Source organism: Malus domestica, chromosome 09 (assembly GCF_042453785.1).
Source record: "Malus domestica chromosome 09, GDT2T_hap1".
Lineage (NCBI taxonomy): Eukaryota > Viridiplantae > Streptophyta > Magnoliopsida > Rosales > Rosaceae > Malus > Malus domestica.
The window spans coordinates 29,284,809-29,356,351 of NC_091669.1; the positions used below are offsets into that span (position 1 = coordinate 29,284,809).

At 38.2% G+C, this 71,543-nt stretch overlaps 4 protein-coding genes and 1 long non-coding RNA gene across 7 annotated transcripts; 4 read left to right on the forward strand and 1 right to left on the reverse strand.

Moving 5' to 3' along the window:
* The first annotated feature begins 10,105 nt into the window (after positions 1-10,105).
* LOC114827038 (uncharacterized) lies at positions 10,106-11,100 on the forward strand. Its single transcript, XR_011571551.1, has 2 exons — positions 10,106-10,321; positions 10,404-11,100. It is a non-coding gene; the product is annotated as an uncharacterized lncRNA (long non-coding RNA).
* A 108-nt stretch (positions 11,101-11,208) lies between these two features.
* LOC103444418 (anaphase-promoting complex subunit 13-like) lies at positions 11,209-13,652 on the reverse strand. The gene is made up of 4 exons (XM_008383342.4): positions 13,478-13,652; positions 12,537-12,677; positions 12,369-12,422; positions 11,209-11,398 (listed from the first exon to the last, which is right to left on the reverse strand). Exons 2-4 carry the CDS (start codon positions 12,610-12,612, stop codon positions 11,307-11,309), a joined length of 222 nt encoding a protein of 73 aa, XP_008381564.3. The 5' UTR covers positions 12,613-12,677; positions 13,478-13,652; the 3' UTR covers positions 11,209-11,306.
* A 691-nt stretch (positions 13,653-14,343) lies between these two features.
* Positions 14,344-17,934, forward strand: LOC103444420 (uncharacterized protein At1g03900-like). The gene is made up of 8 exons (XM_008383343.4): positions 14,344-14,930; positions 15,401-15,432; positions 15,865-15,965; positions 16,070-16,142; positions 16,323-16,354; positions 16,985-17,075; positions 17,228-17,339; positions 17,436-17,934. The coding sequence occupies exons 1-8, from the start codon at positions 14,832-14,834 to the stop codon at positions 17,736-17,738; spliced, it is 843 nt and encodes a 280-aa protein (XP_008381565.1). The 5' UTR covers positions 14,344-14,831; the 3' UTR covers positions 17,739-17,934.
* Positions 17,935-24,300: 6,366 nt separating this feature from the next.
* LOC139187888 (uncharacterized) lies at positions 24,301-25,086 on the forward strand. Its single transcript, XM_070804503.1, has 2 exons — positions 24,301-24,549; positions 24,802-25,086. The coding sequence occupies exons 1-2, from the start codon at positions 24,301-24,303 to the stop codon at positions 25,084-25,086; spliced, it is 534 nt and encodes a 177-aa protein (XP_070660604.1).
* Positions 25,087-29,423: 4,337 nt separating this feature from the next.
* On the forward strand, positions 29,424-33,146 carry LOC103444421 (uncharacterized). Of its 3 annotated transcripts, XM_017334667.3 has the most exons (7): positions 29,488-29,590; positions 29,831-29,891; positions 30,410-30,587; positions 31,199-31,940; positions 32,067-32,135; positions 32,434-32,603; positions 32,718-33,146. In XM_017334667.3, exons 3-7 carry the CDS (start codon positions 30,492-30,494, stop codon positions 32,907-32,909), a joined length of 1,269 nt encoding a protein of 422 aa, XP_017190156.3. In that variant the 5' UTR covers positions 29,488-29,590; positions 29,831-29,891; positions 30,410-30,491; the 3' UTR covers positions 32,910-33,146. The 3 variants fall into 3 exon arrangements, with proteins under 3 accessions (XP_008381566.3, XP_008381568.3, XP_017190156.3); XM_008383344.4 differs by lacking the exon at positions 29,831-29,891 and having other exon boundaries at positions 29,424-29,590; XM_008383346.4 differs by lacking the exon at positions 29,831-29,891 and having other exon boundaries at positions 29,424-29,590; positions 31,199-31,763.
* Positions 33,147-71,543: the final 38,397 nt, after the last annotated feature.

The window sequence follows — 71,543 nt, forward strand, 5'->3', positions numbered from 1 at the left end:
GATATCCTGATGGCATCTTGGTGGAGTGTTGGCCAGTAATATCCTTGGCAAAAAGCCTTGTGTGCTAGGGATCGAGATCCAGCATGATCTCTGCAGACTCCTTCATGTATTTCCCGAATGACAGTTTCCACCTCTGCGGGCGTAAGGCATCTTAGGTATGGTAGGTTAAAACCCCGCTTGTAGAGTTGGTCATTAATGATCAAGTAGCGGGTAGCCTTGTATCGAATCTGCTTAGCTTGGACTTTGTCATTTGGAAGGGTGCCATGAGCAAGGAATCTATAAATCGGGGTAATCCAACTATCTCCTTGTTGTAAGTTGCACACTTCCGCAGCCATGGTGTTTGGTGCTGCCAACAATTCGACCTGAAATTTTCTCCCAATCTTGTCTTCCACCGCTGAGGCGAGGCGAGCCAAAGCATCTGCATGACTGTTTGTCGCTCGAGGAATTTGGGTGATCTGGTAGTGGAAGTGCTTGAGCAACAATTATGTTTGTGCCAGATATGCTATCATGGAGCTATCCTTAGTGTCAAAGTTGTTGGTGACCTGGTTAACTACCAATTGGGAGTCACTGAAGATATCAATTCGTTTAACCCTAAGGTGTTTGGCCAAACGTAAGCCTGCTAGGAGGGCTTCATATTCGGCCTTATTGTTCGACGCCTTGAATTTGAAACGAATAACATACTTCATCGCCACTTTGTCAGGGGTCATAAGGACTAGTCCTGCTCTACAACCCTATTGATTGGACGAGCCATTAACATATAGACTCCATGCTGGGGCTGTTGGTTCTATTTTCTGAGCTTTCGAGGGTAATAAAACCACTTTTTTAGGCGTAGAAACAATGTCAACAGGATATATGAAGTCGGCGATGAAGTCTACCACTGCTTAGCCCTTCTCAGCTGGCTTTGGTTGGTAGGAGATGTCAAACCCACCCAATGCTATTGCCCATTAGATCATTCGCCCGGAAGTGTCAGGACTTTAGAGTATTTGTCGAAGAGGATGATTGGTAAGCACGATGATGAAGTGTGCTTGGAAGTAAGGACGAAGTTTTCGAGCAGACATGACCAATGCTAAAGCCAATTTCTCAATGTTGGAGTATCATGTCTTCACATCTTGTAAGGCCTTGCTTGCGTAGTAGACAGGCCGTTCGACATTACCATCATTTCGAATGAGAACGAAACTTACTGCTGAAGCTGATACCGACAGATAGATAATGAGAGTGTCACCAACCTCAGGTTTGGAGAGCAAAGGGGCTTTACTCATGTAGTCTTTGAGGTTCTTGAATGCCTTAACACATTAATCAGTCCAGGTAATGTACTTCTTACTTCCATTAAGTGCTTTGAAGAAATGAGCACATCTATCGGTGGCCTTAGAGATGAACCTAGTTAAGGCTGCCACCTTGCCAGTAAGGCTCTGGATGTCTTTTAAAGTTACCGGTTCCTTCATGTCGAGGATTGCTTTGATCTTCTCGGGATTAGCCTCAATGCCTCGTTGGCTTATCATGAAGCCTAAGAATTTGCCAGAGCCTACGCCGAAGGCACATTTGTTGGGGTTCAACCTCATTCAATACCTCTTCAGAATGGTGAAAGTTTCAGATAGGTTGGTGATATGTTGGTCAGCATGTTTGCTCTTGACTAACATATCATCAACGTAAACTTCCATGATCTTCCCAATCTGTTCGGCGAACATTGAATTGACCAGTCTCTGATAAGTCGCTCCTGCATTCTTTAGGCCGAAGGGCATGACGTTATAGCAATATAGTCCCCTGTCAGTAATGAAGGCTGTGTGTTCTTGGTCCGGAGGGTTCATGAGGATTTGGTTGTATCCTGAGTAAGCATTCATGAAGCTGAGGAGTTCACACCCTGCCTAGAGTCTATAAGTCTGTCTATGAGAGGAAGAGGAAAGCTATCTTTCGGGCATCCTTTGTTTAGGTTGGTGTAATCGACACACATTCTCCACAAGACCTTTTGGAGTAGGAGACTTTCCTTGGTTGGATTCTTCTTAAAAAGGACAACATTTGCTACCCACGTTGGATAATTGACTTCGCGGACGAAGCTTATGCCTTTGAGTTTTTTAATTTTTGCCTTCATTGCCTCGTACCGTTCAGCATCATAAGATCTTCGCTTCTATCTCACTGGCTTGGTCTTGGGGTCAATACTTAAGCGATGACAGATTATATCGGGAGAAATGTCTAGCATGTCCTCGTATAACCAAGCGAAGACCTCAGTGTTCTCTTGTAAAAAAGAGATCAATGCCAATCGAATGGGTGGTGACAAAGTGGTACCAATCTTCACCATGCGATCCGGATAATCTTTTGAGATAGAGACCTTCACCAACTCTTCAGCGGGTTGTGCTTGCTGGGTGAAAAAGTCATCTCGAAGATCGTCGGGTTGACTGTTGCCACCATGAAGATCCAAGTTGACTTCATCTGGGCTGGTCTTTATGACTTGGTCATGTATAGAAAGGGTTTCCTTGGGCACAGGCAAGTGCTGTTGCTTGACCGAAGTGTTGTAACATGATCGTGCACTAAGTTGATCTCCTATGATGTAACCATTGCCATAGGGGGTTGGAAATTTCATCAACAACATATGTGTGGATACCATGGCCTTGAGATCATTGATGTCTGTGCGTCCGAAGATGACATTGTATGCCGTTGGGCAATCAACCACTAGGAAGTTAGTGGTAATGGTAGCTATGTAAGGGCCTGTACCAATGGTGAAAGGTAAGTGTATGCTCCCCAAAGGTTGCACAATATCACCGGAGAAGCTTATCAAAGGGGAAATCGAGCGGTCGAGCAAGTGTTCAGCTACATTAAGTGCCCTGAAAGCTTCAGCAAACATGATATTGACCGAAGCCCCCGTGTCTACCAGGATTCGTCGTACTTCAAAGTTGGCTATGTGAGCTTCCACGATCAGTGGGTCGTTGTGAGGGTAAATGATACCTCTTTCTTCCTCAGGGTAGAAACATATTGGATCCCAATTAGGCTTTTGATACTTACCTCCCCTGATGTCTTCCACGTGAAACACTTGGTGACCAGACCTTAAAGCTCATTCACTATTTTTCATAGCCCTGTTGGAAGATTTAGATATGGGTATGCCACCATTTATGGAATCTATCACATTTACCTGGCGTTGGTTACGGTTACCCTTTGGAGGGTGAAGGAGGAATTGATCAATTTTTCCTTCACTGCCAAAGCTTCAATATGATCACAAAGGGTGATACACTTCTCGCCGTCATGGCCGTTATGCTCGTGGTAGCAGCAAAACGTGCCCGTGTTCTTCGTGGGCTTGTAATCCGGGTGCCTCAGTTTTGGCTTCGGTATCAAGTGTGCTATGCTGGGGTAAATGGCCACGCATGTGGTGTTCAAAGGTGTGTATGCCTCATACCTCAAGATAGGGGCTGTCCTGACACGTGCTTGACCCACTGTGTTGACTGCCTAGGGTCGGGGATTATCATTGCGATACCCTTGGTTATTGCGGTAGTGTCCCTTACTCCTTTTACTAAAATAAGACTGGTTAGGATGGAAATCTTTCCTTTTGCCTTGAGATTAATATGTCTGCTGACTTGGCAAAGTATTAAGTAAGGCATGGAGAGGCACCGCTGCCGTTTGGAAGGTCGAGGTCTTCTCATTTGGTTGGATTTGGCTTCCACTCCTTACTTGCTGATAAAGGGTGGTTGTGGGGGGTTTCCCTTGATATGTCATTGCCTCAGCGGAGGCATGGTTGTAAACCTGTGCCATCACCTCAGGGTAAGTCTTCCAAGTGTTGGCATTGATTATGTACTTGAAGAAACAATCACGTAGGCCTGCCGTGAAGGCCTTGAGGGCGGTCTTATCATCTACCTCAGCGCAGCGAGAATACTCATGGCTGAAACGACCAGCATACTCTCGTAGTGACTCGTCCGGCTTCTGGTGAATAGTGTACAAGTCATCTGCAAAATGCAAACGATCGGTCTGGAAGATGTGTTGAAAGACAAACAGTTTCCTCAATTCCTCAAATGAGTCTACTGTCTCAGGTGGAAGACGACAATACCAGTTTAGAGCTCCGCCAGAGAGGGTGAAGGGGAAGAAAAGACATCGCTCTTCGTCGGTGTGCATCCGATATGCCATGGTGGACTCAAAGAGGTTAAGGTGTTCAATTGGGTCCTCCCTTCCAGTATAGAGTTGTAAACCAAGCTTTTGTTTTGTCTTCACTTGAAGGGGGGTGTCAAGGATCCTCTTTGTGAGAGGGTCAGGCCTGGATTGGTTCCAGTCAGGTATCTCGGCCTAACATTTGGCCTTCAACTTGTTTACTTCCTCAAGGAGCTGTAGGACAAGGGGGTCTTAAGTGGAGTCATGTACCACTGGGATTTTCTTTCGTAAGTCTCCATCGCCTCTTGGAAGTAGGAAAGTTTGAGCAAGGGCGTGTGATTTTTCCTTGGACTCGCCGTACTGACTTATAGGGCGAGTCTGTCAGAATACCTTAGAGTCTCTTGTACCTTCATGTTCCTCTAGGACATGTTGTTCCTTCCCTAGATTGTCAGCTGGCCTGGGTCGTGGCAGGGGACCAAGTCTTTCAGAAACCCTTGGGTCATTGATCTTCGAGCATATGTGGAGGGGATTCTCTCGACGTTGCTTTAGGAAGTCTCGACAGTCACGATAAACGGCTTTCGATCCTTTCAACCCTTCTGCAAGGAGTTGTCTTCCTTTGTTCTCCTGCTTCAGGTCGAAGCAGCTGGGTTGAGAGAAGTCTCATGTTGATCAATATTTTGATGATTAGCTCGCTCTTAATCAGGGATACCCATGTCGAAGGAAGGTGACCCTCCGTGTTGGGAGGCACCTAGATGATGGTTGATGTCCACAAGGGCAACCAGCTCACGTGTTTGAGTACGCATAGTTTCATGGAGCGTCTTAAAGAGCTTCTCATACTGCTCCTGAAGGACCTCATTCTTCATTGCTATCTTGTTATTTTGAGCTTCTAGCTCATCGACTTTAGCTTGAAGAGCAACCCTCTTTCCTTCATTCTTTCGTTGCTTCGCACTAGGTGCAAGAGGGGTGTCATTCTGTGTGCTATGGCTTCCTTTGCTCCCCATGTTGAAGAGGGATGCCTGTTCAAAAGAGAGTGTACGAATGGTGGAAACCAGCTTGACAAAGCTGAAGAGAGTGGGAATAAGTGTCGTTCCCACAGACGGCGCCAAATGTTGATGCTCAAAATCAGTGAGGACTTTGGTACAACAGAAAGTGTTAAGTTTGTGACCTTCGCTAGATTGCTCCGGTCACTAGTGTGGATAAATATGTAAATGGATAGAGACAGCGAAGCAAACACAAGATGAACGTGGTTCACCCAGATTGGCTATGTCCATGGAGTAGAAGAGTTCTCATTAATTGTGAAGGGTTTACACAAGTACATAGGTTCAAGCTCTCCTTTTATGAGTACTAGTGAATGATTTAGTACAAATGACATTAGGAAATATTGTGAGAGAATGATCTCTATTTATAGAAGAGAGTTTCTAGTTTCATTCTGACATTGACACGTATCGTGTTATGATTGGCTTCTGGTGTTGACACGTGTCGCGCTATGATTGGCTTCTGATGTCGACACGTGACGCGCTGTGATTGGCCTCCTGGTTGGAGGGAAACTCTTCTGGGTCCTTGACGGTATAACATTGACCGGTGCTCAGTAGTTTCGGGATTGGTCAAGTATGGTACAAACAAAATAAATAAAAATGAACAAACATGCAATAAATGTGAGATAATTAAACTTTGATAATTCTTTTTTTTCTTCGAAAACATGAAAAAAGAAAAAGAAAACACTAAGAAACAACTAAATTAGTTATAGCAACTCCAGAGCAGTCATCCAAAAGAGTTTGAACTAAACAAGGAGGAGGCTCTACAAGCTCTTGAAACTCCATCTCGCTATTTAAATTTAATTTGGCTAACCCATCAGCTGCAAAATTATGCTTTCTATGAACATGTTGCACATTACAACACCAATTCTCTATGATCAAACTTTTGCACTCCGAGACAAAACCATAGAGATGATGATTAATAAGGCTAGGTGAACCATGAATGAGAGAAACCACGAAAGCATAATCAACCTCCACAATAAGATGAGAGAAATTGTGTAGCTTTAGTTATCTTCAACCCATAAAACAAAGCCCAAAGCTCAGCATGGAGGACTTTCCCAACTCATTTTTTAGCAATAAAACTAGTGATCCAGTTACCATGCCAGTCTCTAATTAGTCATTCACTTCCAATCACCCCAAGCACCATCCACATTTAACTTAAAAGTCCCAGACAGAGGAGGAACCCAAGCTAAGAGAACCTGCATAGAGTTGTGTTTACTAGAGATGCTAACATTAGCTTTGAGCCATTTAGTAGAATACTCCAAGATGCATTTCTTTAGATCAAGAGGTTTAATAAAATTAGGACAAAATATAGCACAACACCTCCACTTCCATATGAACCATAAGGCTACAGCAAAAACAAGATTCCAAGGTAACCCAAGCTCATGCAGATCATTGCATTTTAAATTTGCCTCCACACAACCAAGGAATGAATCAAATTGGTTCCAATGAAGATGATGTGGAACATAAATATTTCTCTAGACCCATATAGAAGCATGACAGCTTGAGAAAACATGCGACATATTCTCCACTGCATAACTATAAATCTGACAAAAAGTGTTGCTAGACATGTGTCTTTTAAAATGTTGCTCATTAGTCAGCAGCTTACCATGAGACAAAATCCAAAGAAAGCATTCAATTTTATGAGGCAACTTGATTTTCCAAATGAAATCCTAAGAACTGTCAGCAAATTCTTGGCTTGGAAAATTCATAAGATAGCCACTTTTCACACTGAACTCTACATTATTGGTGCCACTCCAGATCATTGAGTCATTGCCATCACAGGACAAAACAACTAGAATTCAAAGAATGTTCTTTATAACTTAGGGAGGAATCATAAGACTTAACTTATCAACATTCCAAGACCCATTCTCAGAGAAGTCTGCAACTTTTAAATTTGGATCAAAACCATGAACTGAAGGCAGAACATAATTAATCAAGGTATCATTTCCAACCCAAATATTAGACCAGAAATTTGTATTTTGACCATTTCAAATTCTCCATTTAAGGCCTTTATGTAAGGTCTCAACACCATGAGTAATATTCCTCCAAGAAGAAGAATCACGCTTCCATACTTTAAATTTAAAAAGATCAGCCTCACCATGTTTGAGATACTTTTTTCTACACATATTAGCCCATAAACCATTGTCCTTATTCAGTAACCTCCAACCTGATTTAGCAAGAAGGGCCCTATTCATCTGATTTGTTTTTTAATGCCAAGACCCCCTTTAATCATAGAACTAACTTTGTTCCAACTCACAAGGTAAGGTTTGGCTCTATCATCCACATTACGCCAAAGAAAGTTTCTATTGATTTTATCAAGAGAATCACAAATATTGATAGGAATGCTAGCAATTTGCATAGTATAGACTGGTATAGCAGAAGCAACAGACTTAATTAAAGTAAGCCTACCTGCCATAGAAAGCATTTTACTATTCCAAGAAGACAACTTCATCTGAACTTTATCTACAACATATTGATAGGTTGCTTTATTGATTCTTTTATGCAATAAAGGAATTCCCAAGATATGTCCCAAGCGAGCTAGCTACATTTGAGCCACATATCCTGCTGATTTTACGAGCCACTTTTCTCCCAGTATTCGGAGAAACAAAAAGCTTTGACTTCTCAAAATTAACTAATTCATTGGAAAAGGCACATAACTTATCAATGCAGGACTTGACAATCTTTGCTTGTGTAACAATAGCTTTAGTAAAAACAAGAAGATCACCTGCAAAAAACGGGTGGGAAATATCAGGACCTCCACTTGACACTTTGACAGGTTTCCATGTTTTCTTATTAACTTCATAGGTAATTAAATGACTTAGCTTCTCCATGCAAATAATAAAAAGATAAGGAGAAAGAGGATCTCCTTGTCTTATACCACAACCTGGTTGAAAAGCATAAGAAATTTCGCTATTAACGATAGCTCTGAAGTTGACAAAACTTATAAAGCTCAAGATGAGTTGGAGTAAGCTTCCATCAATACCAATTTCATAAAGAACATAAGCAATGAAATCCCATGATAATTTGTCATAAGTTTTAGACAAATCAATTTTACAAGCCAAGAAACCATTTTTTCCTTTAGCAAGCTTAAACTTATGCAGAACTTCCTAAGCCATCATAATATTATCTGTTATATGACGATCGGGAACAAAACTGACTTGATTTGGGCTAATAATCTTCTCTATTAGAGGCCACAGTTTGCAAACAAAAAATTTGGAAACTACTTTATACATTGTAGTACATAAACTGATGGGCCTAATTTGATTCATAGAAATTGGATTCAGGACTTTGGGTAATAAAGTGATAAGCATTTCATTCATACTAGGAGGAATTTTGTTATGCTGAAAACAATGCTGAACAGAAGCGGTGACATCATTGGCACATTCATTCTAGCAAGGCTGAAAGAAGAGGGCATGAAACCCATCAATGCCAGGAGCTTTAAGGGGGCCAATAGCAAACAAAAAATCCGTGATTGCAGAATTATCAACTTGAGCATTAAGATCTCTAACTTCATCCTCCAACAACGAAAGGAAAATGGGCAAATTCATGAAAACTTATTATAACTTCTATCAGTGAACAACTCTTTGAAATAATCAACCACCACAACTTTCAGATCCTCCTACCTTCCTTCCAAACACCAGAGCCATCTTTAAGTCTTTCCAACCTATTTTTCCTCCTTCTAAAAAGAGTAGACAAATGGAGAGGGGTTTTGACAAGGGGTGTGATTGAATCCAAAAAAGACTGCTACAGATCTACAGCAACAAGAGCCTAATCACTGATGTAGCTCTTTGAAAATATGATACAACGTAAGTTTTACACCGAGGATTATCTTTGATGATTAGCCTATTGTGAGGCATTAAAGAGATGAGTTCTCCACCCTATTGTGATCATGATGTTCACTAGTCTATTCATTACCGTTAGATGAGTTTAAATTTTAAGCTCTGTGTAGTGGGTAGATACAAATTTAAAATTTAAACTCATCCAATGATAATAAGTAGGGTGGTGAGCAAAAATGCACCCAATTTACATTGGTGTTTAGAGACTTAAGGGAGTTTGGTGGGCTCATCACAGTGAGTGTGTCGTCCTCTGCAACATGTGCCTTGATTTGTGTGTAGATGGCACCTTACCACATGTTCACGTGTCAATTGCAATAGAGTTTCGAAGTTTAGTTGTGTGTTTAATCCTAGTGTTGTCGATACTACTTAAGCATCTCGGCATCTCGATTTACATGCGTTGAGTATTACTAGTGGCCTACAACAATATATTTACACTAACAAATGAAGAATAAATTAGCATTGGACTTGTCATTTACGAGATATGAATTTAATGACTCTCACTTACAAGTGAAAAGTAATACTATTAGGCCATTGTTTTAAGGGGCGGTGAGTGAGTTTAATATTATGTGAAAACTTTGCATATGAAATTCCTATGATATTTTTGAATATATTATGCATTTATATATGAATATATGATTTATGGAGTTATTATTTTTAAGTTTCGTTAGTACCTTGAATATATTATGCATTTATATATGAATATATGATAAAACTTAAACTATGTATGAGTAGGGTTTCAGTCACTACTTAGTTTAATTTAATCCAAAAAATCTAATGAACTTATAACTATAAGCACAAGAGACGGTGACAGCATCATAATTAAGTTAAAGTTTAAGTCAATGGTAGTATCATTATTAAGTTGAAATTTGCTAGCACTGACAACTAAATCTTCATAACCAAAAATTTATGAAGAAACAATGGCCCATTTTATGAAGAAATAGTTGCCGGTTGCACCGAACATCAACTTAATTATTAATTGTGTTTCTGCCAAAATATCTTATATAATATTGATGTATGAGTTATAATGGACCAATGACACGTACTATTATAGTATGAGCATAAGTCTAAGGCATTTAGGCTATTAGAGTTCAAATTAGGTCGGCAATTAGAGTTCCCATTAGTTTTAAAGTCTTATGAAAAGATAAATACATATCCTAATTCAAATGAAATTGTGCTTAATGTATGAAACGGTTTTACCACTTATAGTTTGACAAGGAGACTATTTTGCTTTTCAACACGAATTCTAATAGCAGAAACATATGGATTGATCGTCTATATAAATTGACATGGTTTTTATCGAACGAAAACCTATTGTTAGTTGTGCATTCAATCTTCTGAAAGAGAGTAGAAGGACAACTTTGAAGATCACGGCGTTGGGTAAGTGTATGTATCGATCAGTCAGTTTATTTTCCCTCCAATAGTTTGTCGATTAAACTACTTACAAAAACAATCTCAACTCTGTTAGAACACGGAGCAGGCAGTACATTTTTGTTCACAGGTCTTCAAGTTTAGAGAAGAAAGCAAGAAACCAAGAAGAAAGGCAAATCAAGAAGATAGTCCTGAAAGTTTCTTCCCATGGAATTGAAAGACACTGCACCAATTGGCGAAAAGGAGCCCGAGATCATGCTTCTTGATAACCCATTTGCAAGGTTGCTGCTGGAGGAGCTGAGAATCGGGGATCAGTCGCTACTCGAGGTTCAGAACTTGCCTGAGAAATCCAATGTGCGCGAAGAAAATGTGCCGAAAGAAGAGAAGGCTCTCGAGTTGGAAGAAAACAGAAAGCTGAAAGCGTCTGAGAGTAACTTGCTTAGAGGTACAAAAAGGAAAGCAAATTATATGGCCCTGAGGATAACTGGTTCTTGGACTAAATCTGGAGAGAAAGAAGCAATGCCGTCTTCTGATCATTTGCCCGCCGATGCTTTTGAGGTTTCGTATTAAGAACAAGTTCTCCGCCACGGACAATACCTCCGGTGAAAATTGAAAACGGAATCACGAGGAATTGCTGATGTATTCGTTATTCGATCAACAGCCCGAGATGAGCAATAAGGATTCGTTATTCGATCGCAAGTAATTCTAATTCAATGTCGATGTAAATGTTTTTGCACCGGAGTGTAAGTTGTTGCTTTTCCATCAAACCTGTTAACCAAGCTCTGATTGATAAACATGCAATTTTCAGAAACCCCGAGCTTTTCGGGGGTTTGGGTATGTTCCAACAACCATGAAAATATGGCGAATGCCAAAATGCGTTGGCGGATAAATTAAAAACTTAATAATATGCAAAATCTACTTATAACTAATGCAGATTAGAGTGTTGCACATGATCAGCTTCATGTTAGAAGATCACATTAAGACAACAATCCAATTCATTTCAAGAAGCATTGCCAAAAGAAGAAGAAAAATCACTGGAAGGTAATGCAAGATCATGCCAACCATCCGCATCAACTTGTTGAGTCTCTTGATCTGATCAATCCAGAAATAATGAAAAAGAGATCAGTACGAATAATATTTTTCCACAAGAAAACTTAAGAAACAAATAAACAAAACAGTCCAAACAAATATTGTGCCTGAGCTCCAAAAATCCCTCCCCTTCCATAGAATTTACCCCATCTTTCGCTCTTATAGTGGCGGCACATCAGTAGAATTATATTTACCACAGCAAATTAATGATACCAAAGTATGGTAGGATATACTGATGCTCTTCCAAAACATTTCAGACAAACAAGCAGAGAAATAGCTGCCTAATAGTTCGTAAACATCTTTCAAAATCCTCACTCGTTAATTTATTGAAAATTCAAAAAGGCTTTGACTATCGCCTACCGAAATCCTTAGCTAATCACACCCCTTAACCATTAGAATTTCAATAATGGATCCATGTCTGCACAAATCAGCAACCACACCCTCTAATTACCCAACGGTGGTCTGCATCACAAAGACGTATCAGATTCCTTGTACCTGAAAAACTAGGGCTTTAAAGAGTTCAGAAAACAGAAATGGAGGATGTGAATGTCATTTAGTTTTGATCTTCAAATCTCGGGGGGGGGGATAGAATAAGGCTTGTTTTATTCTAATTCGGACTTAAGCTCTCTTGCTTCTGCTCTCCATGCTTTGGATCTGTTCCCAAAGAGGTATAAAATGGCACATTTTCATAGCAGGAAAGCCTACACAATCTATTGCTAAAAAGGTGAAAATGTAAATACCATCCTGTCATCGTCTAACCAATTCCGAGACCAGTGAAACCCCTTTCTTAAGTCTATGCAAAACGTTGTTGGCAAGAGTGTACAGAAGAGAGAAAGGGTGAAAAGAGAGTTTAATGGAAAGGCTCACAAAATGCAATAGTGTGAAAGTTAGAGCATCCAACCATAATTTTCGTCTCCATGGAAAAACTGGCACGGTGGGTGAAATTTTTTTCCTAAAGAATAAAAAGACGTACTTGAATCTGCAGTGTCATCAGTCTGTACAACAAGCACTGGTGGTAGGGGAAGCTCTGCAAACAACAAAAAGACTATTTTAACAATTGACCAACAACAAATAATGTGATGATAACTTCTTCAATGTATGCATTTGTCGGGACACATAAAAGGGGGAAGGCAAATGCTACCGTCATCAGGAAGAGTGTTTCTCATCCATTCTTCACCCACAATATCTATTAGTATACCCGGGTTCAACTCAACCATGTTTGCTTTATACGCAATGCAAAATCCAATCCAGAATTTTTGTTCAGTTACTGTTATCGGTATATCTACAAAAGAGCAACATGAACTAACACATTAGTAAAAACACAGGCATTCACATTGGGTAGGACCGGTGTATTAAACTATCGAGAAAAACATAACTCTACCATAACATGCTTATGTTACAGAAGCAATCTCTAAGACCAGGTGACAGTATCTCAAATGAACTCAACCTAATGACATCTAACTATAAGCAGCAACTTCATAGTTCATACCATAACGAACTAAAGAGTAGCGTAACACTGCAACATTTGCTATTTTAAACAAATGAAAAGACCGCACACAAAAACAGTGACCGCATTCAGTAATTCATGTTAAGTTGAACATAAGTTTCTGAACTTTATGTTTTTTGTATCATTTTCATGGCAATGGAAATGTACTTATCTCGACATTATGGATCAGATCATGGCCTCTCTTCAGGTAGAGCGAAACAGCGAATCGAGAAAACTAATTGAAAGAAGAATAATAAAAATATGCCACTTCGATCAAAGATTCAAATCCGAAGTACATAACAGAATATCAAAGTACTAAGTTCCCAACCAACATAACTAAACATGAGTCCTCTCATTGCCCTCGTCAACGGCAAATATTGTTAACTCAAACTAAAGTTCATCAGGAGTAGTAAGAAATTAACACAAATTGCAACCAACTAACAAGCAATTATCAAAGCATTAGATTTAGAGAAACCAGAAAGCAATTAATTATAAAAATCAAAGCAATCAACTTAATAAAAAAACTGTTAACAATTAACCCATATCACACATAACATACATCAAGGCAACCACTGAGAAAGAAGTAGAGAACCCACCTCAGAAGTCCGAACTGAGAAGAACGGAGAAGGGGACGAGGGCGACCCGACGACTCGGTGCAACCAGAAACTGACAAGAACGGAGCAAAAGCCCGGCCAAAATTAATTAGGTCCGGATGGTTTGGTTATCTTTTGAAAACCGAACTGAACCACATATTTATCTTTTTAGTTCGGTTCACAATTTTAATAGTGAACCGGTATCAAGTCTATTTAAAGAATGACTTAACTTATTAGCACCTTACTCCACATAACATAATATTCGTGTCATGTAACTTATTTTTTCAAGTCGGTAAAATACTGATTACGAGGTGGAGTACATCAGTAACGTAGTTAGGATTTTCAAGTAATGAGGCCATAATATCAACCAAAAAAATTTTACTGGGCCATTTTGTCAAGTACCTAGTAGACACCTGCCAATTACTATTAACATATGTCAACATCTACCATTATTTGTAGAGACTTGTCGATAGTGGATGTAAGATACTGTGGAATAATGTTGGAGACTATTAAGACTTTTCAATTAAAGTATTTCATACAACAAAAGAGAAAAGAAAGACAAATATAATATATGAAAATAGAAGAAATAGGAGGAAAATGTTGTAATTTAGTTTTGCTTTAGCTGTTTATAGGGATCAAATATAATATTCAACCAAATATGCATGAATTTTTGAAGTTGTTGGGATCAAGGACAATTAATGATCTCATGCTGGTTCCACCATTAAGTACATGTGACTGCTTCAGATGATAAAAATATTTAAAACTTATATCTAAATTTTATTTTTCTTTTATTTAAAGGTAAGTTTGATTGGGTGAATATATTTAAAATTTTGAGAGTAAAAATAGCCCTTCAAATTGCCCCTCATATAGCCTTTAAGCTTGTGCTTGGGGCAATCCAAAGCATATTCCCTTGTACCCATGAAATGAGGTGACCCTCCAACTTCAACCAAATCTCTCTCTACACCAAATCACACTTTTGGTTGACTCCCGTCTCCCATAGACTTTCCGCTCATCACAACCGTTGAAAAATCCCCATTTTTTGCTTAATCAGCAAACAGTAAAAGCCTTAGATTGACGATACTAACCGTAGGATTAGAAAAAGTAATCTCATCCAACGGTCCCTGTTGTATCTTGTAAAATTACTGACCAGAACACTTGTAGATAGAAAGGACTGGAAGAGGAAGAAGAAGCTCGAACGCTTTGTGATCGTCTGAGAGAGGGAGAGAGGGAGGGAGAGAGAGAGAGATAGTACCAAATATCCTACCAAATTCCGATCAAGTCCCAACCCTCAGAAACCAGAAGTTTCAGATTCAAATTCCATCTCACTGGTTCTGAATCCTGATCCCAAATCTGGAAGATGGAGAAGGAACCGGCGGTACCGACTGAGCAAGAAGAGACGGAAGCTGAAGCTCTGGAGCTTGTTCTTTTTCAAGTGCCTGAATGTTACGTATACTTGGTAATATACATACATGGATACATCGTTTGTCCGAATCCTTGTGTTTTCCTGAATTTTTTTAGTAATTCCGTTAATTGGTATCTTGGGAATGTATAATTCAACTAGATTTCTTGATGAACACTGATGCATGTATTAGTTGAATGAATGAATTTTATAGGCGGGCATATTGCAAATGTTGGTTAATTCCTGAATAAAATGTAAATTATAATTTTTTTAATTTTTGTTAATTTGAGTGCAAAATTAGGGTAATGGAGGAATAGATTGAATATTTTTGATAGTTCAAGTGTTGACTTAAGTTAGTAACCACTTAGTGCTTGATTTCGATCTGTCATCGAATACAAAATCATGACTCCTGATTTTGAGTTTACAAGTAATCATAAGGAATCGATAATGTGAGAAATGTTTGGTTACTCTTGTTGGGGGTTCTTGAAGTTACCTGTGGTGTTAAACTATTTTTTAATGTTTTGCAGATACCGCCGAGGAAAAGTGCTGCTTCATACAGGTTTTGCTCAACTCATGGAATAGATAGAAAATAGGATATTCATTTCACAGTTTATTTATGATTGATCTGATACGATGCCATCTGTTATCATGGTTGATATCATATGATGCATTTGTAATTTTGATGCTTCCGTCCACACATCGATCAGTAACATTGGAATGATCTTAAAGTTAGGGTAGATTGTATGAGGTTTTGTATGGACTATTTTGAGAATAAGTTTTCCGAGGTTGAGTTAGATTGACGCATAAGCAAGGAATCAACAAAGAGGCAAACATACAGAGATGAGTTTTATTAGTCCTGAGATTAGGTGCTTCTTAATCTTAGATCGAACAAACAAAAAGAAGAGTGCTCTATCGATTGGCATTGATTACTTCCTCAACTCTTTTTTGCATGTGTTGGAGATCAATTTTAAGTCTCTGAAGTGTATTTCAGGGCAGATGAATGGGATGTAAACAAATGGGTATGGGACGGGATATTGAAAGTAATCAGCAAAGGAGAAGAGTGCATTATCAGACTTGAAGATAAGAAAACGAGTGAGGATATTTTAGTTTTTATAAGATGAAAGCTGTGTTATATGCCTTCCTTTTGTACCATGAGACGTTTGTTATTTAAACTGTTGTGTGATATGTCCTTGCAGATGAACTATATGCTCGGGCATTTTTGAGAAATGGAGAGCCTCATCCAGTGGAACCTGTAATTGATAGCAGCAGGTTTATCCTAATTCTCACTGAACTAGAGCACATCTTTATCAGACTCTTAATGTTAAAACATCATGCGACTACATTACTCACAAGAAAGATACCTTTACATTAAGTTTATTGAACCGCAGAATCTTATTAAATTTTTACTGCTATATAGAGGGTGACTAAAAAATGTTTTTTGGTCTGCAGATACTTCGTTCTACGTGTAGAGGAGAACATTGGTGAGTTTTTATTGTTGTAATCTTTAATGTTTTAGTGAATCCTGTAACCTAAAGTTGGAACAATTCAAAGAGTTTTTTAGCTTGTATTTCCGTCCGTTATCAACTCCTAAGGTAGATGTTCCCCCTGCCCATTTTACTGTTGTGCATTGGCCTATAATTCATATATAGAAGGCATTGAGTGAAAAATTGCCATAGATCAAGAGAAACCACGGAAATTCATCCTCTGATACATATCCATTCTAGGCATGAGAGCTCATGCATTACTGCGTGCATGACTTTTAAAATTTCAAATAGATGCCCGGTAGTGGGAGAGGGGCTAATATTTACAAGCCTCCCATTTGCCCATGGTGGCTTGGACAAGAGTAGACCAGAACATTGAAGTTAATTAGTGCTATCATCATGTGGCATTTTGCCACAAAATCTTAGTCCAGGAAGTCGACCAAGAATTGTGGCTCGTATCTGTAAGTATTGTGCCACTTCTTTTGTTTCACTTTATTTTTCTTATCTCTTGTATTCCTGTTTTCCCAAAGTTTTGTACCAGACAGCGATGCAATGTCGGGCTTCTGAGTTATATTTTTATTTCCAGTGACTTGTTCATGTTTGATCCTCATTACTTTGAAATTTATGCAGATGGTCGGCTTCGGCATGCTTTCATTGGCATTGGATTTCGAGAAAGAACAGAAGCTTATGATTTCCAAGCCGCCTTGCATGATCACATGAAGTATGTCCTATATGTACAGTTACAATTTTGCTTGTTCTTCATTTTCTACTATAACATGTTTAGAAGCTTGGGATTTGATTTTTTAATGCATGCATATCAGAGGATGAATTTCCGTCTATCAAGCTCATATACCTTTCTAAATTGTTTTGAAGATATCTGGACAAAAAGAAAACTGCAGAAGAGATGGAACAAAAATTTCAGCAAACTTCCTTAGTTGATTACAGCTTAAAAGAGGGGGAGACTATTGTACTACAATTAAAGAACGTTAGTGATCTGCATCGCATTTTCTTTCAAAATGTGTGCTTTTACTTATGCTACTTACTGGAGCATGCTGATTGAATTTCCTTTCGGTGTCAACAGAAAACTGCCGAAATCGTGAAGTCCAAGGTTTCTGAGAACAACTCACCAGAGAAAAAGGCTAACCAAAAAGAACCCTTGATTTGTATCAAACCACCACCTCCTCCTCCGGCACCACTTTCGCCTTCTGCTACTGTTGACAAGTCTTCCTCAAACTTGCCTCCAAATCTCAATCTTGAGGGAACTTCTAAGCATGAGGCCTCGGAATCAACGGAACATGAGTCGAAAGAAACAAGCTCTTCTGGGAATCAAGGCACTCAAGATATACCAGATGACGACTTTGGGGATTTTCAGGCAGCTGGTTAATATGAATTTATAAAATCTGATGTGAGATATTAAACGCCAGAACATGTCTTCTGCTTTTTGATGCATTGGGGTTGTGACGGTTTAGATTTTGTTTGAAAAATATTTGATTGATCTGGTGTATATCTATAAATTAACTAAAGTGAAGTTACTGAGAAAGCAAAATTTGCAAATTATAAAGAGGGGAAATTGAATTGTTTTTGGTTTTTGGTATAATTTTTTATTCCCATTTAACGATCACAGACATTTCTTGAATAAAAATAAATTCAACCATCAACCGTCACAATATGTTGGTCCTAAAACATGGTCTCCTTGGCATTTCCTTTCTTCCACATGCCTTCCACTTCCACATGCCGTCCACCGGTGACGTAAAGCGTTACCATGGTAAAAAATTTAACAGAATAGCATTATTAGTAACAACTAATGACAGTCTCATCTGAGAGAACGTTCACTTTGTTTAGTTATTTACCCACAAAGTAAGAAAGTTGAGTTAATTAAAGATGAAAATTTAGTCCAGCCATGCTTTCATTTAGTTTTATCAAATTTTCTGAATACTTAACTGTTAGTTATTTAAAAACATTGAAAAGATAAATATCACTCGTCTTTTATTTCGAAGTACATGGTGAGTAGAGCATACCGAGACTCGAATGTGCCAATGTCATTGCAATTAAAGACACATAAAAATCTACTACTTTTGCTGCATGCACATTGCAATGCAAGCCAATTGCAAATTCAGCGAGTAGGTAGAGCTACAAGCTGAAGCCCGATGAGTATAGAGATCAAAATTACCAAAACGATCAGCAACGCAGAAATATACGTCGACAAGCTTGCTGTCTGATCATCATCTTCTTCTTCTTCTTCTCTTCTCCTACATATATGCCGCTCACACTCGTACTAGTTCTCTTACTCGTAGAACTGGACGCTGGATCCGTTATATATATTCACACACACATATATACATGTACGTGTGTTGATAAACATGTTTAATTAGAAGCTGATTGATTGATCACGACAAGAAGAAACTAAAACTAGTTTTAATTCATGATTAACATTTGCATAATACATATCGGCATCATTAGACCAGATAAGGGACACTTGATATCAGCAATAGTGTTTGCCATCTCCATGAATTTATCCTCCAAAGTGGCATTTAATTTCTTTAATTCTTCATAATCTTCTCCTTGTTCTTCATCATCTTTGATATAAATAAATAATACATCTCAAAAGATTGAAAAGAAAAAAAAACAATACACAGTATGTGATCGACGTTGCTTTATAATTTCCTACCGAAAGGGCAGGAAGAATTGGATGATTTAATCTGTCAAGTAAATTAAAAACAAACGATGAAGAGGTCGATTATTCGATGTAATACCGAAAGCTGATCTGTTTGATGCTTTGGATGTGGCCCGTGGGAGTGTAGCTTGGCTTCTAACCTGGAGACGTTGCTCTTTATGTCACAAATTTCTTTCTCAAGTCTTGCATTCTTTCCTGATTCGCTTCCAGTGCAACTGCAACCTCTTCTTCCATAAACTACACATGCACGTACGTACGAAAAATATATATATATATGCTTAATTAATAAAATCATTTGATTAAAGTACCTACTTGATCAAGTCTCGAATCTTGTTTGTTTATACATATATATGTATGTATGTATGTATACACATACATACATACCTGGTTTTGGTTATCCAGCAGAGGTTGAACTAAAGAGTCTGAACAGGACAACGCCACGGAGTTGCACCCGTTTACTGCAGCTTCTTGATTTTGCAGCAAGAAATTCCTTTGATTGATTGGATTGGATTGGAAGCAAGAAATTCCTTAACAACAAGACTCAAGTAAGATGGACATGTCAAGGATTTAATATGCGAAACCAACTCCCGCGTATCTTTCATTGTTTGGCTCCCCCGCTGGATAACTTGGCAACCAATATAAGAGGAAACGTTCTAGGAATTCCTCGCAATTAAGCGGATAATGTATTGTCAAGTTTAGTTTTGTTCAGTTATCCTAGTGTCAGGAGCTGTCATTCTTTGACACTAGAAAATTTCATTGACACGTGCCAAGAGTACACACCATCATTCACTAACAACCAAAAATTTGAAAAGGAAAGAGGATGATTTCCATTCCCACATTTACTAACACCTAACACCATTTCCAACATTTGGCTAAAATCTAAATTTTTTAGCTCAGAAAATTTAGGGTCTGTTTGGTATTAAATTTGGATCCAATATTTTTAACTCAAAAACAAGTTTTGAGTCACAATTTAAGTTTTTTGTTTGGTATTTGATTTGAAAACAATTCTCAAAATTCCAACCCAAAAATATTTGAAAACAAAGTTTATTTGTTGAAAACACAAAATGTGTGTTTTTTTTATTAGTTTAGAGAAGTTGCATACCAAACAAGGTTTTGGATTTAAAATTTTTAAATCAAAACATGTGTTTTTAGAAAAAATCAAAATTTTGAGTTTTGTTCTCAAGTTAGATACCAAACAAACCCTTAGGTTTTAGCCCAGAAACAGCTTTTCTGCTCCAACCCTTCTGGTAAAAAATTTTAGCCCTAAATTATTAATGAATGAATTTAGGCTAATTTTTTTCTTAAAGTAAATTTTTTAAAAGAAAAAATTATGTAGACTATCCTAATTTAATTTTATGAACATTTTAACTTAAAAATATTTAGATTTTGACAAATATTGAAAAATCACAAATCGACACCATGAAACTCATTAAACACTATGAAAAAAAATATGAAATACATAAAAGATTTTTTTTAATTACTTTAGCTGTTAGATTTAAATTTGGACCATTAAATATATATTTTTACTGTTAAGTTTCATCAAATTAGATCTTAACTGTTGAATTCAATGAATTTATAAATATAAAACTAAATAAAATACACATATATGGTGAGTTAGCCCCACTAATCATGGGCTAAATCTGGCTTTTTTTTAAGGTTTTAGCCATGGTATTAAATATCGTTGATATCGGAAATATCGGTAGTCCAAAAACATGAAAATTTTGATGGAAATATCGAGATATTATCGATATCGATAAAAATTGAATAAAAACCACGAAAATTGTAAGAAAAACTTGGAAATTTTTATTGAAACTTTGGAGAATGTTTATTTAGTCAATTATCTATTAGTTTATCAAAAAAAATTTAGAAGAAAATGTATTACATGATGGATTTAACTGATTTAAGTTGATTATACAACGAGCTGACAAACACTGTGAGTGTAGAAAATATATAGTAATTAATGATAAAAAGATTAAACACATGTGACATCCCACATCGCCCAGGGGAGTGATCCTTAAATGTATATTCACATCTCTACCTAGCACGAGGCCTTTTTGGAGCTCACTGGCTTCGGGTTCCGTAGGAACTCCAAAATTAAGCGAGAGGGAGGCTAGAGCACTCCTAGGATGGGTGACCCACTGGGAAGTTGCTCGTGAGTTCCCAAAAACAAAACCGTGAATGGTAAGCCCAAAGCGGACAATATCGTGCTATGGTGATGGAACGGGCCCGAAATGTGGCAGACCCGGGTCGGGATGTGACAAATGGTATCAGAGCCAATCCCTAGCCGGGAGTGTGCCGACGAGGACGTCGGGCCCCTAAGGGGGGTGGATTGTGACATCCCACATCGCCCATGGGAGTGATCCTTAAATGTATATTCACATCCCTACCTAGCACGAGGCTTTTTGGGAGCTCACTGGCTTTGGGTTCCGTAGGAACTCCGAAGTTAAGTGAGAGGGAGGCCAGAGCACTCCCAGGATGGGTGACCTACTGGGAAGTTGCTCGTGAGTTCCCAAAAACAAAACCGTGAGGGAATGGTAAGCCCAAAGCGGACAATATCGTGCTATGGTGGTGGAACGGGCTAGGGATGTGGTGGACCCGGGTCGGGATGTGACAATAATCATTTATATAATGATTTACTACAATATTTTACACTTTATACATTGCATGGTAAGATACATGAATGATTTAGTACCACATAAAGTTCCTATGAGGTTCAAAATTTTCACTATCTTCATCATCTCTATGTGTAGAGAAAGTTTATTGTGAAGAGTATTCATCAAATGATAAATCCCCAAAATAGTTTTGCATGTAATTGTTAACATGCCACTCATATAAATATAAATATTTTAGCATATTATCATTAAAACATAAGTGATATATGGTGGTTACGGTGTTGGAGGAGTAAAATGGGAGGGGTTCAAATTCCCTTTGTGTTTTTTCCCTACTTTTTTTCCCTTTTTTTCTTCTTTTTTTTTTCTTCCTTTACATCAATACTTTCGATATTTTAGCGATATTACATCGATATTTTGACAAAATATTGCTGAAGTGTAAGCGAAATTATCGACATCGATATTTTTCGATATTATCGTGGATATTGTCGATATTTCAGACTATGGTTTTAGCTTTTAATCCACACGTTTAGCATGGGTTGGCTTGGGTTTTTTTTTTTTGGGGGGGGGAATAAAACCTAAAAAATAGCATTTAGCCCAAGGTTGGGTTTGGTCTAAGTAATAAAAAAGTTAGTGGATAATAAGTTTTGAGCATCTTGTACATTCTCATGCCTGAAGAAAAAAATCAAGATATAAAATTATTATGGGATCTCATTCATTATCATGATAAGTAAACATGTTTTAAATTGCAAATCTTCTAAGCTTATATAATGTGGTAAGACTAACATTATTTTTTTCAAATACGTCGTTGACAATTTGTTTGGGCTTGTTCCACAAAGTATTCTTGTGATCCGAACAATTTATATTGTAAACCATCATTCATAGATCATTCTTGTAAAGATTTGCTCCAATCGATAATCATTTAGCTCTTTAGTTAATATTGTGAACATTTCATTGTTTATTAATAACATTGTATTCGTCTATCTATCGGACCATAATTAAATAACTAAACAACTTCCAATTTTAGTAATTTTTTGTAAAGTTGATATTTTAGGTTTTGTGATTAATTTATATTATAAAGTGGGCCTAAATAAGTGCTTTGCTATGTATTAAGTTATTAATTAGTTAGTGATTAGATCCTATACGAATGTAAGAACATGGCAATTATGTGAAAACTGTTGTAAATAATGGGTATGTTTGCCCGCATGTGTATAGTATAGACTCATAAGCTAAATAGTAATCCTTTTGTAATTTTCCATTGAAGTGACTCTATAAATAGAGCACTTCATTTGTTCAAAGTGAGAAGAGAACATCAAGAAGAGAAAAAGAAGAAATATAAAACTCTCAGTATCCTTCATTTTCTAATATCTGCAATACTTTTGTTAGTGTGATAGTTTGCACCACTTCGTCCTCGCTCTTGCAAAGGTTATTTCTCTACTTTTGCCTATTTATAACACGTTATCAGCACGACTCTCTAATCATTTCTCAATTCCCTTCACCGAAAGAAAAAAAAGAAAAATGTTTCCTTTAAGGTTTTTACTGTTCTTCTTCTTCATCTGCCTTAATTGCTGGATATACCCTCGCGAAGAACTGTTTGCACCATGTTTACTTCTAATTCTCAAACTAACAATTACTTATATCTTTGATTTCTTGTTTGGTGTAGATATTGACTACTAACCCACTGATTATTTATGCAATCCAAGATGGTGCGGTACTATCGCCTATCTTGGACTGCAGATCTAATTTTATTGCAAATTTTAAGTGGACCAGTATAATCGTCCACTCTATCCTGCATATTTAAATTTACCTGCTATTTAAATTTTATCGCAATTTTAGGTGGTGTGGAATAATCACCCACTCTGCTATGCATATTTAAATTTTATTGCAATTTTAGATGATGTGGAATAATCACCCATCCACACCACTCTGCTCTGCATATTTAAATTTTATCGCAATTTTAGGTGGTGCGGTATAATCGTCCACCTTGCTTTACATATTTAAATTTTATTGCAATTTAAATTTTATCGCAATTTGATGTGGTGCGGTATAATCGTCCACCCTGCTTTGCATATTTAAATTTTATTGCAATTTAAATTTTATCGCAATTTTAGGTGGTGCAATATAATTGTCCACCTTGCTCTACATATTTAAATTTTCCTGCTGTTTAAAGTAGTGCGGAATAATCGCTCATCCTATACTTGTTTCGATGAGAATGGTGCGGTACAATTGCCCTTCTCATTAATCATGAAAATCTCGAGCCTGAAGTTTTGAATACTTATCATTTTGGTCTGAAGATCAAAATTTGTAAGAACCAGAAGTTCTAACAATATATTCCTCCAGAACACATATTATTGCAAGTTCTTACACACCTCATTTTTCTTTCAGAAAAGAAAATGGCAAACTTGGCAAAGCTTGATTTTGCTGCCCTGGACATTACTGGGAAGAATTACCTTACCTGGGTACTGGATACTAAGATCCATCTGGAAGCAGCGAATCTTGGAGATACCATCAGGGAATAGAGCAGCTCATCCTTTCAAGATCAGGTGAAGGCCATGATTTTTATTCGTCGCCATCTTGCTGAGGCACTAAAGAGCGAGTACTTAACGGTTGAAGATCCGTTAGCCATCTGGAAGGCCTTGAGAAACAGATACAATCACCAGACAATGGTGATTCTTCTAAGAGCTCGCTATAGCTGGACTCACCTAAGGATCCAGGATTTCAAGTCAGTGGCTGAGTGCAATTTGGCGTTGTTCAGAATTACCTCTCAGATGAAGCTCTGTGGGGATACTATTACTGATGAGTTGTTATTGAAAAAGACTTTCAGCACATTCCACGCCTCTAACATGCTCCTGCAGCAGCAGTATAGAGCGCGAAGCTTCACTGAATTCAACCAGCTGATATCTGTGCTCCTGGTAGCTGAACAGAACAATAAGCTCCTGATGAAAAACCATAATTCCTGACCTACTAGATCAGCACAGTTTCCAGAAGTGAATGTTGCTTCCCTTGAAAAGAATACCATATCCTCCCATGGCAATAATTATTAACAAAGACGTGGCCACAAGCAAGGCCGGTGGAAAGGGAAAGGCAAGAACCATGGTGTCCAGTTTCACAACCATATTCCAAGGCATAATCCAGGCCCGAGCTTTAAAAATGCAAATCACCAGAAAGGAAAAGCTCATATGAACACTCCTAGAAATCCTGAAGGAGTTTGTCATAGCTGTAGTGGCAAAGAACATTGGGTGCGAATTTGTCGCACTCCAAAGCATCTGGTGGAGCTGTATCAAGCCTCCTTCAAGGAGAAGGGTGTCGAGATCAATTTCTTCGACCAGGCTCAACCAATGGACACCCCTGATCCAGTGACCAATTTATCAGGACAATTAAACACAACCCACCTGGATGCTACAGACTTTATTAATGAAAGAGGGAATGAAGTTTATGGGTCCGATTGAATTATTTATGTTTAATGTACTATTGTTATTTGTACATGTAATTTAATGCTCGCATTTTCAATTCAATAAAAGTAGTATTCCAGTATGAATAAATTGTTTTTTTCTTTACTCAGAGAACATGGATAAAAATTATGGTTATTCTCAAAACAAGACCAATGGCGGAGACTTTTGTCTTGCAGACAGCGCAACCATGCATTCAATACTTCGAGATCGAAAGTATTTCTCGAATTTGGTAATTGCAAAAGTAAAGGTAACAACACAATCTGATGTAATTGAAGGCTCAGGAAAAGTCCAGATTATGCTACCAAATGGAACAATATTGTCCATAAAGAATGCATTATATGCTACTCGATCCATTCGAAATTTGTTAAGTTTTAAAGACATACATCTAAATGGATACCACATTGAAACGAAAAGTGTAGAAAATGTGGAATATTTATGCATTACCTCCAATGATACCCAGAAGCGTATATTGGAAAAGTTGCATGGTTTATCGAGTGGATTGTATTATACATACATAAAGACAGTTGAGGCATATACTGTCATGAACTAGAAGTTCATTGATTCAAAGGTTTACATGCTTTGGCATGACTATCTAGGTCATCCAGGATTTACCATGATGCGTAGAATCATTACCAACTCTAATGGACATCCATTATTGAGCAAACACATTGATGTCTCAAATGATAACCTTTGCAAGGTTTGTTCTCAAGGGAAGTTAGTAATTAGACCATCACAACTCAAGGTTGATGAAGAATCCCCATCATTTTTTCAAAGAATTCAAGGGGATATTTGTGGACCTATTCAACCACCTTGTGGACCATTTCGATATTTTTATGGTTTTGGTTGATGCATCTACCCGATGGTCACATGTTTGCCTATTGTCTACTCGAAATGTAGCTTTTGCGAGACTTCTTGCTCAGATAATTAAGTTACGAACACAGTTCCCAAATCATCCCATTAAGTTAATCCGACTTGATAACGCTGGTGAATTTACATCTCAAACCTTTGATGATTACTGTATGGCATTGGACATTGATGTTGAACACCCTGTTCCTCATGTCCATACTCAAAATGGTTTAGCAGAAGCATTTATCAAGCGGCTTCAATTAATAGCCCGCACTCTACTCATGAAAACGAAATTGCCAGTCTCTGCATGGGAACATGCCATATTACATGCTGCATCATTGGTTAGATTGAGACTCATAGCCAACCACCAATATTTATCATTACCATTCGTGTTTGGACATCAGCCAAACATTTCACATTTACGAGTTTTTGGTTGTGCTGTTTATGTGCCTATTGCACCACCACAACGAACTAAAATGGGACCTCAGCGCAGACTGGGAATTTATATGGGTTTTGATTCACCATCTATCATTAGATATTTGGAACATTTGACTGGTGATATGTTTACAGCTCGTTTTGCTGATTGTCATTTTGATGAGACAGTTTTCCCGTCGTTAAGGGGAGAAAAGACCGTTCCAGAAGAACGACAATAACTGACATGGGTTGTTCCCACCTTATCTCATTTTGATCCACGAAGCACTTAATGTGAAAATGAAGTGAAAATGATCATTCATCTTCAAGGTATTGCTAATCAAATGCCAGATGCATTTAATGATGCTTTGAAAGTGACAAAGTCACATATACCAGCTGCAAACGCACCTGCAAGAATTGATGTCCCTGTTGGGCAAAATAAGGTGGCAGTGAATGATTCATCCAGTGCACGCCTGAAGCGTGGTAGACCCCCAGGTTCAAAAGATTCATCCCCTCAAAAGAGAAAGATGAGGGCACAGTTGAACCCAAATGATATCATTCAAGAAAAGAAATTGAATGATAAATCCACAATTCATGATTATGTACTTCCAGAAAAAGAAAATGTCCTTGATGAGACACATGTCCCTGAAAAGACAGAAGTACATGAAAGTAAAGAAATATCCATAAGTACATGAAAGTAAAGAAATATCCATAAATTATGCATGTACTAATGAATTGTGGGATCGAAATGAAATAATCGTCGAGGACATGTTTGCATTTGCAATAGCCACTGAAATTATATTAAGTGATGATGTTGAGCCCCACTCTGTTGATGAATGCAGACAGAAACAAGATTGGCCTAAGTGGAAAGATGCAATCTAGGTAGAATTAAATTCCTTGGAAAGACGAAGTGTTTTTGGACCAGTAGTCCAAACCCCACCTGGTGTGAACCCCGTAGGTTACAAATGGGTATTCACAAGGAAACACAATGAGAAAAAGGAGATTGCAAGATATAAAGCACGACTCGTTGCACAAGGTTTTTCACAAAGACCTGGAATTGATTATGAAGAGACATACTCTCTTGTAATGGATGCAATTACGTTCCGTTACTTAATAAGTTTGGTGATTTCAGAAAAACTTAACATGCGACTTATGGATGTCATCACCGCGTATCTATATGGAGAATTAGATACAGACATATATATGAAAGTCCTAGAATGACTTAAGTTGCTTGAAGCAACTAACAAACCACGATGTATGTTCTCAATCAAATTCAGGCGATCACTATATGGGCTGAAACAATCTGGGCGAATGTGGTATAATCGTCTCAGTGAGTATTTGATTAAAGAAGGATATGCTAACAATGTCATCTGCCCTTGTATGTTCATTAAGAAATCAAATACTGGATTTGCAATAGTGGTAGTATACGTCGATGATATGAACCTAGTTGGAACCCCTGAAAAGCTCAACAAAACTGTTGACTATCTGAAAAGCGAATTTGAAATGAAAGACATTGGAAAAACCAAATATTGTCTCGGCCTGCAGATCGAGCATTGTGTTAATGGAATTTTGGTCCATCAATCAGCTTACATTGAAAAAATACTGAAGCGATTTGGCATGGACAAGGCTTATCCACATAGCACTCCAATGGTCGTTCGTTCTTTGGACATTAAGAAAGATCAATTCCGTCCAAAAGACAATGATGAACTGGTCCTTGGTTCAGAAATACCATATTTGAGCGCAATAGGTGCTTTATTGTATTTAGCACAATGTATTAGACCATATATAGCTTTTTCAGTTAACTTGTTAGCCAGGTACAGCTCTGCTCCAACAATTCGTCATTAGAAATGAGTCAAAGATGTTCTACGATACCTTCGTGGGACAACAGATATGGGTCTCTTCTACTCAGACAAGCCCACAAATGATCAGATCCTTGTTAGATACGCAGATGTGGTTTTCTCTTCGATCCGCATAAAGCCCGCTCACAAAATGGATATGTGTTCACTTATGGAGATACTGCAATTTCATGGCGATCAACGAAGCAAACGCTAGTTGCTACATCTTCCAATCACTCGGAAATAATTGCTTTACATGAAGCAAGTTGTGAATGTTCTTGGTTAAGATCAATGATCCATCACATCCGAAATTCATGTGGTCTACCTTCAAAGCCAGACACTTCAACTGTCATCCATGAAGATAATGTAACATGTGTCGCCCAAATGAAGGAAAGATTCATCAAAGGTGATAAGACTAAACACATCTCTCCAAGATTTTTCAGTGCACATGAGCTTCAGAAGGGTAAAGTTATTGAAGTCGGACAAATCCGTTCCAATGAAAATTTAGCAGACTTGCTCACCAAATCTCAACCAAAGTGCACATTTCAGAAGTTAGTGCAGGAAATCTGATTTCGTTGGCTTACGTAGGGGGAGATACAATTTAGGAGGAGCATCTATGATACATGCATGTTGTACTCTTTTTCCATCGATTAGGATTTTCTCCACTGGGTTTTTCCTATCAAGGTTTTAACGAGGCAACATAAGCATGCTCAACACCATTCGGGTAAAGTTTTGCTCTTTTTCTTTCGTTATGGTTTTTTTCCTATTGAGTTTTTCCAAGCAGGGTTTTAATGAGGCAACTGATGTTGATATGTGGGCATCCAAGGGAGAGTGTTGTAATTAATGAGTATGTTTGCCCACATATATATAGTAATATGTATAGTAAAGTATCACATGTGTATAGTATAGACTCACAAGCTAAATAGTAATCCTTTTATAATTTTCTATTGAAGTGGCTCTATAAATAGAGCACTTCATTTGTTCAAAGTGAGAAAAGAACATCAAGAAGAGAAAAGGAAGAAATATAAAACTCTCAATATCCCTCAGTTTTTAATACCTGCAATACTTTTATCAGTGTGATATTTTGCACCACTTCATCGTCCCTCTTAGCAAAGGTTATTTATCTACTTTTGCCTATTTATAACAAAAACAAAATTATCAGCAAGACAAAGATTTTTAATAAATATTCCACTAAAAAATAAAAAATAAATTGGACACGTGGAGGGTAGAAGAAGCCCCCAATGAAATGAATTGTGTCTTTACGTTTCTTGTACCTCCCTCCTTCCGTATTATATTGTTCCTTCCAACAGGGGTTTATGCAAAAATCCAAGACTCTTCTCAGAGATTTTGGGTTTCTGTTCTTCTCTTCTGGGTTTCTGTTCTTCTGCTCTCACAATTCACAGCAACAAGTAAGTTCTCAATCCTCAATTTTCATCACGATCATCAAACTTTACTTCTTCTGATCATGATTACAATCCACAAGCAAGCTCTCTTTTCAATTACCTGTTTGGTTACCTGGAAAATTGCTGGAAAATGGAAATTCATATGACGTAGCTATTTTTTTCAAATCAATTTTTGTGCTTTCTGCGTTGTGAGAGAGAAATTGTAATTTAATTGGAGGGTTCTATGTGGGTTTCCGTTGATTGCAGATGGGTTGTTTTCCTTTTCAAGTTAAGGATCGTTTATGCTGTTGCTTCCTGAAATAAACAGGTTTTGTTTTATATTAAAATATATTTGATCATTTGTTTGGGCGTCTCTCAAACTCTGGGGCATTTGTTTTCCTTTTGGAAAAATTGGAAGTAACAATAGGATGATGAGACTTGCAATCATATTATGATAGGGGTTCCAATCAATAATATTTCAACCTCTGTTTCACTAAACTAAATTGTACCGAATACCCGTCAAACCTTATGCTGTGGTGCTTGATGATAATCCTCTTTTGAGGTGATATACAGTGTACAATTGGTCACTGGATAAAGTTACTGTTCAATCAGTTTCGTTGTTTGTCGGATTTATTTGGTTCGCGGGGTGAAACCATAACATGGTTCTTATATAGAACATTCACAGTGATTTTTATGATGTAATTCTGCTGATCTTCATGTGTTCTTACAGCTTAGTGTCATTTTGAGGGATGGAAAATCTCAACGTTCTATGGGGTTCTTCTTCCTAAGAGCCATTTTTATGCATTCTTTGTGGGCTTCTACTAAATTTCATATGATTTCTTGCAGATAAATACCAATTGATGTAGAAACTGAGTGGGGGAATTACAAAATATCCGGAGACATACAACGATTCTGTAAAGTTTAATATATGATCAGTATGGATGTGAAAGGTATAACCTGGGTTGGGGGTGTATACCAGAAATTTGAGACAATGTGCTTGGAGGTTGAAGAAGATATGTACCAGGTAAGCCCTTTGGCAGTCCTTTTATGTCTCTTGGACTCCTAAATTGAGGTCTCATCTACATAAAAGGAATGATGACCATAGACTCCTGGTCTGGAAGTGTTCATCATAAGTTTTCATTTATCCTTCCTCTTCCTCTTCATCCTCCCACTTTCAGTGCTTATGAAAATATTTTTGTCGTGTGTATTTTTCTTTGGAGTAATTTGTTTGAGATCACCAAAAAAATTCAACACTAGGCGTGAGTCAATTAACATTTTAGTGCTTTTAGAGAGACGTCAATGAATAGAAGGTTTAGCAAGTGGTGTTGACCTTAGTTGGAGAGGAAAATTGTTTTAAATTAACCTTAGCTGAAGAGGAAAATTACTTCTGTTGACCTTATGTTAAAAAAAAGAAATGTCTATTAACCCATGCAGAAATATGAAATTGAACTAAACCAATTTTTTATATATTTATCTTCTACTGGGGTTTTCACAATTATTTCTGTGCTTATTTGTATTAGTGTGGTCTATGCCAAATATGGTGTTTATGTGGTTCAGTGATTATATGAGATAGTGGTTGTGTTAATTTTGTTCCGGAGTCAACTTGTTTTGTTGATCATTCTTTATTTGGAACAGGACACAGTCAAATTTGTTGAGAATCAGGTACAGACTGTTGGTGCAAGTGTTATGAAGTTCTATGCAGATGTAATGCAAGATTTGGTTTGTGACTCTGCAGTAGATCCAGAGGCTATGCCAGCCAATGGGAACCCTGTAGAAAATAACTTTCATGTTGATAGTTCTAAAAAATCAAAGGTTAGCAAGAAAGGAGAGCCGGTAAAAGTTGATGTTGAAATAGTAAATGGGGATTCAGAGGTGATTGCTGCATTGAATATGGATGTGGACCATAAATCATTGTTCCATGGACAGCACATGGATGAATATCGCATGCTATCCTCAGAGAATTGTGCAAGAGGAGCGTGCTCGGATGTATACTCAAGACAAGACCATGATGGGAGTAATTTTAATAATTCAAACTTGGTTGTCAAAGAAAACCCAATCAAGGACAGATTTCCCGGGGCAATAGCTCCTCTTGAATCTGATTTGAGCAGGCACTCAACATCCTGCCGTGTAAATTTGGATGATACCCATGAAGTTTCGAGCGACCATAGAGATACAGCTATAACCCCATCTATAACCGAAGGTATGACATGTAAGTCCACAAGGGAAAGTTGTGTGATTGCAAATACAAGCCAATGTACAGCTGATGCTTCAGTTGACTGCCGAACATGTAATATGTTTGTTTTGGATGAATTGGAAGCAAAAGAATGGAAGGAAATATTAGATTCATCCTTTGGTTGCTCATCAGTAGAAAGAAACGGTGGTTATTCTTTTTTAACCCTATAAAAGTGTTTTGTTTTCACCAGCCTTGCTACTTGTTCTCTTTCGATTTCCGGTTTGGCTGCTGCAGACAATTGTTTGAGCAATTCGTTTATTTCTTTGTTAGGATCCTCTCCAAGTGGACAAGCACACTCTGAAAAAAATGCTGACAAGGAAATCTCTTCGTCTCATCCTGGTAGTACATCTCATTCAGATGCACAATAACCACATATCAGTTTTTATATTGACAAGTATTGACTCAGAAATGTCTCTGCAGAGATGATAACTATGAGAAAATAATGGAGACTTTTTTTTCACTATGGACCATTTTTTATTTACATTCATGTGGGGTCTAGATTTTATACTAGTTCATGAAAAATTGCACGTTCTTTCATACATGTAGAGTTGTGTACTTGATGGGTTTACTGATCATGCTCAATTGAAAGTTATTTGTGCTTGTAGTAGTAGTAGTAACCAATGACTCATTTTTCCAGGGGGTTTGCATGAATCCAACTTTCATGCAACTGAGAGTAATGCTGTTGTACATGGAACGGAAACCATTCAACAATCTGATAAGGCAATGCTCGAGGAGACTTGTGTAATGGTGACTGGTAAGGACGTTCGTTTTGTTCCTCACATGGAAGGCAAGCGTAGGCCTTACAAGGTTATCCCACTCTCCCTCTCTCCCTCTCCCTCTCTCTCTCTCTCCTCATTCTCTCACTCTCACCCCCTATCTTCTACCTATTTTAATTGGCTTTAATTGGGACCTATTTTCTAGAAAAAAATTCAGAATGCTTTGAGAATGAGATCAGCAAGGAAGCAAGAGTATGAGCAGCTTGCATTATGGTATGGGGATGATGCAAAATCAAATTTAAAAGCTGGAGAACGTCTCAGGCATTCTCTGACTGTGGAGGAGACACAGAAATCATTAGCTCATGAAATTTGTGAATCTGAATGGGAGATTCTCTAGGTACCCTTGTAAAAGCTTGTGTAAATAAACCGCCTCACTGCAGCCTCTCCTTCCTGGTCATGGTGCCATTCAAAATTCCTAGCTTAGGATAAAATTTGTACCTAAGTGGGTAAAACGCCAATTGTCTGATGCTCTAGTCTTCAGTATATTAACAATTATGTAATGGCCATAAGATTAAGTACTTGAGGTTTATATTACAAATGGGTCCGACCCAATAGAGTCCTCCCTTTATGGTCACCATTGTTAATAAGTTGGTTACTATTATTGTCTATGGTTAGCTATTGTTTGTTCTGCTATGCTGTATTTTTTGCTTCTCGTGTTCTTTTCTATTAAATTTTTTGTTACTGGTTCAAATAAGTGCCTGGAGGGGAATAACGGATCGTAGTTTCATGCTTTTGCTACTGATTGGAAAACGTATTAACAACTGTGGATGCACAAGTACTCGCACATCTTGTTCGTATGCTTGTACGTTAATTTCTTCAGCATATTTGTTTATTTGTCTATTGTCTTTGCTAAAGAAAGCTATATTAGATAAAGCACATGCAGGCATTTTACATCCATATTCCATACAGAAGGTAAATTTTCATGATTTAGAATACTCGATTTTGGTTTGTCTGCTCGTTTAGACAGGGTACCCCGACATGTATTGGCAGCTGTTCAGGTTAATAGTTAACGGCAGGTACTGTTTTTGTACATTTCATCTTCTCTTGTAATTCCTGTCTTCTCTTTGACATTTCATTCAACCTTATGAAGAACAAAGTATACCAAGTTTACTAACACTCATGACAGATCAAACAAGAGGTTAACAACTAAGAATGACTTTGGAGGTGTCCAAGGCCAGCCTTTTCTAGGTATCTGGCAGGCCAGGCAAACACCAGTGGCTGCAATCAGCATAAGTCTCCGGTTTTCTATTTTGCAAAGCTAACAACTGCTTCCACTCCTTCGTTCCATAAACTGCTGGATGCGCATCTCTTCCGTGCTGAGATAGCTTTGTAATGTTCAGGTACGTCACTGGGCGCTGCATTGTTCTCTCAACAACTTTTATAATTTTCCCAGGAAATATTGTCTCGTTGGAATCGTCTAAGATGGGTTGGGTTTTGTTGCAACACCAATGCTTTCCCCTGTGCTCTGGTGAAATGCTCCGGAAGAGCACTCTGGTTTTAGTCACATCCACATTTTGATCAACCCAACGTGCCCAGGTATTCATCGCCATATCAAATGCTAATTCAATCTCCATATTCTCCACTGTTTTGCCATCGTATTGAAACAAGTCCCACCTGAATGTCCGACTTCTATTAGACAGACGCCTTGAAAAATATTCATTCATTTTCTTTAGTAGATCACAGGTGACTTACGTCTTGATTTTCCTGTGCGCCCACCAGTGACTGGTGTTGAATACCATAATGTCTGCCCCTTACTACTTCATGGCTGAGGTTGTGACTCTGTCAAGCCTAAGAATTCTAGCCCCGTTATCTTGGTTCACTTTCTGCTGCATTAGAAATGGACTCCAGTAGAACTTCGACAGAAAAGTTGTACGCCTGCGGTTATAGAAACAAGCAACACCTTCACAGTTAAGAAGTCAAGGTCCTGTTTTTTATTTTCTTCTCCCGAGTATGTCGCTTATATATAAAGAAAATAGTTCAGTGACAGAAGATTAATCGTATAAATGAAAACTAAACCTTCCTTAGCTGTGAAGACCTTGTAGATGCCGCTTTTCACATCGTCTAGGTTTTGAGAGGGAGGTAGAGCTGAGTAAAGAAGACAAGGTAGGGATTCCCACTGGTCTCTGTTAAGCTGGGGAAATCCGTTCTTCCATTCCTTTGGCAGCTGACTTGATCACTAAGAAACGGACACTGTGCCCCTTCGTGCATAGGACTTCCCTTTGGATCGTAAACCCATTTTCCATTAAGTATGTTGCACTTGTCTTCTTCATTCAATTGTGTCACATGTTCCTCGAAGTTTGCTTGTTGTAAGAACTGCATGTTTGCATCCGATTCATTGGCCGATATTGTTGATGTTATGTCTCTGTTCCTAAGAGTTGATAGGTTTACACTGTCGTGGCCGTGTTTGAGAAAGAATATCGAAATGATGCAGCTTGCAACTATGCAGAGCCTCCATCCTCGACTAATGGGGGATATGTTGTCCATGGCAGGAGTTATTGAGCTCAATAGAGGTCCATGGTTTAAAGTATAAGTAGTCTATCTTTTCTATTTTTGAAAAACCATAAGATACAAACATGACATGGAAAATTTAAACCTACAACAATCAAACATGAAAACAACTATTTGCAATAACAAAAAACGAGCTTGTTACGAACATAATTTGGGTAACAAGTTAGTGAGAAGAATATAGGGTAGTATTACCCACATTCACTTTTACTTCTCACATATCCTTAGTTTTCGGTCGTCGGACCGAATGAATTCATTAATTTAACAAGAGTGTATAGGAGGTAAAAATAAATGTGAATTTGATTATCCTTAAAATATATGTAAGGATTGGGAACTTTTAAGTTTTATTTTTGCCAATTTTTCATTCGGACGATATTTCAATATAAACTTAATCGAAGAGAAGTATTCGTGAAAGCTAAGAAGAAGCACACTTCTCTAGCTTACGCTTTAGTCTACACCAATACAAAATGTAATAGTTCCGCTTGGTCTGGGCCTGCATCTCCAAACTGAGTCCTTCCACAAAATCGTTGGTGTAGTCCAAAAACTAAACAATCAAAATCAACGAAGAATGAATGCCAAAAGTAGAATTAGGTAAAATAAAACGCTTGATTAAACCCTGAAGAATGAATTCAAGGTGTGAGAAACCAAGCACTTGGGTTCGGTGTGAAGTTTTGCCCCACCTCCTTCTTTGGTTCTGAATTTATGTCCTACTTCACTGGCGTTAGAACTGTATTCTTGTTGGTCCTGGGGCGGTGTTTATATTTGTTGATGCATAAAATCAGTGAGACTTAGGAACAACGTAAGGTGTCAAGTTTTTAACCTTCGCTTGGTTGCTCCAGTCACTAGTGAGGATAATATGTAAAGAGATAGAGATAAGAAAGCAAACACAAGATGTACGTGGTTCACTCTAAGTTTGGTTACGTCCACGGAGTAGAGGAGTTCTCATTAATAGTGAAAGGTTCACACAAATACATAGGTTCAAGCATAATCATCATAGTGGGTTCTAATGACTAGTTTAAGTACAATAATGACATCCGTCCTTAATTGTAGGAGAATGGTCTTCTTTTATAGTGGAGGAGAGTCTCTGGCTTTTGTCCGTGGTCAATGTGGGACTCTAGAAGTTTTATTCTAACGTTGACACGTGTCATGATGTGATTGGACTCCTAGGTTGAGGGAAACTCTTATGCTTCAACAGGGTGCCTCATCATGAATCCCTCAATGGGTCCTTGAAGGTATGAAGTTGACCGGTGCTTAGTAGTTATGGGATTGGTCAAGTATGGTACAAACAGTACTCCCCTAAGTTCTCGAGTGAGGAAAGCTTCTCGGTTGGGGACTTGAAAAATCCAAGTCACTGAGTAATCACGAAACTTCTGAGTATCGAAGTATAGTAGCATATAGTGGGAGTCCCCCAAGTTTCCAAGCGAAAAGGATAGCCAAAGGAGGTGGCTTGATATTCTTGAGTCAATGAAGAAAAAAGACTTCCAAAATTCTCTCCTCTTTTTTTTTTTTTTTTTTTCGGATGTAGCCCAACCATATATATATATATATATATATATATATATATATATTTTTTTTTTCTTAAGCCCAATTCCTTCTTTCTTTCTTTCTTTGTTTTTTTGGTGAGAAAAAAAAATGTGGTTGAAACTTTTTCCTTCATAGATTGAATGGTTGAACTTTTTCTTTGGGCACATAGCTTAAGTGGTTGAAGCTAGTTGTAGGACACCATAACTTAATCTTGCTTCACACTATCTTGATTAATAGTGTGTGAAATTTTTTACATGTTGTAGTGTTGAAGCACTTTTTCCTTTGTGCACATAGCTTAAGTCGTTGAAGTTTTGTAAGAGAAGCTTGTGGTTAGCTTAAGTCGTTGAAGTTTTGTATTTGGTTGAAGCTTTGTAGGTGAAACTTTTGGGTTGAAGCTTTGTAGGTGAAGCTTTGTAAGTAAAGCTTTTGGGTTGAAGCTTTGTAGGTGAAACTTTTGATTGAAGCTTTGTAGGAGAAGCTTTTGGTTGAAGCTTTGTAGGAGAAGCTTTTGGTTGAAGCTTTGTAGGAGAAACTTTTGGTTGAAGGTGAACCTTTTTTGTTGACGCTTTGCAAGTGAAGCTTTTTGGTTGAGGCTTTGTAGGTGAAGCTGTTTGGTTAAGGCTTTGTAGGTGAAGCTTTTTTGTTCAAGCTTTGTGGGTGAAGCTTTTTGCTTAGGCACATAGCTTGAATGGTTGAAGCTATTCCTAGAGCACCATAAATTGATTTTGCTTCAACCATCTTGATCAAGAGTGTGTAAAGTTTTTGACATTTGGAGTTGCCTTTTATGTGTTGAAGCTTTATTGGCCTTCTCCACGAAGATGGATTGTCTGCCCTCCCCTACCCATACCCTTCTTATACCCTCCTGTTTTGTGCGGTCACGGTTAAGCCACGTCAACATTTTCTTTTTGTCTTATCATTTTTATAAAAAAATTAATATAAAATGTTGATGTGGCTTAACCGTGACCGCACAAAACAGGAGGACATGGGGAGGGTATGGAAGGGGGAGGACATACAATCCATCTCCCTTATCCACATGTCATAATTAATAATTATAAATTAATTAATTTCGAAAATTAAAAAAAATTTTGACCTTTTTTTTTTAATTTTTTTTAATTAAGGATATGAAAATGTGGGAGATACCACATATATAGATTTTGCTTCCACACTCTTGAGCAAGAGTGTGTGAGGCAAACCATATATTGTAGTAGTTGAAGGTTCGGAGGAACCATATAAATTTATTTTGCTTCACACAGTCATGATCAAGAGTGTGCGAAGCTTTCTACGAGTTGTAGAGTTTGCATTGTTATAGAGGAGAAGTGTCTAAAGCAGATGCAAGAGGGCTGAAGAGCTTGATTTTTGTATACCATGCATTGAAGCCTTTGTTGGCTTATAATAAGACTTTGTTGGTGACTATAATCCTTGTTGAGCATAAGTGCTCCCCAGTTGGTCTCAATTAAGCTTGCTTATCCCTTTTTTTTTAGTTGTAAGGCTTGAGGGTTTTTGATTATTTGTTAATGCTAAAAGTTCACATGTACAAGTTGTGCCACTCCTCACTTAGTTGGTAGGAAGATTGGTGAGTTGCCGAGGCAAAAATATTTATTAATAGTACTAGTTGTACTCTTCATCGCTTGGTTAGTGATACAAAGGTGAGTTCCTTTATCACCTAGTTGGTGATAAGAGTGGCAAGTTGCCGAATGATATTAACCTACGAATGTACCTTTCATCACTTGGTTGGTGATACGAAGGTGAGTGCATTCATCACTTGGTTGGTGAGAATAAAGGTAAGGTGCCGAGACATATTGTACCAAGTGCCGAATGACAAAAAGTATGTTGACACCCCTTCGAAGCTCAGTTGGCTTATGTATGAATGTGTTGAAATGTATGATGTTTACGTTGATTGACTTGAGTTATGCTTATGAATATTTTGCTATGCATGAAGGAATCCATGTTTTGTATATGTGATCCATGTTGGTTGTAACACTTAGTTTCATTTACTAGTACGCATGTTGAAGCTCTGAGTTAGAGTATAAAGGTAGGTCAGCGTATACCAAGTGTTCCAGTGTTAGGAATGTAAAAGCCTTAGGCAAAGTTGTCTGAATTCCCTCTTGATTAAATATTTGTTGAATGGCTTGTGTTACAAAATATCTCAAACGGTTGAGAGTCAAAACATTTGTAATGTGTATGCCTTCTTATAATAAGATTTCCTTCAGCACCTAGTCCCCCAACTTTGAAAGAGCGAGGCATGACCCCATGGTCATAATAGTTGAAGATACGTTCACCCCTGTTTTTCTTGATATGAACCTTTTTCCCTCTTGTTGTAATGAGCTTGCTGAGAGTAAAAATCCTTCCTCTTACGAAGAGACAAATATGTTTGGCGATCTAGCGAGTGGCTAAGTGAGGCAAGAGAGGATGCAATGGGTGTCTAAATGACTAAAACCTCCTCACTTGGTAAAACTTGACTTCCACTCCCCACTTGTTGATAGGGGTCAACCATAGAAGGGTTCCCTTGGTATGTCATTGCTTTGGCAAAGGCATGATTGTAAGCTTGCATCATCACCTCAGAGTAAGTCTTCCAAGTGTTAACATTGATCATGTACTTGAAGAAGCATTCACGCATGCCTACTGTGAAGGCCCTAAGTGCTATTTTATCATCTGCCTTAGCGCAACGAGAGTACTCGTGGCTGAAGTGACCATGATATTCACGCAATGACTTGTTCGATTTCTAATGAATGGTGTATAACTCATCAGTGGAGTGTAAGTGATCAGCGTGGAAGATGTGTTGAGCCACAAAGAGTTTTCTTAGCTCAGCGAAGGAATTCACAGTATTAGGTTGAAGACAACAATACCAATTGAGAACGTCACTAGAGAGAGTTGAGGGGAATACGGGCCATCATTCCTCATCTTTAAGACTTCGCTATGCCATGGTAGATTCGAAGACGTGGATATGCTCAATTGGATTTTTTTTCCCCGTATACAACGTAAAGTGTCAAGTTTGTGACATTCGCTCGGTTGCTCAAGTCACTAGTGAGGATAATATATAAAGAGATAGAGATAAGGAAGCAAATACAAGATGTACGTGGTTCACCCTAAGTTTGGCTATGTCCATGGATTATAGTAGTTCTCATTTAGTAAAGGGTTTACACAAAAACATAGGTCCAAGCATAATCATCATTAGTGGGTTCTATTGACTAGTTTAAGTACAAAAATGACATTTGTCCTTAATTGTAGGAGAATAGTCTTCTTTTATAGTTGAGGAGAGTCTCCGGCTTTTGTCCACAGTCGATGCAGGACTCTAGGAGCATTATTCTAATGCGGACACGTGTCATGATGTGATTGGCCTCATGGATGGAGGAAAACTCTTGTGCTTTGGCAGGGGTGCCTCAGCATGAATCCCTCAATGGATCCTTGAAGGTATGAAGTTGACCGATGCTTGGTAGTTTCGGGATTGGTCAAGTATGGTACAAACAATATTTGTGAGGTTTGGTTGCTTTTTTCGGTTTGCAGGTTTATTGGTGATAATTATCAGTTTTGTTTTGGTTTTTATAATGTTGTTCGTATGTGGTTTAGCATTGTTTTATATTTGAGACTTTTGAAGGTTTGTGTACGGCACAATATAGGGGGTGAACACTTGTTATTTTGCTTTGCAAGATTGTTGGTGTGGAATATTAGTCGCTTCTAATTTCAGGGTAGCCACAGCTAGTCATCCATCACCTAGATTTTTAGGATTTTCTCTATTAGCCACTTTTGTTCTTCTACTATTTGAGCCCTTATGGAGAATCTGTTTTTGGGGTGAAATCATTTTATGTTTTTTCTTTTATGTACACTTTTGTATTGCTGCAGAGAATAACCTTTACTTATGCTCTGTTTGCATAAGTGGCGTCTTTTTTCTATATGTCGGTTCGTACGCTGTAATTTGTCTATTTGGACTTTATTTTATAAATGTTCTTTACCTTCTGACAAAAAACAAAAAGTCCTCAAGAATCTAAAAATCAAAAGGGTTAAAATAATTTCAAACTCGAACTAATTACCCGAGTATAGGTTGAACGGTGAAATCTGTAAACCGTAAAATTGCGAATTGGGAATTGCACATTTTTTATACTGATTGGAATTCAATTGGGAATTGGGAATTTCCATTTAGCACGTTCCATTTGGCACATTTGCTATTTTAATCCCCCTACTAAACTGCCAACTTCTTCACGAGAACTGCCAACTTCATGCTTTTTCGTTTGTAATCCATAAATATTCCATATATTTTGTGAGTTATTTGTGAGATGTGTTGATGCACAAAAACAGTGGGGACTTTGGTATAACAGAAAGTGTTAAGTTTGTGAGCTTTGCTAGATTGCTCCGATCACTAATATTGATAAGTATGTAAATGGATAGAGACAGGGAAGCAAACACAAGATGTACGTGGTTCACCCAGATTGGCTACGTCCACGGAGTAGAGGAGTTCTCATTAATTGTGAAGGGTTTACACAAGTACATAGGTTCAAGCTCTCCTTTAGTAAGTACTAGTGAATGATTTAGTACAAATGACATTAGGAAATATTGTGGGAGAATGATCTCCTTTTATAATAGAGAGTTTCTAGCTTTGTTTTGACATTGACACGTGTCGTGTTGTGATTGGCTTCTGATGTCAACATGTGTCGCGCTATGATTGGCCTCTTGGTTGGAGGGAAACTCTTCTGGGTCTTTGACGGTATAAAGTTGACCGGTGCTCAATAGTTTCGGGATTGGTCAAGTATGGTACAAACAGTGCTCCCCTAAGTTCCCGAGTGAAGGAAGCTCATCTGTTGGGGACTTGCAAGATCCAAGCCGCTGAGTAATCACGAAACTTCTAAGTACCGAAGTGTGGTATTGTCTTCACTTGCCTTATCTGTCTCATAGGTAGATGTGGTATCTTCTCTGGAAGTACTTTTCTTCCATCTAGGGGTGGTATCTTTAACCGGTAGAGATGCATAAGGTAATGTATCAATTTGACTTTAAGCTTACTTATAGTTTCAGGCTTGGTCAAGCGCGATACAAACCATGTAGTAGGAGTCCCCCAATTCGCCGAGCTAGGAGATTTGTCGAAAGAGGTGACAGATAAGGTAAGCAATCAGAGTTCCAAGTAATCAGTCGCAGATTAAAAGTTTGATTTCGAGTTCTGGCTGAATGTTCTCATTCTCCCTATCTTGCAGGCAGCAAGAAGGATAAAGAGAAGAAGAAGGAGAAGAGATGATATGAGATACTTTTGTTTTTGAAGAAGTAACTTTCCACAGGCTTATTTTTGAACTGGGCTTTAGGGTTTTCTGGTTTCCTTCAGAGTATAAGGCCGACTCAAGAATTTCAGGATCAAAACAAGTTCATCAAATCTAGAGTACGTTCGACCCTGATAATATGGGATACTTTTTCTGTTGACAAAGTAGTGGATGTATCGACACATGTTCTGTTACGCTTGTCTCCACATGTTTCCTTGTATCCTTCTCACTTGCCCTATCTGTTCCTCAGGCAGACGTGGTATCTTCTCTGAAAGCATAAGATGTTGAAGATGAGTACTCGAGAGCAATGCCAGGTAAGTAATCAGGCAAGAGGTTCTAGGCAGTTAGTTCATGACTGGAAGCTTGATTCCAAGTGCTGATTGATTGCTTTCTTTCACCTTGTCTTGCAGGTAAGAACAAGGCCAAAGGAAAAGACAGGGAAAAAGCATGGTATGAGATACTCTTGCTTTTAACCCTGATGATATGAGATACTCTGGCTCTGGTGTGGCTAGTTTGCAGAGGTATTATCTGGGGAAAAATAAGCTGAGTATTTCGAAAGACTCTACTGAGAGTGCCCTTTTGGATGTGAAGAAAAGTTGAGCATTTTTTTTATTTGTAGGTTTGCTTGGTTGTGGAGGATGAAGGTCGACATATATAGGAATTGTCCCAACAGTGAGTAGTAACGCTGTTCCTTTACCCTTCTCGATTATAGCAATGTAGTGGGAGCTGCAAGATTCATGTATTTTAACTTTGTCAAAGCACTTTGAAAAAGTGGTTTGTGGTATCTGGAAAGCTGATGTTGCGTGTGAAAATTGCAAATAAGCTTTATCCAAGGAAACCTAGTTCTCGAAGTTCGGAGAGCGGTACCTCTTCGGTTTTCGAACAAGCAATCCTGTCGGGAACTTGGTTCTCGAGATTCGGAGAACGGTGCCTCTTCGATTTTTGAGAAAGCAATCCTGTTGGGAGTTTGGCTTTCGAGATTCGGAGAGCGGTGCCTCTTCGATTTTTGAGAAAGCAATCCAGTTGGGAGTCTAGCTTTCGAGATTTAGAAAATGATGCCTCTTCGATTTTTGAGAAAGCAATCCTATTGTGAGTCTGGATCTCGAGAGTCAGATAGCGGTGCCTTTTCAATTTTTGAGAAAGCAATCATGGTGGGAGTTTGGCTCTCGAGATTCGGGGAGCGGTGCCTCTTCGATTTTTGAGCAAGTAATCATGCTGGGAGTGTTTTCTTGAATGTGAGTAAAGGTTGGGCATTTTTGCCAGTCTACCTTGCCACGGAGCACGGAGGTTGACACATATAGGGACTTCCCAGTTATTAAGCAATGGTGTTGTTCCTTTACCCTTGTCGGTAATATTAGGGTAGCTGGACCTTCAAAATTTATGTGTCTAAACTTTGTCAAAGATCTTTGGCAAAGTTATCAGTGGTACCCGAGGAGCTGATGTTGCATGTGGGGATTGTCGACATATTTTACTCAGGAAAATCTGCTTCTCGAAATCCGGAGAATGGTGCCTCTTCGATTTTTGAACCAACGGCCATGTTGCCTTTCTTTTATAGGGGCACCAATTGTGTGCAAGAAGTACATTCAAAGAGTTATTGCTTGTAGGAATTTTCCCCTTATTTTTGTACTTCAGAGATTTATTGCACCTCATTTCTCCTTCATCATTTCTGAGAATGTCTGGCCTATCCGACCGTCGTTTTGACTTGAACTTTGGTGAAGAGGTAGCCATGCCTTCTCAAGGTAACATATGGCGCTTATCCTTCTTATCCCCTACTGGTCTTCTTACCGTTGGGGACTCTGTGATGAAGAATGATATGACCGCTGCGGTGGTGGCCAGGAACCTTCTCACTCCTAAAGATAACAGACTACTTTCCAAACGGTCTGATGAGTTGGCTGTTAAAGATTCTCTGGCTCTCATTGTTTAGTGTGCAATATCTGTGTCTAATATGGCCCAACGCCTATTTGCTCGAACCCGTCAAGTTGAATCAGTGGCAGCTGAAGTGATAAGTCTCAAATAGAAGATCAGATGGCTCAAGCATGAGAATAAACAGTTGCACAGGCTCGCACATGACTATGCTACAAACATGAAGAGGAAGCTCGACCAGCTGCAGGAATCTGATGGTCTGATTTTACTAGATCATCTAAGGTTTATTGGTTTGTTCCAAAGGCATTTATTGCCTTCGTCTTCTGAGGTTGTACCGCGTAATGAAGCTCCAAATGATCAACCTTCGGTGCCTCCTCCTTCTGAGGTTCTGCCTAGTACTGAGGCTTCGAATAATCACCCTCCGGTGCCTCCTCTTTTTGGGGCTCTGTCGACTGCTGAGACTTCTCATGAGCAACCTTTGTGAAGGCTCCCTCTTGTTTGTTTATTTTGATTCATGTATATGTACATATTTGTAACTTATCGGAGATATCAATAAACAAGATTTGCTTCATTTCAACGTATTGTATTAAATACACCAAGACCTTCTTCACTAAGTTCTTTGAATTTTTTCCTTTTGTTGAAGCTTTATGAGTGAGGCATGTATGTTGAGGTAGTGCTCCCTTAATTTCCCGAGTAAGGAAAACTTCTCGATTGGAGACTTGAAAAATCCAAGTCACTGAGTGGTCGTGAGACTTCCGAGTATCAAGATGCAGTAGCATATGGTAGAAGTCCCCCAAGTCATCGGTTAAGGGAGTTGACGAATGAGGTGTCTTGCTAAGTGGTAGCCCAAAACTCATCTTTCATATATATATTTGTTATGAAAGTTGTTAGGCCCAAAGAAGAGGGGGCCTAGGCAAATTTTTTTTATTTAATTTTCAAATTTTCGAATTTCTGAATTTTCTAATTTTTGAATTTTTGAATTTTCGAAAAAAATATATATATATACACACACATATATATTTTAAGCTTTATAGGCGAAGCTTTGAGGCTGAAGCTTTTGTAGTGAAGCTTTTGTAGGTGAAGTTTTTGTGTGGGTGAAGCTTTTGTTGGTGAAGCTTTTATGGGTGAAGCTTTTGTGGTGGGTGAAGCTTTTGTGGGTGAAACTTTTGTTGGTGAAGCTTTTACAGGTGAAGCTTTTATGGGTGAAGCTTTTGTAGGTGAAGCTTTTGTGGTGGGTGAAGCTTTTGTGGGGTAAAACTTTTGTGGGTGAAGCTTTTGTGATGGGTGAAGTTTTTGTTGGTGAAGCTTTTATGGGTGAAGCTTTTGCAGGTGAAGCTTTTGTTGTGGGTGAAGCTTTTGTTGGTGAAGCTTTGCTTTTACGGGTGAAGCTTTTGCAAGTGAAGCTTTTGTGGTGGGTGAAGCCTTTGTTGGTAAAGCTTTTATGGGTGAAGCTTTTGTAGGTGAAGCAATTGTGGGTAAAGCTTTTGTGGGTGAAGCTTTTATGTGGAAGCTTTGTAGGTGAAGCTTTGGAGTTGAAGTTTTGTAAATGAAGCTTTCGAAGCTGGAGCTCTTGAAGTTGGAGCTCTGTAAATAAAGCTTTCGAAGTTGGAGCTCTTGAAGTTGGAGCTTTGTAAATAAAGCTTTCGAAGCTGGAGCTACGTAAATGAAGCTTTTGAAGCTGTATAAATGAAGCTTTCGAAGCTAAAGCTCTGTAAATGAGGCTTTTGAAGCTAGAACTCTGTAAATGAAGCTTTCGAAGTTGATTAACATGAGTGATGCTCATGAATCTTTATGTTGATTGACATGAGTGATGCTCGTGGATGTTGACATGAGTGATGTTCATGAATGTTGACATCAGTGATGCTCATGAATGTTTATGTATGATTGACATGAGTGATGCTCATGTATGATGATAATTGTCATGAACGATGCTCATGTATGATTTTTTGGAGAACGGGTTGTACTTTTGATCACCTGGTTGGTGATAATAGCGGCAGGCTACCGAAAAATTTTGGAGTATTGGATGTACTTTTGATCACCTAGTTGGTGATAATAGCGGCAAGCTGCCAAATAATTTTGGAGTATTGGACGTACTTTGGATCACCTGGTTGGTGATAATAGAGGGTGTTGATGCACAAAATCGGTGAGGACTTTGGTACAACAGAAAGTGTCAAGTTTGTGACCTTCGCTAGATTGCTCTGGTCACTAGTGTGGATAAATATGTAAATGGATAGGGACAAGGAAGCAAACACAAGATGTACGTGGTTCACCCAGATTGGCTACATCCACTGAGTAGAGGAGTTCTCATTAATTGTGAAGGGTTTACACAAGTACATAGGTTCAAGCTCTCCTTTAGTGAGTACTAGTGAATGATTTAGTACAAATGACATTAGGAATTATTGTGAGAGAATGATCTCTATTTATAGAAGAGAGTTTCTAGTTTCATTCGGACATTGACACGTGTCGTGTTGTGATTGGCTTCTGATGTAGACACGTGTCATGCTATGATTGGCTTCTGATGTCGATACGTGTTGCGCTGTGATTGGCTTCCTGGTTGGAGGGAAACTCTTCTGGGTCCTTGACGGTATAACGTTGATCGGTGCTCAATAGTTTCAGGATTGGTCAAGTATGGTACAAATAGTGCTCCCCTAAGTTCCCGAGTAAATGAAACTCCTCGGTTGGGGACTTGCAAGATCTAAGCCATTGAGTAATCACAAAACTTCTAAGTACTGAAGTGTGGTATCATTTTCACTTGCCTTATCTGTCTCATATGTAAATGTGGCATCTTCTCTGGAAGTATTTTTCTTCCATCCAGGGGTGGTATCTTTAACCGATGAAGATGCATAAGGTAATGTATCAATTTCACTTGAAGCTTACTTGTAGTTTTGGGCTTGGTCAAGTGCGATACAAACCCTATAGTAGGAGTCCCCCAAGTCGCTGAGCTAGGAGATTTGCCGAATGAGGTAAAAGACAAGGTAAGCAATCAGACTTCCAAGCAAGCAACCTGGATCGAAGGTTCTACTTCGGCTTCCGGTTGATTGTTCTCCTTCTCCTTGTGTCGTAAACAACAACAAGGATAAGGAGAAGCAAATGGAGAAGAGATGATATGAGATACTTTTGCTTTTGAAGAAGTAACTTTCCACAGGCTTATTCTTGAACTGGGCTGAAGGGTTTTCTGGTTTCCTCCAGAGTATAAGGCAAACTCAAGAATTTGAGGGTCAAAACAAGTCCATCAAATCTAGAGTACGTTCGACCCTGATGATATGGGATACTTTTACTGTTGATAAAGTAGTGGATGTATCGGCACGTGTTCTGTTACGCTTGTCTCCACATGCTTCCATGTATCCTTCTCACTTGCCCTATCTGTTTCTCAGGCAGATGTGGTATCTTCTCTGAAAGCATAAGAAGTTGAAGATGAGTACTCGAGAGCAATGCCAGGTAAGTAATCAGGCAAAGGGTTCCAGGCAATCAATTCTTGACTAGAAGCTTGATTCCAAGTGCTGACAGATTGCTCTCTTTCTCCTTGTCTTGCAGGTAAGAACAAGGCCAAAGGAAAAGACATGGAAACAACATGATATGGGATACTCTTGCTTTTAACCCTGATGATATGAGATACTCTTGCTCTGGTGTGGCTTATTTGCAGAGGTATTATCGAGAGGAAAATAAGCTGAGTATTTCGAGAAAATCTGCTAAGAGTGCCCTCTCAGATTGAAGAAAAGTTGAGCATGTTTTTTTTTATTTTCAGGTCTGCCTGGCTATGGAGGATGAAGGTCGACATATATAGGAGTCTCCCTAACAACAAGTAGTAGTGCTATTCTTTTACCCTTCTTGGTCATAGCAATGTAGTAGGAGCTGCAAGCTTCACGTGTTTTAACTTTGTCAGAGCACTTTGAAAAAGTGGTCTGTGGTATCTGGAAAGCTGATGTTGCGTCTGAAGATTGCAGACAAGCTTTGTCCAAGGAAATCTGGCTGTCGAAGTTCGGATAACGGTGCATCTTCGATTTTTGAACAAGCAATCTTATCGGAGATCTGGCCCTTGAGATTCAGAGAATGGTGCCTTTTCAATTTTTGAGAAAGCAATCCTGTTATGAGTCTGGCTCTCGAGATTCAGAGGGCGGTGCCTCTTCGATTTTTGAGCACGTAATCCTGTTGGGAGTTTGGCTCTCGAGATTCGGAGAGCGGTGCCTCTTCAATTTTTAAGAAAGCAATCTTGTTGGGAGTCTGACTCTTAAGATTCGGAAAGCAGTGTCTCTTTGATTTTTTAGAAAGTAATCCTGTTGGGAGTCTGGCTCTCGAAATTCGGAAAGCGGTGCCTCTTCGATTTTTGAGAAAGCAATCCTGTTAGGAGTTTGACTCTTGAGATTCAGAGAGCAGTGTCTCTTCAATTTTTTAGAAAGTAATCCTGTTGGGAGTCTGGCTCTCGAGATTCGGAGGGCAGTGCCTCTTCGATTTTTGAGCACGTAATCCTGTTGGGAGTCTGGCTTTCGAGATTCGGAGAGCGGTGCCTCTTCGATTTTTTAGCAAGCAGTCTTGTTGGGAGTGTTTTATCGAATGTGAGTAAAGGTTGGGTATTTTTGCCAGTCTACCTTGCCACGGAGCACGGAGGTTGACACACATTGAGACTTTCTAGTTATCAAGCAGTGGTGTTGTTCCTTTACCCTTGTGGGTAATAGTAGGGCAGTTGGGCCTTCAAAATTTATGTGTCTAACCTTTGTTAGAGATTTTTGGCAAAGTTATCTGTGGTACCCAATGAGCTGATGTTCCATGTGAAAAGTGGTGCCTCTTCGATTTTTGAACCAACGACCTTGTTGCCCTTTCTTTTATAAGGGCACCAATTGTGTGCAAGAAGTACATTCAGAGAGTTATTGCTTGTAGGAATTTTCCCCTTACTTCAGAGATTTATTGCACCTCATTTCTCCTTCATCATTTCTGAGAATGTCTGGCCCATTCGACCGTCGTTTTGACTTGAACTTTGGTGAAGAGGCAGCCATGCCTTCTCAAGACAACATATGGCGCACATCCTTCTTATCCCCTACTGGTCCTTTTACCGTTGGGGACTCTGTGATGTAGAATGATATGACCGCTACGGTGGTAGTCAGGAATCTTCTCACTCCTAAAAATAACAGACTGTTTTCCAAACGGTCTGATGAGTTGGCTGTTAAGGATTCTCTGGCTCTGAATGTTCAGTGTGCAGGTTTTGTGTCTAATATGGCCCAAAGCTTATCTGCTCGAACCCGCCAAGTTGAATCATTGGCGGGTGAAGTGATAAGTCTCAAACAGGAGATCAGAAGGCTTAAGCATGAGAATAAACAGTTGCACAGGCTCACACATGACAATGCTACACACATGAAGACGAAGCTCGACCAGCTGCAGGAATCTGATGGTCAGATTTTACTTGATCATTAGAGGTTTGTGGGTTTGTTCCAAAGGCATTTATTGCCTTCGTCTTCTGGGGCTGTACCGCGTAATGAAGCTCCAAATGATCAACCTTCGGTGCCTCATCCTTCTGAGGTTCTGCCTAGTACTGAGGCTCCGAATAATCACTTCTCCTGAGCAACCTTTGTGAAGGCTCCCTCTTGTTTGTTTATTTTGATTCATGTATATGTACATATTTGTAACTTATCGGAGATATCAATAAACAAGTTTTGCTTTATTTCAACATATTGTATTAAATACACCAAGGCATTCTTCACTAAATTCTTCGAATTTTTCCTTTTGTTGAAGCTTTGTGCGTGAAGCATGTAGGTTGAGGTAGTGCTCCCTTAATTTCTCGAGTGAGGAAAACTTCTCTTTTGGAGACTTGAAAAATCCAAGTCACTGAGTGGTCGTGAGACTTCCGAGTATCAAGGTGCAGTAGCATATGGTAGGAGTCCCCCAAGTCTCTAGTCGAGGGAGTTGACGAATGAGGCATTTCCTTTCAGAGTGGTAGCCCAAAACTCCTTCTTCATATATATTTGTTATGAAAGTTGTTAGGCCCAAAGAAGATGAGGCCTAGGCAATTTTTTTTTCGAAATTTCTTTTTCTTCGAATTTTCGAATTTCGAAATTTGTTTTTTCTTCGAATTTTTGAATTTTTGAATTTTTGAATTTCCGGAAATATATATATATATTTTAAAGCTTTGTAGGTGAAGTTTTGGTGTTGAAGCTTTGTAGGTGAAGCTTTGAGGTTGAAGCTTTGTTGGGTACCATGAATTGATTTTGCTTCACACTATCTTGATCAAGATAGTGTGAAGCTTTTGTGTTGAAGCTTTGTAGGTGAAGCTTTGTAGGTGAAGCTTTTGTGGATAAAGCTTCTGTTGGTGAAACTTTTATAGGTGAAGCTTTTGTTGGTGAAACTTTTATGGGTGAAGCTTTCGTGGTGAGGGAAGCTTTGGTGGGTGAAGCTTTTGTGGTGGGGAAGCTTTTGTGGGTGAAGTTTTTGTGGTGGGGAAGCTTTTGTGGGTGAAGTTTTTGTTGGTGAAGCTTTTATGGGTGAAGCTTTTGTAGGTGAAGCTTTTCTGGTGGGTGAAGCTTTTGTGGGTGAAATTTTTGTTGGTGAAGCTTTTATGGGTGAAGCTTTTGTAGGTGAATCTATTGTGGGTTAAGTTTTTGTAGGTGATGCTTTGGAGTTGAAGCTTTGTAGGTAAAGCTTTGGAGTTGAAGCTTTTGTTGGGTACCATGAATGGATTTTGATTCACACTATCTTGATCAAGATAGTGTGAAGCTTTTGAGAATTTGTAGTTGTCCTCCATTGATGAAGCTTTTATTGGTGAAGCTTTGGAGTTGAAGCTTTTGTTGGGTACCATGATTTGATTTTGCTTCACATTATCTTGATCAAGATAGTGTGAAGCTTTTGAGAATTTGTAGTTGTCCTCCATTGATGAAGCTTTTGTTGGATACCACGAATTGATTTTGCTTCACGCTATCTTGATCAAGATAGTGTGAAGCTTTTGATAATTTTTAGTTGTCCTCCATTGATGAAGCTTTGTTGAATTTCCTTTTTTTTTTTTTTGTTTTTTTTTTTTTTTTGGAAACTAGAAATTTTAAAATATGGGAGAGACAACATATACAAATTTTGCTTCCACACTGTTAAGCACGAGATTGTGATGCAAGTCACACCTTGTAGTAGTCGAAGGTTTGGATGAACCATATAAATTGAATTTGCTTCAAACAGTCTTGAATTTGCTTCGAAGGTTTAAGAATTGTAGTTGCCCTCCATTGATGAAGCTTTTGTTGGCACCATAAATTGGTTTTGCTTCACACTGTCTTGATCAAGAGTGTGTGAAGCTTTTGAGAATTATGGTTGAACTCCTTTGATGAAGCTTTTGTTGGCACCATAAATTGGTTTTGCTTCACACTGTCTTGATTAAGAGTGTGTGAAGCTTTTGAGAATTGAGGTTGCCCTCCATTGATGAAGCTCTTGTTAGCACGATAAATTGGTTTTGCTTCACACTGTCTTGATCAAGAATGTGTGAAGCTTTTGAGAATTGTAGTTGAACTTCTTTGATGAAGCTCTTATTGGCACCGTAAATTGGTTTTGCTTCACACTGTCTTGATCAAGAATGTGTGAAGCTTTTGAGAATTGTGGTTGCCCTCCATTGATGAATCTCTTGTTAGCACCATAAATTGGTTTTGCTTCACACTGTCTTGATTAAGAGTGTATGAAGCTTTTGAGAATTGTGGTTGAACTCCTTTAATGAAGCTCTTGTTGGCACCATAAATTGGTCTTGCTTCACACTATCTTGATCAAAAGTATGTGAAGCTTTTGAGAATTTTGGTTGCCCTCCATTGATGAAGCTTTTGTTGGCACTATAAATTGGTTTTGTTTCACACTGTCTTGATCAAGAGTGTGTGAAGCTTTTGAGAATTGTGGTTAAACTCTTTGATGAAGCTCTTGTTGACACCATAAATTGGTTTTGCTTCATACTGTCTTGATCAAGGTGTGTGAAGCTTTTGAGAATTGTGGTTGAACTCCTTTGATGAAGCTCTTGTTGGCACCATAAATTGGTTTTGCTTCACACTGTCTTGATCAATAGTATGTGAAGCTTTTGAGAATTATGGTTGCCCTCCATTGATGAAGCTCTTGTTGGCACCATAAATTGGTTTTGCTTCACACTGTCTTGATCAAGAGTGTGTGAAGTTTTTGAGAATTGTGGTGTTTGCATTGTTTCAGAGGGGAAATGTCTGACGCAGATGCAAGAGGGCTGAATAGCTTGATCTTCGTATGCCATGCACTGAAGTTGTTGTTGGCTTGCAATAAGACTTTGTTAGTGACTATAACTCTTGTTGGCCATAAGTGCTCCCCTAGTTGAATTGTCAAGCTTAAGGGTTTTTGATTATTTGTGAATGCTAGAAGTTCACATGTACAAGTTGTACCACTCGTCTTCTGGTAGGTGGAATGAATGGTGAGTTGCTTTCATCACTTGGTTGGTGGTACGAAGATGAGTTCCTTCTTTACCTGGTTTGTGGCATGAGTGGCAAGTTGCCAAAGGATATTAGAGTACGGGTTGTACATTTCATCACCTGGTTGGTGGCATGAATGAGAGTACGGGTTGTACATTTTATCACCTGGTTGGTGGCACGAAGATTAGTTCATTCTTCACCAGGTTGGTGGCATGATTGGCAAGTTGCCAAATGATATTAGAGTACGGGTTGTACATTTCATCACCTGGTTGGTGAAGGAGAGTACGGGTTGTACATTTCATCACCTGGTTGGTGGCATGAAGATAAGTTCCTTCTTCACATTTCATCACCTGGTTGGTGAGAATAAAGGCAAGGTGTCAAGGCACATTGTAGCAAGTGTCGAAGATACAAAGTATGTTGAACCCTTTCGAAGCACAGTTGGCTTATGTATGGATGTATTGGAATGTATGATGTTTATGTATGAATGTGTTGGAATGTATAATGTTTATGTATGAATGATATGAGTGATGCTTATAAATGTTTTGCTATGCATGAAGGGATCCATGCTTTTGATATGTGAACCATGTTGGTTGTAACACTTAGTATCACATACTTTGTGTCAAAGTATGCATGTTGAAGCTCTGAGTTGGAGTATAAGGGTAGGTCAGCGTAGACCAAGTGTTCCAGTGCTAGGAACGCAAAAGACTCAGAAAACGTTGTCTGAATTCCCTCTTCTTTAAATATTTGCCGAATGGCTTGTGTGGCAAAAAATCTAAAGCGGTTGAGAGTCAAAACATTTGTAATGTGTATGCCTTCTTATAATAGAATTTCCTTCAATACCTAGTCCTCCACTTTGAAAGATGAGGCTTGGCCCCATAGTCATAATAGTCAACGGTACGTTCACCCCTGGTTGTCTTGATACGAACTTTTATCCCTCTTGTTGTAATGGGCTTGCTGAAAGTAAAAATCCTTCATCTTACCAAGAGACAGATACGTTTGGTGACTTAGCGAGTAGCTAAATGAGGCAGGAGATGATGCAATGGGTGTCTGAATGGCCAAGATCTCCTCACTTGGTAGAACTTGACTTCCACTTCCCACTTGTTGATAGGGGTTAACTATATGGGGGTTCCCTTGGTATGTTCTTGCTTCGGCAAAGGCGTGGTTGTAAGCCTGTGCCATCACCTCAGAGTAAGTCTTCCAAGTGTTGGCATTGATCATGTACTTGAAGAAACAATCACGTAGGCCTGCCGTGAAGGCCTTGAGGGCGGTCTTGTCATCTACCTCAGCGCATCGAGAATACTCATGGTTAAAGCGACTAGCATACTCTCGTAATGACTCGTCCGGCTTCTGGCAAATAGTGTACAAGTCATCTATAAAATGCAAGCGATCGGTCTGGAAGATGTGTTGAGAAACAAACAGTTTCCTTAGTTCCTCAAATGAGTCTGCTGTCTCAGGTGGAAGACGGTAATACCAGTTTAGAGCTTCGCCAGAGAGGGTGGAAGGGAAGAGAAGACATCGCTCTTCGTCGGTGTGCATCCAATATGCCATGGTGGACTCAAAGAGGTTACGGTGTTCAATTGGGTCCTCCTTTCCAGTATATAATTGTAAATCAAGCTTTTGTTTTGTCTTCGCTTGAAGGGGGTGTCGAGGATCTTCCTTGTGAGAGGGCCAGGCCTGGGTTGGTTCCAATCAGGTATCTCGGCCTGACATTCGGCCTTCAACTTGGTTACTTCTTCAAGGAGCTGTAGGACAAAGGGTTCCTGAGTGGAGCCATGTACCATTGGAATTTTCTTTCGTAGGTCTCCATCGCCTCTTGGAAGTAGGAAAGTTTGAGCAAGGGCGTGTGGTTTTTTCTTGGACTCACCGTACTGACTTCTAGGGCGAGTCTGTCGGAATACCTCAGAGTCCCCTGTACCTTCAAAGCAAGTCAACCGGAGTGGACTTTGCCCAGCACTCAGTCCAAATAGCAGCCCAGCACCCTATCCATGTCCTCCAGCCTACGCAACAGCCTGGCACCCAGCCCATGCTGGTCTCTAGGCCAGCACAAAACAGGCTGACCAAGAAGCTGGGCCATTTGCTGGTGCGTGGCCATGTGGTTGATCCTGGGCTCTTGGATTTAAATATTTTTCAAATCCAACAGTCCAGATTAATTAACTATATTAAAATTAATTAAAAAATATAAAAAAATACAGTAAAATTTTAAAAAAGTTATTTTTTTTTATAAATACCTAACCCTCATCTTCCACCTTACACCACATTTATGTAGTGTGTTTTTTTTTAAGTTTATTTGATGAGTACGTAATTTTATTTTAGTGTGTATTTTTTTTAAGTTTATTTGAAATTTTATCCAAAATTGGTTAAAAATCTTATCCGAAATAAACTTAAAAAAAAAAACACACCAAATAAATGTGCTGGGTGCCAGCACATTTTTTTATGGGTGAAGATGCCTTGGCCTATTACTGTTCACTTCAGTCTATTACTGTTCACTTGAGTTGATAAATGCACTGGGTGCTAGCGCAAAGTCCTTATGGGTAGACTTGCTTTCATGTTCCTTCCCTAGATTGGCAGCGGGCCTGGGTCGTGGGAGGGGACCGAGTCTTTCAGAAACCCTTGGGTCATTGATCTTTGAGCATATGTGGAAGGGATTATCTCGACGTTGCTTTAGGAAGTCTCGGCAGTTACGATAAACGGCTTTCGATCCTTCCAACCCTTCTACAAGGAGGTGTCTTCCTCCACTTCTCCTGCTTCGAGTCAAAGCATCTGGGTTGAGAGAAGTCTCATGTTGATCCATGTTTTGATGATTAGCTCGCTCCTTATCAGGGATACCCATGTCAAAGGGAGGTGACCCTTCGTGTTAGGGGGTACCCAGATGATGGTTGATGTCCACAGGGGCAACGAGCTCGAGTGTTTGAGTACGCCTAGTTTCATGGAGCGTCTCAAAAAGATTTTCATACTGCTCCTGGAAGACCTCATTCTTCATTGCTATCTTGTTGTTCTGAGCTTCTAGCTCATCGACTTTAGCTTGAAAAGCAACTCTTTTTCCTTCATTTTTTCGTTACTTCGCACTAGGTGCAAGAGGGGTGTCATTCTGAGTGTTGTGGCTTCCTTCGCTCCCCATGTTTGAGAAGGATGCCTGGTCAAAAAAGAGTGTACAAATGGTGGAAACCAGCTTGGCAAAGCTGAAAATAGTGGGAATAAGTGTCGTTCCCACAGATGGTGCCAAATGTTGATGCACAAAATCGGTGAGGACTTTGGTACAACAGAAAGTGTCAAGTTTGTGACCTTCGCTAGATTGCTCCGGTCACTAGTGTGGATAAATATGTAAATGGATAGGGATAGGGAAGCAAACACAAGATGTACGTGGTTCACCCAGATTGGCTACGTCCACGGAGTAGAGGAGTTCTCATTAATTGTGAAGGTTTTACACAAGTACATAGGTTCAAGCTCTCTTTTAGTGAGTACTAGTGAATGATTTAGTACAAATGACATTAGGAAACATTGTGAGAGAATGATCTCTATTTATAGAAGAGAGTTTCTAGTTTCATTCGGACATTGACACGTGTCATTTTGTGATTGGCTTCTGATGTTGACACGTGTCGCGCTATGATTGGCTTCTGATGTCGACACGTGTCATGCTGTGATTGGCCTCCTGGTTTGAGGGAAACTCTTCTGGGTCCTTGACGGTATAACGTTGACCGATGCTCAGTAGTTTCAGGATTGGTCAAGTATGGTACAAACAGAGGGTGAACCTTAAGTGGAAGGATGGAGGTTGGAGTTTGAAGCCATAAGGCCTGGCTCTTTTGGGCATATGGGCCTTCGCCCTCAACATAACATTCCAGCCCATTATTTTGGGCTTGCCGACATTTTGCCCTTTTTTTTTTGCATGCTGCCTTCTTTCTTTATTTATGATTACCCTCTGGTGGGGTTATACAGATGTTTCCAAAAGATACAAAAAAAAATCACATCATTCAAAAAAGCTGCTGGGACTTGGCAACAGTGAGATTTCTCCTTTCACATCAACCTCAGCGATCCAGCTGTTGGAGGAAACCCACCTCCACGTGAAGGCAGGTTCGGTCAGCATGCATGGTCTCTCATACTTTTTCCTTTCTCTTTATTTTTCTTTTTTTTTGGCAGATGGCAGACAACGCCAAAGGGGAATAATAATGGAATTGTTGTAAGATAGCTTATCTTGCCTGGTTTTCCACTAGTGGGATAATGGGCGTATGTTATTCCCTGAAGAAATTCCATCCGCTGCACCTGCTGTAAAAGGGCAATATTCCTTTCTCTAAAGTAACAGCTACTTGGACAGCTTTTATTGATGGAGAGACTTTTGGACGATCCTGTTGATGCTCGCCCATTCCTCTTCCATCCCAACGCCACCAATCACTGCCCCCTCCCACACGGACCACCACCTTTTCAAGCACAGCAGCAACATCTCCCTTGATGACGTCATAGAGATCGGCAAGGTTATGAGGAACCGATCCATGGTCGAAGGAGCTCGCGGGAACGGTGAAGTAGATTTTCGGAATCTGCATCTCGATGGGCTTCACGGTCATCGGCAAGGACCACAAGGATTTGTTAGAGGAGATCGTCATGGTGACGTCGAGATCCCTCTCGATCGACAAGGGTGTAAATTCAACGAATTTTGCACCTAAAAGAAATTTCATGGGAGACGCTTATATTCAACAATCTGACAGCCCAAAAGGGATTTATTCTTCAATCTTCCCAAATTTGGTTGTCCCCTATTTGTTGAAAGAACAATTAAATAGAAGGGTGAGGCTTTTGGATTTGATTTGTGGATTTAAAGTGTGAAGGAGATGCAATTGATATTGCTACTATTGTGTTTAGGGAAATGAGAGAGAGAGAGGGGAGGAGGAGGAAGACGGGACAAAGGTCGGAAGGATGAGCACACGACCGACAAGTGAGATACTACGAACTCCGTTCTCGATACCTCAGTTCGGAAATTGGCTCCCAATTATTCTTGCTTTTGCAACTGGGGCTTTGATGATGGCGGGAGTAATTGTGGAACTACTACTTGATATGGAACTGCCAGGTGGACCATTGCAGGTAAAGCTTTTCTGTAGGCAAATCTGATCAACGGTCTCCATAAACCCACGTTTCTTCGAGATGCTGCTACTGCCACTATTTATCTTGAATTTGAACACTCCAAAGACATAATGATGATCATAATGGCGTTGTACCAGGGAACCCTAAGGTGAGCTCAGTGTCCTTAAACTCCATGCTTTCACTTGCTGACATCAGCTTTCCGATCGGCCAGCTAGTACTGTGTGAACTTATGCAGGTTCGGGCGACTTGGCCCGAGTTGAGTTGAGTTTATAAAGATGTTGATAACTAGAAGAAATGCTAATAGTGGTGCCATTAGTGAATTCTTGGATTTCTTGAAAATGTTTAGAGTTTGATTGATTTGATGGGTGAGGAGTTGGTGGTGTCGTGGAAGCATGAAGAAGAAACTAGAGAGAGACTACAAGACAAAGAGAGGAGAAAGATTTGGTTTCTCGGTTTTTGCAGATCCACGGTGGATATTGTGGTGAAGTTTCACGGTGGTGAGATGAAAAAATGAAAGAGAACCGACATAGCTTTTTGTGTCGATTCCCACAAACGGTGCCAAATGTTGATGCACAAAACCGAAGGGGTCTTGGAACAACGTAAATTCAATCATGAATCTGCAAGAAAGTAAAGAACACAAAGATGTATCGTGGTTCACCCCAATGTTTGGGCTACGTCCACACTGATGTTGATATTGTTTCACTCTGAATGGTGAATATACAAGAAGGCTAGAGGCAGTGTGCTCTCTAGCCTATTTTTTGTGTTTGCCCTCTCTGAGATGTTTTCTCTTTTCCCATGGCCTAAACCTTGCCCTTCCTTAATGAGAAGAGTGGGGAGTCATTTTATAGAATAAGGGCTCCTCACTTATTACATATTTACCCCTTCATTTATTACATAATTACATTTGAGTCCCCCTAGAATTTATACGAGGTCTAAATACGGAGGCCATAAATATGGTACAAACAGTAGTCCCCCCCAAGTTTTCAGTCAAGAGGGTCTTTTGGCTGGAGACTTGAAATTCAGTCCATGTGTAGGCTGAACTAACTAGATGTCGTCTAGAACTGATACTCGATATGAGGCGGTGCTCAATGTGAAATGATGCTCACATAGAAGTAGCACATGTTGCGAGGCTGCTCGGCTTGTGGCTTATGTTACCTTGGTTGGCTCGGCTTGTGGCGTTGAAAGTGAGGGAGTCCCTTTTATAGAATAAGGGTTGTATTTGTGATATTTTTTTTTACCAATTTACCCCTAAAATTATTTATAAGTAATCAATATTATCCCTTGATTTTAGGATTAGTATTTGTGATAAGTTTTACCTATTTGAGGTTTAAAGAATAAAATTCCCTTAATGATAGGATAATTGTTGGAATAAAATTACTTCCTATATATCTCCAAGTGTGGATACGCCTCTTCATTTATCTATTCTTTCTTTTTATTTTGTTATCTAAAACTTTTTTCTTAGTTAGGATTTATCATTTGCCTTGCGAATCTTCTTCTTCTTTATCATTGTTCAGTTTTCTTCTTCTTTTCTTAGGCTTCCACTATATATGAAATTTGATTCTGTTTGATCAAAGAATGGACGTTGGTTGTCTTCTTTCATCAAATTGCTTGTTGTGTTCAAATTAGTTGCTTTAGTGGTCAAAGTTGGATCTTCATTTGAGTTGTATTTTCACTCAAATTAATTGGTTTCATGGCCGATATTAATCTATATGTATTAGAAGATTTTGTTATATAACCTACCTCTATTATAGGCAGATAATATTTTTCTATTTTTATTATCTATGACACACCTTGATCTGGGAAGGTCGAAGCATGCTGGCCATCACCGTAAGGTGATGTAACCATAAGGGTAAATGATGTAAAAAGTAAATAAATTTAAAACTAATTATACTAAATAGTGAAAGAGTGCGCAATCGTGGGATGAACCCACTACAATTATTCAGAGCGTAATAGATAGTGAGACTACAAAAGAGTAGTCAAAGTAACTAAAGTATACTTATTACACAACAGTGATAAGTTCGTACGTCTAGACAGAAGGGAATGTCAGAATTGCCGAGATTCCTCGAGTGCCACAAAGAGTACAGCTATCTAGGTCCTAGAGGGGCAAAAAACAAAGTTGAGTTGGTCAGCAAAACAATGCTTATACGAAATCCTTTATTTTCAAATATACTAACCCCTTGCTGTAAACACAAGTATAGTTTCCTTAAAACATATTACGTAGGTATGTAAACAATAAATCAACAGCATTATAACAATATTATAACCAGAAATATGCCAAGTCATGATGTATCAAATGCCACAATAATATAATCATGTGATAATCAAGTGTAGCTAAGTGCTCATCCATCTAGGCTAACACACGAGTTCGAACAGATAATTTCTGACATGAACAGGACTAGGTGTAATCAATATGCTCTAGAACTATGATCACGTGAAGGCTGGTGCAGAAGCACGATCACATACAAGTCAGATTGCTTAATGCAATTTACTCGACATGACTGGACACCTAACTTGGATCCAAGACGAGCGAATGATGCGATGTGAACATACAAGTGAAGGACTGGCCCTGGCCCTAGGGTGAGTACTAACACCGGTGCAGCAAAATGAGCATGTACAAAAATGTATGAATGTCATGACAATAATATATCAACCATATAGCAGCATTTATCACAATTATATCGCAGTTATCAATTATTTGGCAATATAAACGTAAGGTGATGTATTTATGCAATTCTGGAAACTATAAATACGTATAGATATAAAAATAAATTGCCCACTCACAAGTACGTCGCTGGGTCGTAACCCCCGAGCCTAGCTTGGCCTCGAACATCCTCGGGATACGTTTCCCCTATATGTGAAATAACTAATTTCGAATTAATTAAAGAACATATACGTAAACCTAAACAAAACCCCCATAGTTTGCTTAAACCTAGGGTTTAAATATACCATCGTGACCTACTTGATGTCACGAACATCCCCAAATTTTTAGAAAATTTTTTAGACCCTTAACGCGCCTCCATGCGCTAGCAATGGCACGGTAATACAGGCCCCCACGGGCAGCCTAGTGCAGTCAGGAATATTCCATCACCTTCTCTGGCAAACCTCGCTGTCGCCGCCATCTGCAACTTGATTTTTGCCGGATTTCTGGGAAATTTTCAAAGTTACATAACTTCTTAATTTTCAACCATTTTCGACCTACTTTATATGGATTTGAAGCTTATGAAGAGTAGAATCGCGTTATACTTGCTTGGAGTCCAAAAAGTGGATGGAGGTCACCGGAAAACGCCTCGAAAGCTCCGGCCAATAGTGAACTCCTCGAAACTCGCTTGTTTCGACGTCCAAGCTTCTTCAAAAATGTCCTAGAGGCCTCGAGGAGTTGTGGGAAGGCTTCCTTTACCTTCAAAACTCCATAACTCAACCTGAAATATGATGAACTCAGATCACTAAGTTCGGACTCACAAGTTCGACGTTGAAAACTTGTCCATTCCGGGTTTCAAGAACATGGTTGGAATCGTGAGGATGAGAGAAGTACAATGGAGTGGTTTTTGTTCGATCTATGAGGTTTAGGGTTCGTTCAAGGGGCTTGCAGAGAAAGAAAGTATACGAGAGAGAGAGAGAGAGAGAGAATCCATTTTCTCTTTTTCTAATTGGTTGCTGCAAAGAGGGAATGGATGGGATTGGTGGAGTGCACGAGATGGGCTAAATAGAAGGCTAGGGATAGGCTTTTAGATTTTGTACAGAAAGGAAATCGAAAATCTATTCGGAATAGTGTTTTCACACTGATAAAATCTACGCAGTATCATAATAACGTGCACAATTTATTTACGAAGACGATAAAATAAATAAGGAGGAAATAAACACATCCACGTCGTTCGCCACTAAGGGCATAACCGTCAATACACATACTCGGGGAGAAATTACATAGGAAAATTAGGGACGGGTCGTCACAATCTATCTCTATCACAAATTGTTTCTATATGCTTTCCTATATAACATAGTAATTTATCTTGCTTATAGGTAGGTAAATTTTGTATTTGTACCTTTCAGTTCGTTTATCTACCTATTGATTAGATATATTTTCTTCGTTTGACATCTTTCTTCCTATATGTACATTTATGAATTAGTACCTTTTAATTAGGTTGTATATTTTTGCAACTTAATCTATGATAAAAATATTTTATTTTATTAAAAGGTGAAGAATTGAAACGTTTTTTAGATTAAGGATCCTCTCCAGATCCTCTTGATGAGGATCCCGGAAATTCACGTATCTTATCTGTCCATCGTACATCATGCGATCATAAATCATTTTAAATTTTATTATTTAAAATTGAATACAAACAATACTTGAGGAAAATTGACCACACGATGTACAATAAACGGACACGATTCACGGATCCCCGAGATCTTCACAAAGAGGATCCGGATTCATTTTTTAAATGTATAGTAGATTGCAAATGTTTAAATATTCAAAATTTGAAAACAAGGGGTAAAATAGGTTTTAAAAAAAAGTTAAGTGGACCTAAATTAGAAATTTCAAAAAATTGGACTAAAGCCAATAGTACGTCAATTTTTTGGACCTATATCTTAATGCCCCTATTTTAAATGGTTTTGCAATGGATGATTTTTAACCCTTTTTCCTCATTTTCTTCATTTTTTGGGTTTTTTTTAGTGAAGAGAGCAAAGGGTGTTTTAGGTATTATAATATGAATTTTCAACCGTATAGCCTTCTGCCTTTGCTTAATTTAGTCCCTAAATATGAGCTGTAATTATTTTAGCCTATGTGTTATCCAGTCCTTCAATGTATAGGGCAATGTTTGGCTAACATTGGATAGGATTGGTGGAAAATAGGCCACTCCAGGTTGGTAGCTGCCGGTAACATACGGGCCCATTGATCCTTTCATGTAGTTCTCTTCTTTTGCAAAATCTTTAACTCAAGTCCAAAGGCTCAAACCACATCTATTTCTATCTAAATCTAAAAATACTAGGAACAATCAACTAGTACTACGATATAAGGATATTCTTCTTCATTTGTGAATGATTTCATTTTTGACTCACTTGAGTGGCGGGATTTTTGGTTCACAATAGGGCAAAACGCCCAAGGCCCAATCAAGAGAAACTGAAGTAAAACATCATGTATTCTATAATTCCAGCAGCAGCGTTCACCACTAGCAAATGTCAATAGCAGCAACTTGATCGAACAAACTGGAGGAGTTAGCTTATTCTATTTTATTGTTATTTTAACAAGATTCATTTAAACAATTTTAATAGTACATCAAATACGTGTACAAGACACAAATTCTAACATATTTGCAAAAGCTACAACTCTAAATGACTAAACTAACTAAAGAACCCATAACTATACCCAAATCAAAGCTGCGCCGCATTGAACCCACCGCATCTACTATGAAGAACCAGTAGAACAAAGGAATGAACCAACTGCGCATATTTGCGGAAAAGAGTCACGTAATAACAAGTAGAAGTTGTCATCAAATAAAGTTGGCAAAAAATAAATGGACAAATCACATCGAAGTCCTTCAAGTAGGCGATAAAAATAAAGTTAGTGAAAATGAAGATATTTGGAGAAGGTGTTCTTGGAGACTGATTAGAATGAGTGATGAGCAAAACACAAGTGATTGGAACACTTACAGTAGTGATAGTGATGAGTCGGTGCGACAGAAGGAGCCTAAGGTGACAACTCACACCAACCTTAATTAAGATGTCAATTAATTAATTGGCTTATTAATATGGTAATGGTATTGAGAGCACATGTACGCTTTAACCTGCCCCATCATCACGACAAGAGATTATCCTTATTTTTTTTTCTTTTTAAATAAAAAAGACAATTAGTGGCAAGCTACCGTTATCAATTTCTTCTGAAAATCGAAAAGTAATTAAAATTTAATTCTAGCCAACAAAATAGTTGGCCTAGTGATCCATATTATATTTAAATTCTAAAATGGCTGCCCAAAGACCGTCTCCTAATTCAAAGGCGCAAGTTAGGTAGATGAATCCAATTCTCAAATTAAATCAATCATCACAGGATAATGTTAATTGCATTCCATAATTGAGTCTTCGGAAGAAAATGGGTCTTCTTTAATCAATTAATTAGTCACGTTACGTGTTTCGGAATCATGTGTTTTACAAGTCCCACGTAGAAGATTAAGATTATACAATCCAATCCTTCCTTCCTACATAATATATCTAATTAATTGTTTTTGTTTTGTTGTAATTATCCATTCAAGGTGTACATGTTGCTGCTGTTGGACATGACGTAAACTGCACTTAGTTACAAATTCGGCTTATGAACTTCTAAAGCTTTATCTCTCACTCCATATTTTTATCCCAAACAAGATATGTCGCAAGTGTGTGTGTATATAAAGCAACTTCTGCTTATGTTTTTCGTGTTTATAATAATTTTTTGTCCAGAATGACATTCTTTTGGAGACTGAATTGTTTAGGGTTCGACCGATATTTAAGTAAAAGAAAAATCATAAAATTTAATGGAATTAAGGGCTGGAAAGACATGTTTGAACATTTATATGTTAACAACCCAATACTTTTAGGGAACAAAATGAAAATAATGCTAACTCGTATAAACATAATGAAAATAATAAAATTACTCATCGAAATGACTCCAACTAGTGATCTGTTTCTTTGGACTATATCTAGTTATAGATACTTTTCGGGCATATTTACTTACGTAGTAAGTGAATGAGAATGAATAGCTATAAGAAAGCGGCCACTCTAGTCAAGAAAAACCGTCCCCCAAATCAAAAAATAAAACCAGTAGTCGTTCTGGAGGAAGAGGTATGATCATGTTGCTGGCAACATTTCCTTTCGACTAGATTCCGAATACTAACAACTCTTATTTCAGGACGGCGACAACGAAGAAATCCCGCTAACAAGTCGCCCTTGACCAACTGAACCTCCTACCACCAATCCTCCACCTGTGGTTGAGACGACTAACCAAGTCAATCCTCCTGCGGCCAATCGTGGAAAAAGGACTCTTGTCGAGCCTGAAGCAACAGCGGAGACACCAATCAATCCGCAGGATCAAGACCTTGGCATTCCTCCACAAGAAGTCACTTCGGCTTTTGTAAGGTTCGATCCCTTTCTCTCGTTAACTTTACTATAACAAGTCTGAACCAAGAAAAAATATTAAATGTCAGGTGCCCGATTGTTCATTTTACCGAAAATTCTATGTGCCAAAGGGTGTTTGTTTAGGCCCATAATAATATTATTGGGCCGAGCGTAGGTTTATGTTCAGTCCAAAGCTCTTCCAAAAAATACTAAGGGCCTTCCAGTAGTCATAAGCCGCCCAGTCAGGTTGGTCGAGTCCTATTGCAAGAAGGATTGATCTAGATAAGAGCGAATGGGTCGAGTCCTAGTATGATAAGGAGTCTTAATGGAATGAGGATGCTGAGATTTGAGAAGTGAATGTGGTCGGATAAAGAGTTTGGTTCAAAGTCCTAATGAAGGTAGGATTGGCCGAGACTTGGTTGGATTAGGATAAAGAATCCTAATCCGAGTATGGTCCTGGTTCGGCCATGATAAAGTTTGCTGCTATAAATACAAGGCACCGTGCAACATTTGAAGCCCCTCCAATTCAACACACAAATTGCCCTGCGCAAACTCTCGCTTTATGCGAAACCTCTCAACAACCTTGAGATTTTATTTCCTTTTCGCCAACACATCTTCAGTTTGGATAAACAGCATTGTGAAGGCAACCGGTGATATCTTTAGTTTGGATAAACAGCACTGTTGCCGTAGAATCAGTCAATCATGGAGCACCTTCAGTTTGGATAAACAACACTACATCTCGACCGACTGATTATTTATCCAAGTCTCGATCGATAAGGATTTTCGAATCCTTGTTGGCAGAGGTCATCTCATTAGCCTTCTCGACGAAGTGAGGTGTTACAGATTACTGGGCTTGGCACTTTGAACGCCGAGTTGTTTTATGATTGGATACTCACAAGTAGGATTTAGAGTTTGGCATTCTGACGGTCGAACTACATTTACGATTAAGACGTATATTTGCTTTGAGTACTTGTGCCCACATAATTTGGTGTCAATTCAGCGTGCTTATACTCTTACGAATATAATCACTGTGATCAAATCCGACGCCGACGATTTGTGAACTTCGCAGATTTAGCAGCCTTGTCTTCAGGCTCTAGAACCCGAAGGCCGAGGCCTGTTCATTCCTTAGCCACAGTCGCAAGATCAAGAAGTTAGTAGCGCGCTCAACGCCACATCAACTCATTTTACTCACCGACCGTCGAGTTGGCACACTCCGCACACAACCGAAGTTGTAGTTAACTCAGTAGTTACTCGACATGCGTGCCACGTAGGATTGGTAGTTTTTAGGGTCAACGGTATGTCGTACCTAAAACATATAGGACCCGCCTATTTTTCAATTCCTTCTTGGTAAACACATGAATGTGAATTATGCATATTCCTTCACACTCCATTACTTGTATTGTAAAACAATGCCCTTAGATTTTGTTGTTATATCCGGTAAATTTAACCTAAATACAAATTACAGAAAGTTGATAATTTCAGATCGCCTACTAAAGACAAGTGGTACATTTGTGTAGGATTGAAGGCATCTTTCATTATTTATCCCAAAAAAGAAAGGTATCTTATCTTTCATGAAGTGTAAAGCTTAAGATTTGATTATTAATCACTATTTTATTGTTTGGTTTGTTGAGATGAACAATTTAAATGTGTATTTTATTTCAGCGTAAGGGACAAACGTGAGTAATTGAATCAGCTGGCTCCACTAATATCGAAATTATATGGTTAGTAAAGTTGATAAATGTCGTAGAATTATTCTGAATTCGAGTACAAATGAAGTCTCCTAAAAGTTCACAAAACCAACGAAAAAAGGTTTGCTTTTGAGGTCACTAGACAACTTGTAGATTAGAAATATGAAATCGATCACTATATCCAAAGTAGGTAGAAACCGATTGCTGCATATATAATTATGTACGCATAGAATTTGAAGCTCGTCATTGATTAAAAGAATTTGAGAACATTATCGAGCTTGTGGACAAATCATTGAGATGTTGTTATGTCGACACGAGAGTGAGGCCGGATACAAGAGGGTTTGTGAGAGAGTGAAACTAAGAAAGGCGTGTAATTAACTTTGTTTACCCAAGTTTTTCCTGCTATGCTAATTACTATTCACCGGAAAAAGGCAAACATTCTCCGTTGTAATACCCATGTAAGTTTGTATTCAATTAGGATTTTGAGAGATTTTAATTCTTTTAATGAATCTAGGGATATTCAATCAAGATTTTAAGTAATTGTCTGAAATTTAAGGTGTATTCAATTATAATTTTAAGATAGTTTATTAAAATCCTTAGAAATCCAGGTATAGTCATTTAAGATTTTAAATAAGTTTATAACATTTTAGTTGTATTCAATTAGAAATTGATTTTAAAGAATTTGAGAAAGTTAAGGAATTAGAAGGAATTGAAGAAATTTCGTAGTGTATTTTAAGCATCGCAAATCTCACCTCTTCTTATGAGATTTTGAGGAAATTGAATCAAAATTTTATTTGGAATCTCTATTAATCAATTAAACTCCATAAAAATCCATAAATTTATAAATCTATTAAAATTTCTCAAATTCTCAATTGAATACACCTCCTATATTTCATCCTTTTAACCTTTTCACTAACAATAATTTAGAAGAAAAAAAATATCAAAATTCAAAGTACTACGCTACTACTACTCTTCTCTTTTACGTCGCTGACATGTAATTATAATTAAACAAATAAACAAATACTAAATACAGGACCAGATCTTTAGTCGGCTTCGGCCAGTATTTCTCATTTTTCTATAATTTTGTTTTTCCTGCCGTGGGTGCAGGGCTAATTAACTAGCCGATGAACAATCAATTATCATGCGGAAGAATCAAAGAAACAACAAGCAGGCCGATCGATCGATCGAAGGTGCAGGTGGTGACTGGTGACTCTGACTCTGACTCTGACTCTCTGTGGTGGAGGTAGCTTTCAGGACAGTGCATGATTGATCCAAGAACAACAAGACAAATCGGAAACCACAAGTCAATTATTTTTTATGGCTTCTTCTGGTCGTACAAAGACAGATCGGCCCTCCATGTTAGGGCTAACCCCATTTGAATGTGAGCGTACCAATAATGGCAATGGACTTTACACCAAAACCTTTCTGCCATACATTACATTTCAGACATTATCCTCATGTGTTGGAGTATTTATTCGTTCGATGATTCGATCCACTAATTTATTAATATAGCAGAAAATAGGAATATATTATATATAGGCTTTTTAGCTAAATAGTATATGAGATTAATATAATTTTTTTACTTTGATCCTTGAGATTTAAAATCGATAGAACTGATTTATGAGTTTGTCTATCATCAATCATTTTAGTCAACCTTGAACAAACTCTGTTAACTAAAGAGAAAATGACAAAGTTACCCTCAATTTTTGTCAAAACATTTTGAATCATTGGTTATTATAAATTGAGAGCATTTTTGTCATTCTAGTCCTTGTTTAACAAATATTTTTCACAAAATAATCAAAATAATTTATGATGGACAAACTTAAGAATCACTTTTATGGTTTTCAAATCTCAAAAATCAAAATGAGGAGTTATATCAATCTCGAGACCACTTTAATTAAAATGCCCTTTATATATAAGTGCATGTTCTCCGTATCATGTTATGACAAACAAAACCTTTTTTTTTTTTTTTTTTGAAAACAACAAACAAAACCTTTTTATTATTGGATACTGAAGATAATCTAAGGTAATTCTCATAATCATGTGCCATCCTAGCACATATCATACTAATCAAAGGTTACTAACTAATTACTGTTCTAGTAATATTTTCTTGTTTTCAACATTAGAATTGAGATCTCGACTCTTCCCATAATACAAAAGAAATTGTTTTTATATTTATTTTCCATAAATATGTACCTTGAATATGATATGTCTATTGGACGCTAATTCAGTTCTACTATTTATTTTTTATTTTTTATAGATGGATCAATAAACAATTAGAGACATTGAATAATTTATTTATTTCGTTTATAAATTATAAGATTGACACTATCGCTAAATTCATCTAAACTATAAAAATGAAATTCAAACTTGCGTGTGAGTGCAAATAGAAAAACACAGTATTTCAACAAACTTAATTAACTAACCTATATCAACAATCCTTCTTCAGTTTGTGTTGAAAATTTGTAGTAAAGTAGCAAGAAAAAAGTGACAATATTACACATGCAGCCTAATTAACCATCCATATATATAGACTACATAGTCGTGACTCGTGGGCCTCCCCTCACCTCTGACTCTCACTGAAAAGCAGACCGAGCTCCTAACAAGATATGAATTTTGCTAGTATCATTCCTAATAAGTTGTAGAAAATACGTTTTCTGTCCATACAAGTTATATGGACGAGGCATGTACTTTCTACAACTGATTGAGACTTGATTATTGACACTTGCATGAGAGCCATGCATGGATATGTAGTCATTCATTCTTTAACATCACCGCCCTTATATGTCATCTTTATACCGTGTAAATTCTAATTTGAACCGTTTATTTTATTAATCATTATTTAATGATATTCCCGATTGAAAAATAAATAGAATAAAAAATTATCTAATCATTCATATGTATTGAACAAATTAATGATTTTAACTTTAGTGTAATGTTAGGGAAACCAAATTTTTATCAAATTATATAAACCAAATGATGTAACTGTTTATGATTGAATTATTAATTAAGTATCGATTAACATGCTTATTTTCTATTGGTGACACATAATTGGGTTTGCAAATTTAGTTTTGAAAATTTGATTTCCCTAACATTATCCAATTAAAAGAAAGATAATGCTAGGAAGACTAAATTTTGTAAACTAAATGATATAAGAGTTGATGATTAAATTACTACTGAAGACGTGTTCATTCATATTGGTGATACATCATTTAGTTTGCAAATTTTGTCTATAAATTTAGTCTTCCTAACATTACTCTTAAAAGAATGTTTGCATGCTTGCTAAACCATTTATTAATCTAGCTAGTCAGATTTGGTTCCGTGTTGTATATCTATGGTCCAATGGCCCCTCTAGTTCCTCATTTATCATGCGAAAAAACATCAATTAATTAAAGGAAAACTAACGAAAAGATAAAAAAAAAACTTTAGTTTTAACGAAAAATGACAAATAAATGTGTAGTGAATAGTACCAGGAAAAGGTAAAAATGTGGTTTTTCGTTAAAAGTGAACAGTACCATGAATGTTTCGTTAAAACTCTCATTAATTAAACATCAATCAACGGCCTAAGAGTGATTAAGCGGTCCATTTCAAGACAACCAAAATAGCTAAGGTCTTATTCATATAACATAAAAGGAATATGGTTGAACCACCCCGCAGCCTCCAGTTGGAGTAAACCTGGATGACCCATTCTAAGACACATGGCATGCAACGTTTATTCCATAATTTACACTAAGAGATCTTTTCGTGTACACGAACACAAATCGGTACATTATATATCATAATATAAATGAAGAAAAAATATAATTATCAATGTCTTTCACTTATAGTATGATTGTATTAACTTTCACGTTTTGAATATACTGAAAAATCTCTTCTAGACTCTCATATTATTGCATGCTAGCTTGCGATGCTTGTGAGAAAAAAGAAAGATGGCTGAAAACTTTGTTGAATTAGTCAGTATAAAACTTAATAATTAGTCAGCAGAGTGGTGTCTTCCAATTCAAAATATGGTGGCCGCAAAGGTTTATTTGTGGTTTCTAAATTAAGCTCTATTTTTTATCAATTAAGTAACAATCAGTATGTCTCCAAGTGCTATATGTGGTTCCAGCTCACCTTATTATATTAATAGCTCGTGTAATAATATGTAATTAGAATGAGAGAGAGTGAACTAAGGAGGAGTTAGAATAGGGTGAGATTAGAATCAGATTCCTATTAAAACAGTTTATTAAAATTTTCTAGAATCAGGGTAGAAATGGTACGTACTGAACCATATAAGTTGTTTACTCAATTCATATGAATCAAAATGAAAATCAATGTGATTACTAGAATGATCCTATTCTAAGTGATCTATTTTATATGCTAATATTTTTTAATTGTTTTTGTAAAACTTAACACAAAAAATAAAAACGTTGCGAGAAAAGTTAAAGTTCTTTTCATTTTTTATTTTTTATTTTTTTGGCTTTGAGAACAAAACCTAGCAAAAGAGAAAAGTTATGTCCTCTGTGACCCTCTCCCGTATCTATCTTGTCCACTTTCCGCACCCTATAGCCGCTACCACCTCTCCTCACCTCCTTCAATTCTTTGATTTTATGGGAAAACCTGTTTTGATTTGAGTTGGAGGATGTTGAATTTTGTTATCCCATCAATAAATAAGAAACTAGGTACTCAAGATCTATATGAGATTAAATAAATTTTGGATCCGTTAAATCCATGGCAAGTGTGAGAGAATGACTCTTTACATACACACCCTAATTAATCCTTGTCATGTAATATTGATTATGAATTTTCATCTAATTATTGTTGGAGAATAGAGTCCCACATTAGAGAATACAAAAAATAATATATAATTTATGTAGAAATTGTACTTCTGATATCACCGAGATTTTTTGTGATAAAACTTGAAACCTAGCAATAAGCGGTTGGATTGAGACAATATTAGTGGTACTGATGGTGGACCACTTAACGTAAAAAGTTTATCTATTTATTTTTCTATACAATGACATTGAGGTTCTGATTTTGAATTCTCATGTATGTGATGGTGATTCTTATGCTGCTCCATGCATGAATATAAACGAATGAAATTAGATAAAGAATTACATGCTCTCATGTATCATTCACCCAGCTCCAAGCTAAATGATCAGTTGATAATTATACACCGGATGAAATCAGTAATAATTGTGCTTTCAATTGCTTAGCTCGGAGTGTCGTGCCACTAAAGTTGTCTCCATATGTGAATCCGATTGAATCACACATCATTAGTGCTTCCTTCGATGTTCATGATTGAATCTTATTTGGTAATGTTCGAGTAAAAGAGAGTGCTTTTTTTAAATAGTGTTGTGTTTTTCATTGATACGAAGGGATTGTGTACAATTGATATGATCAATCAGCTCCTTGTAAAGTGGAGTTGACGTACTAACTAGGCAAATATATAAAAGGTAAATATACAACAAATCAGGAATTCGTTTTCAATGATTTTTCAATACTCCTTCAAGTTGGTGCATATATTCTGCGAACGAATTCCAAGTCATATCTCTGTATTCTACTTCTGCACTAGAACAGACAACCACATTATGTTTCTTACTCCTCCATGTAACCAAGTTATCCCCAATAAATGTTAGGTAAC

Excerpts from the sequence above, each read along its gene's own strand:
- LOC103444418 (XM_008383342.4), bottom strand. The coding sequence starts at position 12,612 with ATGGTTGAGTTGAACCCGGGTATACTAATAGATATTGTGGGTGAAGAA. Across the intron at positions 12,423-12,536 it reads AAACACTCTTCCTGATGACG|AGCTTCCCCTACCACCAGTG; the intron begins GTAGCATTTGCC and ends TGTTGTTTGCAG. Across the intron at positions 11,399-12,368 it reads TGATGACACTGCAGATTCAA|ATCAAGAGACTCAACAAGTT; the intron begins GTACGTCTTTTT and ends TGGATTGATCAG.
- LOC103444420 (XM_008383343.4), top strand. The coding sequence starts at position 14,832 with ATGGAGAAGGAACCGGCGGTACCGACTGAGCAAGAAGAGACGGAAGCT. Across the intron at positions 15,966-16,069 it reads ACTTGAAGATAAGAAAACGA|ATGAACTATATGCTCGGGCA; the intron begins GTGAGGATATTT and ends ATGTCCTTGCAG. Across the intron at positions 17,076-17,227 it reads GCCTTGCATGATCACATGAA|ATATCTGGACAAAAAGAAAA; the intron begins GTATGTCCTATA and ends ATTGTTTTGAAG.
- LOC139187888 (XM_070804503.1), top strand. The coding sequence starts at position 24,301 with ATGGTGATTCTTCTAAGAGCTCGCTATAGCTGGACTCACCTAAGGATC. Across the intron at positions 24,550-24,801 it reads AGCTGATATCTGTGCTCCTG|AAAGGAAAAGCTCATATGAA; the intron begins GTAGCTGAACAG and ends GCAAATCACCAG.
- LOC103444421 (XM_008383344.4), top strand. The coding sequence starts at position 30,492 with ATGATCAGTATGGATGTGAAAGGTATAACCTGGGTTGGGGGTGTATAC. Across the intron at positions 31,941-32,066 it reads CTCATCAGTAGAAAGAAACG|GATCCTCTCCAAGTGGACAA; the intron begins GTGGTTATTCTT and ends TTTCTTTGTTAG. Across the intron at positions 32,604-32,717 it reads GCAAGCGTAGGCCTTACAAG|AAAAAAATTCAGAATGCTTT; the intron begins GTTATCCCACTC and ends CCTATTTTCTAG.